Source organism: Nymphalis io, chromosome 6, assembly GCF_905147045.1.
Source record: "Nymphalis io chromosome 6, ilAglIoxx1.1, whole genome shotgun sequence".
Classification (NCBI taxonomy): domain Eukaryota; kingdom Metazoa; phylum Arthropoda; class Insecta; order Lepidoptera; family Nymphalidae; genus Nymphalis; species Nymphalis io.
This window is the reverse complement of record NC_065893.1, coordinates 111,113-172,060: the sequence shown is the minus strand read 5'-3', so window position 1 is coordinate 172,060 and position 60,948 is coordinate 111,113. Positions and strand designations below refer to the sequence as shown.

At 33.9% G+C, this 60,948-nt stretch overlaps 2 protein-coding genes and 1 pseudogene across 2 annotated transcripts; 2 read left to right on the top strand and 1 right to left on the bottom strand.

Moving 5' to 3' along the window:
- Positions 1-15,003: 15,003 nt before the first annotated feature.
- On the bottom strand, positions 15,004-16,257 carry LOC126769195 (40S ribosomal protein S12-like; annotated as a pseudogene).
- Positions 16,258-23,868: 7,611 nt separating this feature from the next.
- Positions 23,869-29,309, top strand: LOC126769193 (cuticle protein 1-like). Its single transcript, XM_050487834.1, has 2 exons — positions 23,869-23,997; positions 28,606-29,309. The coding sequence occupies exons 1-2, from the start codon at positions 23,869-23,871 to the stop codon at positions 29,269-29,271; spliced, it is 795 nt and encodes a 264-aa protein (XP_050343791.1). The 3' UTR covers positions 29,272-29,309.
- A 23,743-nt stretch (positions 29,310-53,052) lies between these two features.
- LOC126769192 (probable cytochrome P450 313a1) lies at positions 53,053-57,876 on the top strand. The gene is made up of 8 exons (XM_050487833.1): positions 53,053-53,095; positions 53,758-53,850; positions 54,307-54,417; positions 55,157-55,288; positions 56,289-56,481; positions 57,138-57,289; positions 57,379-57,558; positions 57,701-57,876. The coding sequence occupies exons 1-8, from the start codon at positions 53,053-53,055 to the stop codon at positions 57,874-57,876; spliced, it is 1,080 nt and encodes a 359-aa protein (XP_050343790.1).
- The last annotated feature ends 3,072 nt before the right edge of the window (positions 57,877-60,948 follow it).

The following is a 60,948-nucleotide window of genomic DNA, read 5'->3' as shown; positions in this document are numbered from 1 at the left end:
TTCTCTCATTGCGGCGGCGAGCCAAGTAATCGTTCTTTGTTGTTTTATCTTTTCTTTTTATTTCTGTTTACAGGAGAAATTCTTTGTTAACTGGCGGTTAAGTGAAAATTCAATAAAAAATCGTTTACTATGTTTGTATGGCCACTTTATTTTTTGATGCGAATTTTGATTTTGTGTTTGTGTCGCGAGTTATCCGTGTTCTGGAATTTTATAATGATCGGTTATACAGCATACGTAAAAAATATAAATCTGGAATTAACATTCGTTAATTAAAACAAGGATAAATAAAAATTATTTTGATTATATTACCTAATTTCTAAAGAACGTAGTCGTTAATTGATAGAAATGGTAAATAAATGTTAATAATAAAGCTAAACTGTTTGGATGAACCTATGAAACATATAAGCGTGTTCATCACATGTAACTTTACAATACAATGGAAATAGTAATGTACCAAGTTATTCCGTTCACATGTCAAATTATCTTTTATTAAGTTCTTACACAAACGTTAAAATATACGCAATTCTTCTCATTGTATTGTCCATTTGGAGGACGTGTGCTGGGCGGGCGTTTAATGGTCTTTTATGTTTCTAGTAGCAGTGCTCAATATTGTGGACATGGGAAGCAAATTTTTATTTATAATAAACCAAATTAATGTAGTTTTAAGAGATATAAAATATTTTCGACCGCACGCGGCGAAAATATAAAACGATATGAACTGTAAAAGTGTTATTGACTACGCCACCTAGCTGGTGCGACGCTAGCGACATCTAGTATTCTTAGATTGAGTTATACCGACCGTAGTATAGATCACACATCCACTGGGTCATTGAGACCTTGGCCCTTTGGGCCAAAATAAAAAGACGCGACAGTTAAAACTGTCGAGGAGGAATAGCCCGAGTAAAGGGGGCACCCCGAGTCCCGTACCAAGACTGGCCTAGGCCAGCCAGGATGTACTAACTCTCTGATCACACATCAAGGCTTCATAAACACACTTCACACTGCTTCATAAACAATGCTACATGTTTTCCGAAGTCCATCAATACAATTTTATAGCAGTTCCACCTATTGATTAAGCTTAATTTTTGCACAAACTTGAAGTGCAGATGACAATGAATCTAATATGCTCAATTACATTGATTTTACTAAAGAAAATAAATATATTTTTTTGTTAAGAAGGTTTTTTTATATCAACTTACTAAGCATTTTTTGTATGCAAATGATATGTAATTTTGACTAACGGCATAAATCAAAGTAAAGTACTAAAAATGGCTTAACCTGATTTTTAACGACCGTTATAAAAAGTCGTTTCTTGGTACTTAAAAATAAATTGGAACAGAGACTGTAAAGAACAATTACTTGGCGACCCACGGCGACGGCAGAGCAAAAATAAACAAGTCAAATAACTTATGCGCTCAAAATTGTGAGGTACTGTTTTATTTTTATTAAAATTATTTCAACCACGAATACAAACATTCATATCGTTTAAGCTTCTACTTCTTACGAGGTCGTCTCAGAACCGAGAAGTCGTCTTAGCATTTTGGTAAAGAATACAATACAATATTTTGTTTTAGTAATATTAATTATTACTAAAACAAATATAATAAATAATTCGTTTAATTTTGTGATTCCAAATTATAGATGTCAAGTATATAGGCGGTGTTTTGTAGTTATTTACTAGCTAAACGACCCGCTTCCGCACGGGTAGAATAAGGTTCTTCATAATACTTTTATATCGTAATACATATAAATATGAGATTGCGCGGCACACGCCTGTCAAGTTACCAGTCGACATTATTTGTTTCGTTATCTTCAACGATCATCATGTATGAAACATAACGATGATTGTTGAAGGGTTCGGTAGTTTTTGATTTTATCGCGACAGCGAACCTACGTGGCGGGGGGACTGTTTTTATTATATTTATATAATATGTATTTCTTGTTACGTGTCGCAATAATATAACTATGGCAACTGTTCCAATGTACTGGTGATTTTTATCACCATTAACAATGTATTTCTTTTCATTCTTTGTTCAGAATAATAAATAAAAACACTTTGAAATTTAATATGATTGGATTTCTTATCGAATTATTTATTTTGTCAAATTCTTGCTTTTACTATGCGACGTTGTTTTCTCGAGAGTATATATAATACGACGTGGTCATTCGTAGCTCTTAGAATACTTAAGATCCTCGCTGAAAGTTGTAAGATAATCTATTCAAAAAATGAAACGAAAACAAACATTGCGAATCATTCTACTATTTTACTTAGTTCTACTCGTCATTCGTAAATATTTCTGATATAAATATGTTAAAGTTTTTGCTTATTTTTCATATAAAAATATTTGGGTCGAACGAACCGTACAATAAGGTTATTAAAACGCAATTGATTCAAAGAAGGCATAACATAAATCGATTAAAGTGGTAAAAAAATTCTTCTAGTTTAAAGGAAAAAAAATCAATACGATCGACCTACATCAAAAACAATTACAAGTTTTTTTAAATTTATTACCAGGTGACATGTTTCAAGGGTCACAATATCATAAATCCACTTTTTAAAATAGTATGAAGCGCTACATAGTGTGACGACACGATGGCACGTCAAAGTTAACAAATGGCTACGCGGCGGTTTTGTTGGCAACTTTTCTTTTCCATTGTATATTTGTCGTCAAATAAATTTCTGTTGTGCACTCCCGCCGCGCCGTCATTAGTCGCTCAGTTGCGTTTGCTTCGGAAACTTTGCTCGAAACTAACCGAAATTATGCCGACAACTGCTAAATATTTTGAACGTTATCGCTGTTGAATGCTTTGAGATATCTTAATATAGTATATAACTAAAGCTATATATGAAATAAATTTAGTATTGTGGGTAATGAAAAAATCCAGTAACTAAAGATTAATGAATAGCCTTTATGTGTCGGTCTTCGGTCTTTGTATGCAAGATACATTTAGGTTTATTTATAAGAGAAGCTGTTGCTTAAGAAATAAATATATTTTAAATTTAGACATTTTATAGTACACAATTTAATATATCATCTCGTGTATAAAAATCAACCGTTTGAAGATAAATAAATAATGTTTATCAGTCCAAGGCACGCCACGCACGCAAGCACATTATCTACTAGTTGGAATTTATTTTTTAAACTTTTAGTACTACACATTTAAATCAGTAAAATACAAAAATTATACACCCTAGAATGGTAACACTTTAATTTTCCTTTTTTCAATTTACTTATAAATATTCCATATTTAGTCAACACTGAGAGTAATGAAATTGAAATGTATTTTTAAAAGCCGCTCTCGAAAAGGCTAACATTGACTGAGAGCCACTCGGCGCTCACCAGTCGTGAGTAGCGACGTTGCGAGCGCATTATATAAAACTGTCAACTAAATTGACTTTCGCTATTATTGCATTTAGTTTAGCTGAATTAGCCAATTGACTATTTATGTTGAAGTGCTGTCACGGCATATGTCAAGGTTATTGGAGTTTTTAAAGTGATGCAGCTCTTTTTACCGGTTCTGGGTACCACGAGTTATTCTATAATTAAAGTCTTACTGTGTTCCGATTTGAATGGTGAGTAGCAGTCCGCAAATGTTCTATCCTTGAGCATACAGTTTAAAGCATATTGCGCCAAGCTTATTCAATGCTAGTTAGTGGATTAAAATATTCCACATATTATGCATGTTTCTTCATAATGTTTTTTTTTCCACCGCCGAGCGTGAATTAAATTATAAGCCGAACTGAATTGTGTTCAACGTAATTTTAAATCTCTTTGTTTATTTTATTTTTAATGTCAAAAATACAAGTATATAATAACGCGTGTAGAGTTTTTTTTGCACGTATTTGACATTAATTTATATTTGATATTATGCCGTGAGGCATATATTTAATCAAGAAATATCTAAAAATAACGTAAATTTAGACAAAAACATTCGTACAAACCAAATACTCAAATTTGTGACTTAATAATGTAAGCAATATTTTGGTTATATTAAAAATTAAGATTTTACAATGTTGATAATGTAATCTAGTCTAAGATATCGTTGTAACTTTTATTGAATAATAGTAGAGTACTGAGAGCGCATGCGCAAAATCTAATATTGACACAACCATTATCTATGGAAGGTTCTAACCGAATATTTATATTGTTACAGGTAGCATAAATATTACTCTTGGATATTTCCTGATTTGATATCATCGATCATCGAGATATTGTTTTTTATTATATATAATATTGAAACGTCGGTAATGCAATGGTTTCCTAACGATGTAAAAGTCGCAGGTTCAAACCTGACCCCTTGGGCTATTGTCATCCCCACTCCTAACACGACCTTCAGGCTTGATTGGAGGGGTAAATAGGAATAACTAGTAATTCCCTAAGAAACGTTCCTAATATTCTCTAAATGATAAATGAGTGGTTCTTGATCAAAGCATATTTGTATTTTCATTGTACTTCGATATTGTCACACAATATTCACATTTCATTGAAAATATTACAGTCTGATATGATTTAATATTCAGCTTTGTTAATTATTTTAACTTGAATGGACGGTTTCATTTATGAAATATAAAATTTTACACAATATCCGATATGCCGATGAAAATAAATTAGCCCTCGGATAGAAGTAGCGGAGGAGGGTTGCGGACGGAGGGATGAATACTCATGAATAATAAACAATAATATTTTAGTATAGGCCTCGTAAACGATTTAAGATCAGTCTATCGAGTGATAAAACGAATTCTTTAATATCATGAATACATAAAATACTTATTAAATCAGACAAATTTCACAATAATTGTGGTGTGTAATTGTTGTAACGTGACTTTAAGCCGAAGTGTTGAAAAAATTAAGCTATTAAGAATTTATTAGAGCCGAGATGATACAGTGGTCGAACAGTGAACAAGTGACTTTGCGGGTTCGAGCTGGAGCCAATATATAATGCTAGTGTTTAATTTGTGTTTGTAATTCATCTCATGCGAACAGGACAGAATAAACTCCTAAGCTTTTCCTCAAGACTAAAGAAGGTCATTGGCTAGCATTGAAACATATACAAACTGATACCTTTTAATTAAGAATCAATTAACAGAAATGAAATTCGCATATGAAACATAATAAAAATCACTCGATATCACACATAAACGGAATCAAGAAAAATAGTCAGTTGTAAAATGATTGTCGGAATTGAAGTGAGATTTATAGACACGAGTCGTTACCGAGGTCCCTGAAACGCGCCATTGTTGTATTCGATATAACGAATGAGAGGAAGTGAATATAATCACAAAAAAGTAAAACGCAATCTACGTAAATATCGAATATTTGTCATTTTATTTTAAAGATCCTTTGTTTGTAAGAAAAATCTCTTTGAATCCATTACGGATATTCAACAAGAAAAATGTTTCAACGAGAATAAATATTCAATACAAGCTTTTGTACGCAGTTTTGTTCGTGTAGATATCGCAATTTCCAACCTTGCTATACCCTCTTAAGATGTCGAACATTCCGATAAGCTGGATTTGAATATTCGAGGAGACTGTTCGCCGCTGTACGATATTTTAAGAATATACAGGTAGCATTGTTTTTAGTAATGTAAAACTTTCATGTTTCTTGGCAATTATAATGCAGCGGTTTTTTGTTATTGCCAGTAGGGGATGGGCAAATATCACATGAAAGAAACCCTTGGTCCTAGATATTGGAATGGTATTAAAATATCAATAATAAAGACTTTAAAATAACAATTTAAAAATACTAAATATTAAAACCCCAAATTGGATTACTTTCGAGAATGTCTACGAGAGTATATTTTCAGGAAGTTTATAAGTCACTAGTTTTTGCATCTTATGAGCTATGCTTTATTATATTATTTATAAGTTAATATTATAAAAAAATATTATTAAAAAAGCCGAGATGGCCTAGTGGTTAGAACGCGTGAATCTTAACCGATGATCGTGGGTTCAAACCCGGGCAAGCACCACTGAATTTTCATTTGCTTAATTTGTGATTATAATTAATCTCGTGCTTGACGGTGAAGGAAAACATCGCAAGAAAATCTGCATGTGTCTAATTTCATTGAAATTATGTCACATGTGTATTCTACAAACTCGCATTGGAGCAGCGTGGTGGGCTATAAACTTTTTCCTTTAAAAGGAAAGGAGGCCTTGGCCCAGCAGCGGGACATTAACAAGCTGTTACTGTACTGTACTGTTATATTATACTATAAATAGTATTAGGTCCTTACATATGAAATCGGGGTTTTGCACGGGAGGAATATATAGTAAATTTTTTTCGTAAAATATATTTAATTAATCAAAGTAAAGTAAGTAAAGTATCCCTTTACTAAAAAAACCATGGGGGCGAGAATCAATAAACTCTTTGAAGGCGGTTTGGACTGCCGCATCGGAGTTGAATTTTTTTCCTTGTAAGAATTTGTCCAAATTCCGGAAAAAATGGTAATCTGTTGGAGCAAGGTTCGGGGAGTACGGTGGATGTCGCAGACATTCCTATTGCAGCTCATCTAACTTAGTGGTTGTTTGGTTTGCAGTGTGTGGTCTTGCGTTGTCGTGAAGTAGCAGTAGCCTAGAACGATTGACCGATCTCGGTTGTATAGCAACTAGTTCTTCCTTCATGGTTTGGCCAGATTTTAGAAAGCTGTAGTGAACGACACCAGCGCTAGTCCACCAAACACTCACAAGTAATTTTTTCTGAGCCAATTTTCGTTTAGGGCAGGATTTGGTTGATTGGTGGTCTCCAGGGTCGCGCGCTCGTTGCAATGGCTGACCATTGCGACGAGCGCTTCCGATTATCGTACTATATATATAATTTATCTTTAATAGTAATAGTATATATATAATAGTATCCACTTTTCATCACAAGTAATGATTCGATTTAAAATCCCTTAATTATTGTGTCGGTTGAGCAAAGTAACACAGCAGTCGACGTGTGTTTGCAAGTTCGATTCACTCAATTCATGAGGTACCCATCGTTCAAGTTTTTTTTACTTTCCCGATTTGCTTCAAGTGGATTAATACAATTTTATTACTTACCCCGAAGCCTGCAGCTATCTCTTAAGTGCTTTGTGATGGATCCGCTTCCACAATAGCCTTTAATTCTTCATTTTCCACTTTGGTCTCCGGCCGTCCGCGAGGTTGGTTCTGAAGGTCGAAATTTCCAGAACGAAAATATGGAAACCAATAACGTACTGTGCTTTCTTTTGCTACACCAGCGCCGTAGACATCATTAATCCTTCGAGCTGATTCTGCACTGGTGCCACGGTAGAACTCGTACTCGTAAATATACCGATATTTCATGTTTTCCATTATGCATATGGTAATAAGCGACGCCAAAGAAAAAATAATGAGGGAAAAATAAATAAATGAATATTTTCAAAACTCAAATGTACCAGGCAAATGAATTTATAAATTTGAATTTGGAATTCTTAACCAAAGAGGAGATATTTCAGATCAAAGTGGTCAGTACGACAAAACGCTAATTTCATATGTAAGGACCTAATATTATTTTGTAGATATAATGTAGTATATTATTTGTATATGTATGTATAGTGATGTGTACACATATTTGCTTAGTTGGTACAATTTATCAATTACCACCTTCGCGGATTTCTGTTTCTTTCTAAAGGTTGACTGGCAGAGAATGAATTCAGGTATTAAGTCCGCCTCTTGTTCTAACTCCATATGATGGTCAATATTAAGATATAAATAAATAAACAAAATAAAAAATAAAAACTAAACAAATTAATATCATAACAAATTATTTTTTTTACTTGTAGAAAATCTACAAGTAAAGAAAAGAGTTCAGTGTCGTCCACTATCAGCTAGCCCAAATATACCATTCAGCTTTTACGAGATGAAAGAATAGAAATGGCCCAGTGGCTAATAACAAGAGATAAACAGCTTTAAATTTCTTGTGCTTTAATTTGTGTTTATAATTCATCTTGTATTCTGTGATGAAAAAAACATCACGACGAGACCTGCACGTTTTGAAAGAAAAATTTTCACAGGTGTATTTACTCCGCAGCAGCGTGGTGGAGTTAAAATTCTCCTAAATAAGGACAGGAGGTCTTAGCCCAGCTGTGGGAAATTCACAGGCTGTTACTTTACTTTTCAGTTAAGGTATGAAAGAAACTTAGATGTTTTTATTTTATCTTATTAATGATAGTAGACTGAAACTCAACTATCTAACAAATTTCACTGTGAGATTCTAGAGCAGTTTCCAAGCGACGGGGATTGATAATAATAATAATTTACACCCAGAAGATTTTATAGGAGCGACAGCATGCGAAGTAATTTGTAAAGTTAGAGTAACACGTGTACAACCAAGCGAGAAAACTATAACAAAGAGACCCGGTCGTCCCGCAGGTGTTGCCGTTACTTTATAGATGATTCCACTTCGCTATATTTCGAGTTCGTTCGTTCGATTTGTAAACAAATTGTTACGAAACCAATCGCCGGGGCTTGTTTTTATCGAGTAAAAATAATTTGTGTAATTCTGTATTTTCTTACGTAATTAAGTAAATCAAAGTTAAGGGTCATGTATATACTCGTTACCACAGCTTAGTACATTCCTCGGAACAGAATAGAGCCACACCTTTCAATCCTAAGAGTCGACCACGGAGAAAATATTTGCTTAGTGAAACGGAAAGGTAATAATGATAACAATATATCAATAATCGAATGTATATTTCTATCTTAATGCTTTTCCAATTTACAACTGTTATTTTCCGTTGCCATGGCCACATCATCTCATCCGTTATTTTGGTTGCCAAATGAGCCGATCGGGTATTAAGTTCTGTTATCACTCGAATGTGATGCCAGTAATGGTTACAGGCGGGTTTGGTGGATAGTACCGGCTTTAAGTGTCGTGGCATGGCATGCCATGGCTTGGCTTGGCTCGGTTTGGCTTGGTTTGGCTTGGTTTGGCTTGGCTTGGCTTGTCTTGTCTTGTCTCGTCTCGGCATGTGGCGTAGCGATATGTAGCGTGGCATTATATAGCGTGGCGTTATGTGGCATGACGTTACATTAATCTAATAATTATTACTACCAGCCTTTAGTGCCTCAACTAATCCAGAACAGAAAAACAGAAGCATATAAAAACATTACATATATAAAAACACATGAAATAATTAAACAAGTGAATTGCAGAAATACAATTCACTTGTTTAATTCAATTATAGGACATTACGAATATAGAATAAATAAAAAGAAGTTGTTGCTTGTCGGTTATTGTTGGTAGGTTAAACAAAGGTGCAAACCCATTTGGGCATGTATCACTAACTCATCAGCTGATATTCTACTGCCAAATAGCAATACTTGATACTTACTTACTTTTAACTACAGACACGAGCGACATAACTTATTACTTCTCGCGGTTATTAGCGCAATAGCTATGTAAGGAATAGTTAATATTTCCGACAGTACCAATGTGTTTGGGCTGAGGTGACCTTATTTTATATAAAAAAATGGAATAGCCCATCATTGGAAGGCGTTAAGGTTCCTTATTGTAACACAAAGCCATATAAACGAATTAAGAAAACGTAATACATTATTATTCTGGACTTGTAATTGAGCAAAGAAAAATGTAGTCTGATTCGATTTGTTGAACGCCGACATGGATTACGAGAAAACGTTTGATCTGCGTCCGCCTGTTCCCATATTAATGTTAATAAATCAATGAGATAACTTTATTTATTAGTAAAAGTATCTAAAATTAACTCAATTTTATATAATTTGAATGTCATACAAATATTTACTATATAAAGTTATACTAACATGACATAAAAAATCGTGCGCATTTTATTTCATCTCGTAGTGAAGGGATATATATTCTCGTGGTGATGAATTAAAGCATTTCATGTATCTGAAGAAATTATTCTACATTAAGTATAGTCCTCAAACCAAATTGGTCGAGTGTTGTGTTTGTGGCCAGAGCTGGGAATTGAACCCAGGATCTGCGGTCAGCGCCCTAATATCTAGCCACTAGACCATCAAGGTAGTCCGAGTCAGTCAGAGAATGAAAATGAAATCGGTTTTAATTTTCTTTGTTTAAATTTATTTAATATTGTGGTAATTAAGTATAAAAGCATTAATAGACCATTCTAAACATCGTAATAGAATCCTTAAAATCGGTTGGAAATGAGTAATATGTCAATGAACTCCCATACAAAAAAGTCTCTTTTAAAATCGACGCAGGTTAAATATAAAATAAAACGATAAGCTCATATAAGTTACGTACGTAACAACATTCAGTCTCAAACTCTATGCGTTAAAAGAAATTTCACATAAATAAACATAATTCTATAACATTTTCAATCAACGAACACACAAAGAAACAATGAGCTGACGACTCGCACAGACCGAAATGAAAAAGAAGACCATTTCTTTAAGTTTTGATTTAATAAATGTTCTTTAGCCCGCAACTTTTGCCCGTCCACGTTCGCGTTGCCAAGATCTCATTTCGTTTCGTTATCATCTGCTACTCGGAGCACAAAATTGTTGTGTTAATAAATTACCCGACAACAAACTGGATTGTTTACTCGTTTATTTTACCTTTTCTTTCGTTGCCAATTTTCACGAGGAGATAGCTTTTTCATTACATCCGTCCCTGTCAAGACCGATGTATTTATATTATTTAAAGCTTAATGAATATTGAGACATAGTTAATTGTACTTATCTTTATACGTTTTAATTTGATAATTTTTGATGATATAATTTATAATGTCTTGGCCTGTCAACCCGCACTGGAGCAGCGTGGTGGAATAAGCTCCAAACCTTCTCCTCAAAAAGGGAGAGGAGGCCTTAGCCCAGCAGTGGGACATTTACAGGCTGTTACTGTCTTGGCCTCTTCTCATTTTGAAGAAGCAGGCTTAGAGATAACTCTACCACGCTACTCCAATGCAGGTTGGTCACTTGTATGCTTACTACTCAAGTTTTTTTTACAGCCGAGGACGAGATTCGCAAAATGAAACACTTGAAACGTCGGTAAAGATTCCAGTGTTCTAACCGCTGAGACATTTTTATATTTTGAAATTCTGTAACGTGCTTATAATTTATGTCGTGCTCGGTGAGCAAGGAAATCTGCATGAGTCGGATGGAATTGCAGTATAGGGGTTTTATTTATAGTCACACATCTTACAATATTTCTTTAAACCATTAATCGTAGTTTTGACTTTGTTACTATAATTATTTTGTAATGGAAACAATGAGAGTCGCACGGCTTTCCTCGAGTTATAAACACTATATTTGACGTTTAAAAATCTGGTACCTAGCTTAAAAAGCTGTAATAAAGAAATCCTGAATTCAAATCCCGGGTCGGGCCAGTAAAATATTATTTAGATTTTTGCGTGTTATCTGGAAAGAAATTTTCAGTAGGAACCCTAAGTTTAAAAGTTTTCCCTTGAGAATGGTCACCGTGGCTGAAATTGTTCTGGGGGACATTATAATAAATAATTTTGTTAAATGATGCCGTCTTGTTCTTTTTTTATGTGCCCAGTAGAATATAAAAATACTTTAAACGAACTGCAATATTTTTTTGTCTTAGTGGAATTTAGTATGAACATGTCCAATTTATCATTTACTTTTATATAATATTAAATTTCCAAATTGCTCTTATGAGAAGTTTATTAGCGAGGACGATTGATGAGCTTACCCCAAAGATAAACCACGGCTAAATGTCTTTAAATCAATATAAACCTTGCGTTCAAAACTTTTAGAGTTAAATTCCAATAAATTTGATAAAGGAATACAATTCATCATCAATTTTATAGCAATATGAACTTTATCAGAATATTAATAAGGACTTTAATGAATTGTTAATAAGACGGTTATATTCCCAATACTCATACGTCAGAGAGTGACGTGTACTTTATTCATCCAATTAGCTACTCCAATTAATTCTTTGTAAAATGTTACAATTATATATTTATACATTCTTTTGAAACATAAACTAGAGTAAAAAGAGACAAATATATATATTTTAATGTACATATGTGCTTAGACATTAATGTAAATATATACTATTATGTATATAATTACTCCCATAACATCAAAGAAGGTAATGATTTAATTCTATTAATCTTGAGTGCCAGGTACTGTATTAAAGAAACAATTCGATTTGCTTGCATCTACGAGGCGTAATTCAAAATATTCCCAATAAAGAACGCTTGATGAGTTAAGATTCGGTACTTGTAAAATATTTTTATTCATATATAATATTATATTCATACATCGCAGGGTACATATTAAAGCATTTACCAGTAACAGTAATAGCCTGTGAATGTCCCACTGCTGGGCTAAGGACTCCTTACTCTTTTTGAGGAGAAGGATTGCTTATTTCACCAGGCTGCTCCAATGCGGGTTGGTGGAATACACATGTGGTAGAAGTTCAGTGAAATTAGACACATGCAGGTTTCCTCACGACGTTTTCTTTCACCGTGACGCATGAGATGAATTATAATCACCAATTAAGCACATGATTCACGCGTTCTTACAACTTAATTACACTTAACGATTCAAAACTATTTGTATAAATGCATATCAATGATGTCCTCAGATTCTTAAACAAACAAAAATAATTATATGAATTTTTAAACGCATTTAATACACAATTCAAGACGACGTAAAACAGATTGCTTTACGAATATTTAATTCTCCTGCTGCTATTCGACCTTCTTCTTAAAAGTTACCAACCGACTCGCATAAAAACCTTTCTATCTATCGATAGCATCTAAGAGCTCCTTAATTAAATCCTTCTATTCCAGACCACTTCGCCCTCGAAACTAACTTAGTCTTGAAAACAGTACGTGTTGCCAAAGTTACGAGTAATTGTTACTGGCAGAAAAAGTTATCCCGCAAAAGAGAGATCTGATAGTAACTCTATTATCAAGAACTTTAAGTATTTGGGTTTTTACTAAATGTAAAGTGATTTTGCACAGTAATGCAATATTTGGATGAGGTTATGTCGTGTTAAATATTACATAATATTTAATTGTGTTATTATATGTTATAATAATTATTTTTTTTGCTATGAATATTTAAAATATCATTATAATATATTAATATATTGAATCAAATTGTGCACTTTTAAATATTTTTCAAAGTTAAATTTTATGTACAGTTACACTTGTTCTGAATGTAGATTCTAACGGCAGAAACCGACGAGAAACTCTGTTGTTACTCTTTTTCTGTAATAATTTATATATTAGTTACTAACTTTAGGTATTAAAATATATCATATTACCAATTTATATATTATAGGTTACCTCAAGCCGAGATGGCCCAGTGGTAAGAACGCGTGAATCTTAACCGACGATCGTAGGTTCAAACCCGGGTAAAGCACCGCTGAATTTTCATGTGCTTAATTTGTGATTTGTGATTATAACTCACCTCGTGCTTTACGGTGAAGAAAAACATCGTGAGGAAACCTGCATGTGTCTAATTTCAATGAAATTCTGCAACATGTGTATTCTACCAACCCGCATTGGAGCAGCGTGTTAGAATAAGCTCCAAACTTTCTCCTCAAAAAGAGGAGAGGAGGCCTTAAGCCCAGCAGTGGGACATTCACAGGCTGTTACGGAGGTTACGTACTTTATTTGGTAAAACTAAAAAAGTAATTTCTGCCGGACCCTTTGGTATTTTTTTTTATTTTTATAGAATAGGAAGGCGGACGAGCATATGGACCACCTGATGGTAAGTGGTCACCAAACGCCCTTAGACATTGGCATTGTAAGAAATGTCAACCATCGCTTACATAGCCAATGCGCCACCAACCTTGGGAACTAATATTTTATATCCCTTGTACCTGTAATTACACTGGCTCACTCATCCTTCAAACCGGAACACAACAATAACAAGTACTGCTGTTTTGCGGTAGAATATCTGATGAGTGGGTGGTACCTACCCAGACGAGGTATCTCTAAGCAAGAACTATTTTTCATGAAATTACTCTTAATTTTCCCCTCCAATTAGGTGTATGTTGTATGTCGTATACAAAATAGTATATTTCTAAAAATTAAACTTTTGGGTGTCATATGTCATGTGTAAAATATACAAAATTAAAGAAAACCAAGTAATTTTGGGGTTTTAATTATGTGGCCAATTTTTTTTATTATTATAATATATACTTGTTAATAGCTTATGGGATACGCACCACGCACACATAAGAGGATAGAGAACGGCGACTAAGAGGGGCATGTTGGCATAAAAGAAGTCATGTTGTTTTCGTCACGGCATACGGCACCAATAGACATTTCATATAAAAAAGAAATAGTAAAAGTTTGTAGTTAGCGGTATTTGCAGTTATAATATTCATGAAGACGTAATTTACGACCCGCGAAGCGGACGTCAGCTTGTTTAATGTATAAGTATTATTTACGTAAGTTAATAAAAAACTACACTCGTATAATGTGCGAATTAAAATCATTGTTTGTAAATGAAAACAATGATTTTAATTCGCAATACTCTATTTATTAGTCATTATTTTTAGTTTTTTTTTTTTTGCGTTGCAATTTAATTAGACGTCACACAGCCTAGAACAGGACACAGCCTAGAATATGTTGATAAGTGGTTTAGAAGTTACACGGGAACAAATGAACATTTCAACAGCTTATATTGTTATACTCTTTTTTTATTTGCCGTATTCGGTTAAGAATATAATAGACTGTATAGAATTACAATAACAACTTACTTATTGAGTCGCAGAAAATAATATGTAGAGTCGGCGTAGTCTCTCGATATAATTTGCTGATAAAAATATCTTCCTAGTATTGATTTAATGTTGTTTTTGTTTTCGCATGATATTTCACGGCTTCTACGTGAAATATCAAAAAAGTTATATAAATATTCAGAGGTGAGAACTTGTTATTAGCTTGGATGCCGCGAAAATAATATATGAATTTATATTTATTTACCTAAACATATACAATGTAAATAAATTGTGATCGTTTATTGTTGTGTTTTAAGAAACATATTTTTTTTGTTTTTTGATTTTTTATTTATAGACGACAATAAGACCTAAGGATTAGCTTGAAGAATTCAAGTAGTCTTTGAGCACATCCAAAGCTGGTATCTCCTCACCGAAGTCTTTGATAACTACGCACGAGCATCCAACAATTTTCCTGGCCCTTGGGTCTTTGTTGATTTTGCATAAACCAGCCCATTCACCAAGTTTTTTGTTGTTGTCCACCTTCATGGAGGGATTTGATGTTCATTGCAAAGTGTTTGCACTAATTTTTTATGCCACGTCGTTTTTTTGCCACAGTTTTCAGCCAATACACAGAGTACAGCTTGTCTATTGTCAAGAGCTTTAGTGGCTTCATGGAGGCCGTGCACAAGTCTGACATGGATGAGGGCAGTCTTAAGAACTTCCTGTAACGCCGTGTTCACAACCATAGCCCTTCCGCTCAGGACGGGGTTGTTGGAGACCCCGACATTGACATCGGCCAATAATGTGTAGTAAAGCTTGCGCACCGGACTAGGGTCGCTATGGGCTTGGAAAGCCGAGATGGCCCAGTGGTAAGAACGCGTGAATCTTAACCGATGATCGTAGGTTCACATCCAGGCAAGAACCACTGAATTTTCATATGCTTAATTTGTGATTATAATTCATCTCGTGCTTGACGGTGAAGGAAAATGTCGTGAGGAAACCTGCATGTAGATAATTTCACTGAAACTTTGCCACATGTGTAACCAACCCGCATTGAAGAAGCGTGGTAGAATAAGCTCCAAAACCTTCTCCTCAAAATGGGAGAGGAGGCCTCAGCTCAGCAGTGGGACATTCACGAGCTGTTACTGTTACTGTAAGAAACATATAAACGAAATAAAATAAATCTTTAAAAAATGTTAGTATGGAGAAATAAGCCCTACCACGACTCATTCATTCATAAGTGGTCGATATAATTATATAAGGTATCAAAATCAAAACGTACCATAGTCATGTAAGCAATTGTTTCGGATTGTAGATTCGACCAAGAACAACCATACTCTTTTCCACTAAATAATAACATATTTTTATTATTTATAATCAAATTGTCGAAAGAAGAAAAATCCCGTTGAGTTTCTTTCGCCGGTTCTCCTCAGGTCTGAGGCTTTTTATTGAACCGATGGTAGATTTTTTATAAATCAACAAGCGTATGAATACTAAATATTTAGACTTGTACTTTGAATAAAATTAATATATTGAGGTGAATGAAACGGGTGCCAAATAGGCAGGTGGCTAACATGATTGTAGTTGGGTACAGCCAGCTCATTGCAACCGTCTGTGAAAGCCGACTAAGGGAATTACTATTAAACGCATCCATCAATTATCAAGCTCGTGAGTGCCATAATGGTTACGTAAAAACGATCCATCCGCAACAGCATCCCCGAGGGGGGTTAAAATCATGTAACTATTGAATATGAAAATATCTCAAAATGTACAAACATATTAGTAACTGAACATTCGCTAACACGTTTAAGGTAAGTAACAAAAGTTCATATTTTAGATTAGGTGAGTTTGCTCCGTGATTAAGAGTCCGAGATAGAAGCCATGAGGAATACTTATACAGACGTGGGGTCGAGGCCGGGACGGTATGGCGGCTTGTAAACACAACTAAAATAAATAAAACAGCTTCATCACTCTATCGTAGACTAACATCCGACAATATCCATCTACCGACGGTTGGCGGTGTATAAATCGAGAAAGAAAAATATATCTTTCTTACATATCATTTCACTATGTGAATAAATAGTCGCAGATCTAGTGAGGGATGGTAAAAAGGCTGCATTAAAGCTGTGTTTTGGAGACATGCTGCAAGTATTCGTTTTGCACGACTCTCTAAGTGGGTCACGGGCGGGATGCCAAATCACACACGTTCAGTATTGTGTGAAGGTCGTTTTTGTACCACCCGAGCATATTGCTGAAGCACCTAAATTAAATATAAGTGATCAGTTTTATGTAAATTAATTTTACGAGTCTAAATAAGCTAACTAATAAAATACTTCTTATTTTAGACCGTAAATTTGACATAAATAAATTAAAATTAGAATAAATTACTAAGAGACTACCATAGACATTCTGGATTAGAAACTTAAAATAGCGATACAGAAATGACCCAATTATGGTAAGACTGGCCGAATACCGAATACGAAGACAACTAAACAGCCCTTCAAAAAAGTCAACTGGTACTCATTCCGAGTAACTGAAATAGTTATCATCATCATTTTTTAATCCGTAGTTTTAAATAAGTTGAAACGTAATTGTGATGTTGTCTGGTAATAAACAGGTAGGTACGTAAAAAAAACATTAATTTAAATAAATAAAAGATACACAAACTAACACGTCTTTGAAGATACAAATAGGAAAAAAATAAGTTTAGAATAAAATTAAAATATTCCAAATTGAAATTATGAAATGTTGAAATTATTCAGTGTAAACAATATAGCTCAGTAATCTTTTTATACGTAGACAATCATTGAGTAATAAAAACAAATGTGTGAATTTAGACGTAATTGTCAAGTACTGATTTGGCAAATATAACATGCGTAGATATTAAGATTAAATTCAAAGTCAAAATCTTAATTCAATATAGATGCGTTACACTTTGATTGTCAAAAATATATGTAAGATAAAGTATTTAACAGGTCCTCAAAATGTGCCAATCTTTATCGATAAATCTCCTAAAGCCCTCCCACGCGGGAGTCGTGGGGAATTGGCTGGGGGCTGACGTCTCCCCGGAACAGTAATTACGCGATCGGCTCGTCCGAATGGCAATAAAAGGTATTTATTTGCCCGTCATCATCGAGCTTGAAGATGGGAACGACATATGTATTATCAAATTCATTAAATGTTTTTACGGTTCAGAAATTTAATTAAGTATATTACTTTATAGTTCAAACATACGTTATTAGCAGGTTATTTTGTACAAAAAATAAACGAATACGTATTTCGCCACGGTAATTAATCTCAAACATTAATAAAGTAAATAGGAGATATTACAGTGCACACAAATACAGGTGTCTTCTATATAATCCTCGTACTCTCATAACTTGATCAGCAATGCGAGGAACATCAGGCGCAGGATATGCAACTTTACGTGCTCTCTGAGGTACGGGAGTGAACAGTAGCATATACAATCTCCGGGCTGCTACTGTAAATTTGGAGAGTACAACCTTGTATTGTACTAACTTGTATTGTCGTAGGATTCAAAACTGCGGCGGCCTATTCGTTTCGTCTCTCTTTTACATATTATCACTCAAAATTTAATTTACCCAAGTAGATAAGGACGTTTTTTACACGTTTATTAACATTTTATGATGTCTTTAATTTTATTGTATTATAATGTTGATTAAATAGAAATTGTTCCAGCTTGTTTTGAGGTTTTCATTGAAATGCTACCTTTAACTGTCACTACAATGGAAAGTAGCGTCATCATAATAAGAGAGTGACTGATAGGGCCGCTGGGAAATTCGCTAATGAGACATCGTGGTCGCTATCCTTGATTGCGACTCAAAGCTTGGTATATAACGCCTTTATGTCGCTGAGACTGGAACAAAAGAATGCACTTAAGCTAAGCTTAAGTTTAGCTTTGTACAAAGATAGTAATCATTCTTGAAGGACGTTTAAATTCCGGATAGCTGCTTATTTAGAATTGCTTTAGATTGAAAATGTATTTGAACGTATGTGATAAACAATAAAATGAACGTTAATACTTAATATTACTTATTTTAATTAAAGAAAATGTTTAAATAAAGCTAATAGTATAACAAGTTTCTTTGTAAGTTTTTCTAAAGTTAGGTCTTGATTAGGGTTCCAATTATCTAAAGTATTAAGTACTACTTGTGGGTCCCAAGTATGTCTTAGGTACACTAGGCCTTAGTCTATAAGTACCTTTCAATACTCTCGAAATACACTCATCTTTACCTATATTATAACCCAGAAGTAACGACAATGCTGAGCGGTGACAGTTAAGAGATCCATAAGAATCGCTTTTGTGATACCGATTCGCTATAAATGACATCACAACATGAACCAATGGATCTGTTGGGTTAAACTTATTTATAGTACAAAACTTCCACCATAATTTGTAAGTTACGTTATACTGACGAATAGTGTTGCCTGATAATGATGCATAAGCAAGATCTAGCGCTTGGTCGGGAATACCACGCTTGGAGAATGTGAGCCGCAAAGTATGGCTTCTCCCATGGTAGGCTGTAGGTTCTGTTCTTGCTTCTGCGATGTGTAATATAAAATACCATTATTAATAAATACAATTTCAGATTTCAGTCATTTTTTAATAATGAGAACTAAGGCTGGGAGGGCCAGTAAGGAGATACAAAGATTCCGGTGAATTTTAAAATTAATGGAAATGGTGGAAATGCATAAAAGTATAAAGTTCTCCAATTGACTGTAAATGCGTCAAGACTGACTGCTTCAGGGTCAGGTTTCCAGGATATTTAATTTTTACATTTAGTATTGGTGCGTGAAGCAAACAGGTCTATGAGGTTGTCCAAAGTTATTAACTATTTCAGTAAAGGGAACATGTGATAGTTCAAACTCAATATCTAGTTTTTTTTTAATTCTTGATACGAAAGTATTCGTATAAGACACAAATAACCACAGTTTGCGTTTTTCGCACCATTGCCAAATTATTTTTGTCGTTCAAAAGTTTTTTTGTATATAACCACTCGTATCTAACAGCTGGATGCTGTTAGATACGAGTCTGACATGCTGTCAAAACTCCAATGAACTGTGCAAAATCACGTATAGCACATGTGGGTAAATGTATATATTTGTTAACTAATCGAATTATGTTGATTCATTTTTCTATTGGTAAAGTAATTGACATTTTTAATGTATTAAAAATGAACCCTAAAAATTACAACTTCGTTGAGGCTTGATGCAACTTCTTTGATAATTAATATCAAAACCTAAGCATTCAAGAACCTTCATAGAATTTTTTACATTTTTCGAGCAATTTTCGCAATCTATTCCAATACACAATATGTCATATAAATATATTCTGGAAGTATATCCTGCCTTTTTAAATAGTTCATTACCTCCTTCATGTCACTGATAAACTATAAGGCATGCCTTTAAATTCATACATTAATATTTCTGAATTTTCATATTTAAAATTGAATCTGAGATATTTTCGATAATTTTGTGCTACGGGAACTAACAGATAAGATTCTTTTAAATCAATTGTTGCTAAAAATCCATCTTTTGTTATTAAATGTATTTGTCACGAGTCGGTGAACATAAAAATATAGCTCCTAGCGTTAATAATTTATTAATTGTTGTTTTTATGTTTTGTTGGTCGGTATAGTTAAAACTACAATAAGGAGGCGAAACTTGAGTTACGCGTCTAAGAAGAGGTATAGGGATACTCTCATAAATCCATTTTAAATTTACGTAATTTGTTGTAACTTTTAACCAACAATTATAAAATAATTGTAAATGACCCGCATGTACCTCTAATGATACCGGTGCGACGGGTGACCCCGTTGCTTACTCGAGAAGTCGGGTCGTGGAGGCTGCACTGAGGTCGTGGGAAGCATTCGACGTGTTATTGCCGTCGTCGCTCCTATCCGTAATGCCGTGCCCCCCCCCCTTTTGATGTGAACCGGGGAAGGCCTGACCAGTTTCCCTGTCGGTATTGGTAAGGTATTGTTTTCAAGGAAGCAGTATTCTTCTTTATGGACTAACCCTGTTTTTCTATGGTCTTGGCTGCTTTTTTCTTTTCAGAAAGATTATTATGAAAAAGCGTTTCATCTCTGTCGCCACTATCAATTCTTTCTTTCTTTGCTTTCAATAATTTAAGATTACTAGGTATCAAATACGATTTCACATGTTTTTCACGAGATTCCTTAGGTAAACCTTTACGTAATATAGGAAGCCATCTTTGGGCTAAGTGATGGTGAATATCTTCAGCGTATTGCGGTATCTTGTCAATAGCATATCTCCTAGCGCTTGTAAGTATTCAAGCGTCAGGTTTGATGCAGCTCCAGGTGTTTCAATTTCTGAGGTAGGTATTTCGAGAAATGTATGTCTGCCAACTGCAACTTCTGCTTCCACCTCTGGAGATTCAGAACGTGATGGAATGTTCTCAGTTTCTACTGGCACATCAACGTCTGCAACACAATAAGTTCGATATTGAACATATTTATTACGTCTTGATTTTGACTCTCGGCCAACATTCAAGAACGCATCATAACTACTCTGGCCGTATGGCCATACTATTGCATATACTATTGCTGATAAAATGTAATGCTTACCTGAATTATCTTCAGATGAATCTATAATACAAATTTCAAAACTTGTTTTAGATTTAGAAGTTGATTTGATAGGGAGATCTTTTGAGATTATTTGATCTATGTGTTAATACACATATTATTATGTATAATGCATATATGTAATCATAAAGAGTATGTATATAATTTCTCTACAATCTGGTAAAAAATAAATTTCACAAAGACCGTTTGATGCACACATGACGCAGTATTGTATTCACCACAAGTTTCTTCCAATCGAGAACAAGATAAGTAATAAACACACAAATTAAACATGTGAGAATTCAGTGGGCCGAGCCGATTCCTGGGTCTGAACTGTTTGGTTAACATTCATATTGTATTGTTGCCATGGAGCTAACTTGACTTGACCTAGCCTAACTTGATATTCTTAAACAGAATAGTACAAGAATTAAAAGGAAAGATAAAGAAAGAATAAGAGCGATGTCGTTATTATTATTTTCTTAACTTATTTTACTTTTTGGTCAATTCACGATTTTATCATTATTCATTATCATGTTAATTATATCTTTAATATTATGTTATGTATAGCTTTTTTGCATGGTGTAACTAATAAATAAATAAGTGTTTTTGGTAAAATCTTTATAGATGTAATTAATTTTTTTGGCAGTTATATTAAATAAATATCGTAAACGAGTATTATTTTATTTAAAATAATACATAACCTCATATCCGCTTGTCTCGACTTTATATCTTATAAGCAATGTTCCGAACGTAAATCCTGACGTTGGCGAAAATAAATACGCCATTTTATCCAGTAAATATAAAATGGCTGCCGATTTGGGGATTTTAGCTTTTGTTGCGCGTTTTTTGAATGTAGGATAAAATTACTAGATGGGATCGTTGGTTATAAGACATTATTTATTCATCAAAATAAATTCCTCACAGATAGCTATGTTTACCCCCCTTCCTTTTGATTGTCATACCTATTCGTGAGTTATCTTTAATGTGATATTATCAGTCCCATCAGTTTACGTATCGTATTGTTGTCGTAAATTTCAATATTTTAAGCTTTAAATGTGTTCGTATCATTCGATTGCGGTCATTTCGACGGTACATCGTGAAATCGCGTCAGTACCGCATATGTGATTTGCATTTTTGATTTCAAAACTTGTACTGCTGTTTTCGACAGTTGAGGCTTACTCAACTGTGGAATTTCTACTTCAGGTCATACGTCATGGTTGGCGGTGGCTCGACAGTGCAAGGAATATGGGAAAGTAAATAGCCACTCTATTAATAAGAGCTTATAAGAGTAGAGTTTCCACTTATCTTGAGATGGCTTATTGGCATGTCCTTTTCAAATAAAAACAGACTATTCTACCCAAACAAAATTCAAAACTGGAATTTTTAGACTAACAGCTTCACAATAAATACAATGTGATAGTGACAATCACCAAATTTAGTTTATCAATATCATGTAATCATTAAGCGCTTTTTGAACCAAGCTATTCTCAAACTTTATACCCAAAATATTAAAGTTTTTCTTATAACATTTAGAGATTCAAATCATGCAACATCTTTTAAATTCAATAAGCCAATCAGGCGGCTTACAAACTTACAAATTCTCTTAGAATCATTTCAGTTGTTAAGAATTCCTTTAAACTTTTGCAGTCGTATTTGTAAGACTTTCATGTTCAGGAAGAGGAAAATAAATTTAAAATTGTACCAAAGATTATCCGTAGAGAAACTTTAACTTAATACGTACACCGTGAAGGTTGTCTTCAAGAAATTTTATTTTGGTCTACATTTTACGGTAAACTTTCGTTATGCGTTCAACGATCTACATTGCTGCATTAGTGATTTGAATGCATGTATTCCTTAGCACCTAGAGCGTGGATGCTGAGTCGCATTCCGTTAGCTCAATATGAGATATAATTAAATGGTCACTCACTAATATATAAACATTGGATAATATAAGACAACGACAATTTAAAAGTGGTCGTAGGAGCCTCCATGTATTTTGATTATTATTATGAAGAAGTAAACAAGTCTCTTCTGACATTTAAAATGCGGTGATAATCAACTTTGTGCCTGTAATAATAATAATAATACGCTTTATCACAAATTTAGCTTGTAAAGGTCCCACTGCTGGGCTAAGGCCTCCTCACCCTTTTTTTGAGGAGAAGGTAGGGAGTTAATTCACCACGCTGATCCAATGCCGATGGTGGAATACACTTGTGGTGAAATTAGACACATGCAGGTTCCCTCGCGATGTTTTCCTTCAATGTCAAACACGAGATGAATTATTAATCACACATGAAAATTCAGTAGTGCTTTCTCGGGCTTGAACTCACGATCATCGGTTAAGATTCACGCGTTCAAATCACTGGGCTATTTCTACAAGTAATATAAAATATTTATGACTATGATCATTATTTTGCTTACATTATAAGTTATTGGCTATTATCGATTGACATCGATCGTTATTTGACGGTTGAATAATTGATGAGCGGGTGATATCCATCCAGGCGAGTATGTACAATTCCATTTGACTAGTGTAGGATTGCGTCATACGAGTAAGCATTCATATTTTTAGAATAATAGAATACTATTGTCTTTGTTGATAAAACAATATGACAATAGGTATTCTGTCAGCATTATCTGAGACGAAACAAGCAAAGCAAATTGCCAGCAATTATGATGGAACTTTCCTGATTCTACTGAATAATAAATGTGAGCCATTACAACCGAGGCAACAATGGGTACCGTAAGTGCTAGAACTCGTGAAAGTGTTTGTGCGATTTGGTTTTGTTTTTGAAATAAAGATAAACAGATTTAAAATAAATAATATGTATATATATAAATATTGTGACCGATTTAAGATTTATATAATATAGTTTTATTACTCTATTGCCAAAAAGATTTATGTTTTCTTAATATGTTTGTATATTTGTATTTTTTTTAATTAAGGTAGTTTCCGAGGCACGGCTGATACTCCTTTTTTATGTCATAAGCAGGCGGACGAGCAAATGGGCTACCTGATGAATATAAGAAAGGCCATGGGTTACTTAAGACTTATCTCTCTCTCACACGCGGGTAAAACCGCAGACAGAAACTAGTTATTTGATGAACACTAAAAATGTATATTTAATGGAAGTTTTATAAAGTTTTATAATAATCACATCTAATAAATTAAATTTAAATTTAGATGTGATTATTATAAAAATTATTTCCGTCATATATCGTAAAAAACGTAGTGTTTATGTATGAACAAACGAAAAAACTACATAAAAACCTAATATATTATTATAACAATAATACTCACTGGGGCGTTACTCTGTTAGAACAAAATTAAACTCGCTGACGATCGAGAACACGATAACGAATTGACAGAAAGTGATAAGCCACAATAACTGTTATATTAAATAGTCGTTTTAATTTATAGAAAATATGGCATAAAATATTACTTTAATATGAGCGATACTGTGTAAAAATAAAATGAACTATAATGTCGATTACTTTTTACCATTTTAAAAACTATTTAAAAAAAAAAGGCAAACATGCAAAACATACATAACAGGGTTATGTATGTTTTACATGTATTTGTATTGTATTAGGGTTCGGAAAAAAGCAATTGTCATTCTAATATGACAGCAGATATTAAAATAGTGTGTGTTACATTACCGTATATGATTAAGCAAACGCACCTTGAAGACTTATGCACAAGTTTTTTTTTTAATAAATTTAATATTTGATTTACATTGATGTGTGAAAGAGACGGCACGATGCCTTCTCTGTCGTGTTTCAATTACAGCAATTATCTGTGTATTATCGCTAATTACGCGAACTGGCGGATCACTATTGGATTATGTTATAATTGTATGTTCCGTGTTATTACCGCACTAATTAAATGTCTGTTATTAATGTAAAGTGTATATAGGAAAGGTCATCAGATCAGATGCCATCAGAGCTAATATGTCCCAGTGAACAAGACACGCGGCTCCTAACCATAGGTGGCGGATTCGAATCCGAGTAAGTCACTGAGACCACTGAGTTTCTTGAGCCTAATTTATATTTTACTACTAATCTGTACTTGTTGGGATTTTTTATCGGCGGGACAATTATAAGTTGTTAAGTCCTTTCCTTTATATTATGCTTAAGTGTAAGTTAATATAGTAATTATGACGTCACACTGCTTCTCTATAATGATATGTAAGTGCTGTTCACGTGTACGCCATGTTCCGATCATTTCCTGCAAATATAATAATTTTAAAAATACAAAGCGGTTCGAGTATATATTATTAAAGTTTTGTGTGTCGCAAACAATATTAAATATTACATTATTGACCCGTTGCAGTCAAAACAGTTAAAAATAACACGTTTATAACAAACGTGTTTTATTTAATGTTAGTTAGAGCAAACGTCTTGAGTTTTTAAGCCGATTTAAGTACGAACAAGTTATGATAAAATTATTTACTAAATGATTAGGCTATTTATTATCTTTGAGCTGGAAAGCTCTTTTCGGGATGTTTTTATTAAAGAATGCATAGGTTTTTTTTTTTTTTTTATATCGCCGGGAGGGCAAATGACTCCACTCCACCTGATGGTAAGCGGTAGTAGAGTCCAAACGCGACGACGGCCAGTACAGACGGGAAAAACGTTCTGCACTAGCCGCCTTCGCCTTGCCGGCCCGCAAGATGCCTCTTCACGCCTCGTTTGAAGGAACCCGGGTTGTAAGAGGAGGGGAATACGTGAGCTGGTAAGGAATTCCATTTTTTGGAAGTGCGACAAAGAAAGGAGTTGCCAAATTTCTTTGTTCGCGATGGAATTGATGTCACAGTTAGGCGGTGACATCGAGAACCAGCTCGCGTGGACTTAAGAAGGAAGGGGGAAGCAGGAATTAGAGAGAATAATTCCTCAGAGCACTCGCCGTGATACAGTCGATAGAAAGCGCTCAGTGCTGCTATCTCACGACGCAATTGTAAAGGTTCAAGGGTGTTTGTGACCTTTACGTCGCCAATAATGCGTACGGCACGTCGCTGCAACCGGTCCAAGGCCTCAAGTAGGTACTTAGCGGAGCCATCCCAAAGGTGCGAGCAATATTCCACGCAAGACCGTACCTGTGTTTTGTACAGCAGGCACAGTTGTTGTGGCGTGAAAAAGCGCCGCACCTTGTTCAGAACTCCGAGTTTCCGTGAAGCTGTTTTTATAACAGCCTCGATGTAATCCCTTGGACTAAGGTCGCAGCGAACGTCAATCCCCAGCATGGCGATTTTGCTTTGCATCACCAGCGGAGTACCACAGAGGGAGGGAAGAGGGGAAAATGTTGACTTTTTCGCCGTGAGAGCGCATACCTGTGTTTTCTTGGCATTAAACTCAACAAGATTATCAGAGCCCCATTTGGCGATGAGATCTAACGTCCTATCGAGTTCAATGACAAGATTCTCCCGCCTCTCCTCAGTTTCCGCCCGCCCAGCCACTGCGCGTCCGTGGTATCCACCATGCACTGTACTATCATCTGCATAGCAATGTATGTTCCCAAGGGAGAGCATATTATTGATATGCAAAAGAAAGAGTGTGGGAGATAGCACAGATCCCTGGGGGACCCCAGCATTCACTACATAGAATTGTGAAGCGCAACCATCTACTAAAACACGAAGGCTACGCTTGTGTAGGAAGCTGGCAATCCAGGTGCATAGCTGAGCAGGCAGACCATATGCCGGTAGCTTGGAGAGAAGACTTCTGTGCCAGACCCTGTCGAAAGCCTTGGAGATATCGAGGCTGACAGCCAACGATTCTCCATGCTTGTCGATAGCTTCACCCCAGAGGTGTGTTACGTACGCTAGAAGATCACCTGTGGACCGTTTTGGTCGAAACCCATACTGACGATCATTAATTAGACAGTGATCCTCTAGGTAATGGATCAGTTGGTTGTTTAAAATCCGTTCCATCACCTTACAAAGTACTGAGGTGATAGCTATTGGCCGATAATTTGCCGGGTCAGACCGATCCCCTTTTTTGGGAACCGCTTGCACATTAGCTCTTCTCCAAGCCTCCGGCACACTTCCCGAAGAGAGAGAAAGTTGGAACAGGCGCGTTAACACAGGAGACAGCTCCGCTGCGCACTTCTTCAGCACTATGGCTGGTATTCCATCGGGACCGCTAGCTTTCCGTACATCAAGTGATTGCAGCTCCGCACGCACATCACGTTGCCTGATTTTAATGTCAGGCATCGTGTGGCCACATGAAGGTATTGTTGGTGGCTGCGCACTACAATCATCGATAACAGAGTTGTCGGCAAAGAGTTTAGCCAGGAGGTCGGCTTTCTCCTGCGGACTGTGAGCTAGCGATCCGTCCGGATTTCTGAGCGGTGGCAGCGTATATACCATTTCGTCATTTGCTTATAACATTATATGATATTAAAAGATATATTGATTATTTTAGTCCTTACATCCTTTTTGAAGACAAATTGCTTTGATTTATATAATAAAATATCTCAAATTTCTTTAACTTTGTCAGTTAAAAATATTAAAAAATAAACTTTACTACTCAATACAAGATTGTACAGGTAATAATAAACTGTAGCTAGTATTTGTTGTTTTTATAAAGGCTATATAATTTTATTTGTATTAAAAATACAATATAGACCTATATTAATAGAAACCACTGAGTTGCTTGCCGGTTCTTCTTTGTAAAATCGACATCCTAAACAGGTGGTAAATTTAAATTTTATATAATCTCTTAAAATAACAGTTCGACAGTGCCTTAATAAACTATGTAATTAATCAATGCTAACAACAATCTAAAATAAATAAATTAAATTATTAGATGATAAGAAAGTTAAAACTTCCACGTCTAGTACAAAAATATCAGAAACGAAAAACTAATTGACATTGGCCGCATTCTTTGGAACACAACCGGTTCGCGGCGCTGTGAATTTTCAAAATAGCTTCCTGACTCCCTTAATGCCCCTGGTATTGCTTGTGACTCGTACGAGTTCCGTTCAGCTTCAAAACCGAGCAAGTATAAAAGCTGTCTGGAAGCTAGCAAAATCAATCAGTAGCTTTCGAGCAGTCTAAAAGAAGTGCACGATGTGATTTCTGGTGGGTTTATATTTTTATTCTATTAATAGACATAAAATATCTGTTTTAACGATAATATCGACAGAACATACATAATAATTATGTCCACGCTATAATGAGAGAAATGTAAAAAAAACATCCTCTAACTAATGTTTGTTTTGGCATATCAAACCCGTGTATTTGTAGATTAAGGAACTTCTTTTTTGTTGTTAAGACCAAACGAATCTTTTGTTTTTACAATCCTTATTATTTAATAGTTGAAGATTATATTTTGATATTTTTTAATAGATTGTTACGGTCGCTGTCTTCGCTTGCGCCGCAGCTGTGCCATCTGGTGCACTGCTGGCCACATTCTATTCCAGTAGCATTATTGGCCACGACGCACCATGGGCTACGGCCCATGGTACGGTTCACGCTGCACCCTTGACCGTCGCTGCTGCCCCAGTGGCGGTAGCTCACGCTGCTGCTGTGGCCGTTCCTACCATCTCTTCTGGTGACATTCAGGCTGCTGCAATCGACGCTCACGTCGAAACTGCCGACCACGCCCGCGCAACTGTCGACACCATCCGTCAGATAAACGACCAGGCCGCTGAAATCCAAGGCAGAGCTATCAACGCCGCTGAGGACCACGCCTGGAAAGCGGTGAACGCTGCTCAGACTGCTGCTGCTCAAATTGACGGTGCCGCTGCGAACGCATCTCCTACTATCGCTCGGCAGATCGCTGGTCAGGTGGCTCCCGTCGTAGCCGCACCTATTGCTGCATACACCGCTCCCATCTTCGCTGCACCAGCTTTCGCCGCTCGCTCTATTACTGCTCCTCTGTTTGCAGCGCACGGTGTCGCTCCTGTCATCGCAGGCAGCCAATCCGTCTCCACTCAGTCCTTTTCCCAGACTTACCCAATTCCATTTGTCCAAGTGCCTGTCGCATACGCACGGTTGGTAAGCAGTTCATAGCAAAATTTTACATTAGATTATAGATTTATAAAAATTGTACAGACAAGACGAAGATGAACGAATAAAATATTACTTTTTATTGATTAGTTTTATTTTAACATATTTTGCAGTAAGTAGTCCCATTTTCATTACATTATAGTGTGTGCGCAAGCATATAGACAGACCCTCGGGTTCTACATCCTTATACGATAGCCACCAAACCCACGAGACAGACAAATAATTAAATAATAACATATTTAATATCGCGAATGCATTATTTCATTCACGACACAACGTTAGCTTTAACTCATTAGTTAGTGACAAAATTTCATAAATGTAATTTCGAGTCATTGGGGTAGGGAGTTTATAGTTATGATGTGTTTGCAATATGCGAGTAAGATTGGTTTCGCTACGCGTCAGCGTCTATGAGTATTATGAGTAATCTCGTCTTCAACTGATGCAGACTTATTACACGCGACACGTCAAGTGACGCTTACCGCGACATTAATTTCGTAAGCGTCACCCTCCACGATAAATGTTTACCAGACTTGATATGAGTTAGGTAATAAAGGTCGTATATGATTTAATTTGTTTTATTGAGGTAGTTTGTCTGGTTTTGCAGAACAATGTGTATTTACAGAAGAAGAGTTAATTGTTCGTGGAGCTAATACGTTTTGTTCTTTACGAACTCGACCTCTCAAAAGCAATGAACGAGTTCTTTATTTCACATTAAACTTTCCTTTCACCTCTCGCTTCTAAGTAAAGTTTGTAATTGAATACTTTTACCTCAAATTGAAACGAGCGCTTCAACTTCTAGGTAATGTTTCCAACATTAGATTTATACGCAGATGCATTAACAAATATTACATTGCTTGGTGTTGTGGTTTTGATCTTAATTTATTGTAGTTGTTTTTAAAGCATTGTTTGACATTATTTCACTTTTATGAAAACGTTTATGTTCGTAAATAAAGATTTATATGTAAATAATAATAAATTAAAGTATAAAATATATTATCAATCTGCACTGCATCGTCCGTATAGTTTCTAGTATACGAGGCTGCAGCTCTTGATGTTCTATCTTCGCGATGATATATAAGCCACAGGTCAGGTTTTATTGGGTTTTCTGTCGAAAAATACTCGGCAGCTACCCTGAGTTTGGAAGTATCCGAAAAGCACCTAAAGCCGTTAATCCACTTTAGTTACCACATACCTCAATAATCCTCATTTACTTACCGATTTATTTTTCTTGTTAACTGAAGCAACTTGCTTCACAGTAAGTCGCGCTTTTAAATAGAGATTGTTAATTTATTTCCAGTGAATACAAATTCACAATCGCAGATCTGTTTGAGCAGTTCCCTCAGCGGTCTCGGCCTCGGTGTGCTGAAGGGTGATGCGGGCGCTGGCACTCTCACAAAGCTCGTTATCATGCCCATTTTTTCTTGTCACTGTCAGGCGGACGTCGGAACGTAGCTATTTTATGAAACAATGGCCTGTTCTCATTGCGTTTTAATAAAAATTCGTGTAAAATGTTTCACAAAAGTAGATGATTAAAGAAATACTGCAAGGTCGTTAGCTTGTTATATCATTTCGATATTTAGATATTGTCTTGTAAACAAATGTTACTTTAATGTTGTGTATTTTTAAATAAATCCTTTATAGTCTTGTCGAAAGAAAGATCTTAATTAAAGATAGCAAATTCATTTGCAAGCCAGCGGTTGTTTTGCGACTTCTATTCAAGCATTAAGTAAAGAAAATGTGAACACTTTGTACTATTATTATAGAGGCGAACGTTGATGAAGATGGATGGACGGGCACTTGTCACTCCTTCACGCATAAACTACTCAACGGATTTGGATGATATTTGGAATAGAGCTATATACTCTAAACATTTGGTTTATCTTACACCAGAGTAATGAGAGCTTTACACGGCGTAGCCACGGGTGGAATCTAGTTATTTAAAAATATAACACACACATTTCATATATTATACAAAATAATCAAAAGAAAAGTTCCAGCCTGTTATTGCTCCACAGTTATACGAATTGTTTGTTTGCTTAAAACGTATTTATGCAAAACTATTAACCTGATTGAAATGAAGTTTTCACATTGTTATTTTTATTCGTATAACTTTGATTACGCTTTACATTATGTTTAAATCTCGCATATTACGTTTTGAGCTGTAGTTTATTATGCTAAGGAACTTGTCACGTCAGCGATTGTGTCATACAAGTTTGTATGTCATTATCATTTTTTATTTGATTCGCATAACAAAATAGCAACTTGACACACAACGCTTCTCATTCGCTGTGTCGACCTTTGTAACAAACTACCAGAGACAGTCTATAAGTAAAGATTTACGTGACGCCTTTATAAGAAATAATTAAGAAATTATTTTCTGCTATTTCATACCACATATATAACTTACTTTTAGGAGTTGTATGTTTGTATTATTGTATATATGAGCATGAGAAAACTTTTTTCTCTAAATAATATAAAATTGTTCTTTTAAGCAATAATCCTGCCTTTTCATTAATAATATATGCTTAATGCTATAATAATATATGGCATTTTATTCCGTAAGCACTATATATATATTATATTGTGAATGAATATATAAGTATAGTTGCTATCGCTTAATAAATGACAAGGGCTTTCTCGTGCTTGCGAGGGGAGTGTCGTCTTGTGATGAATGATCCATTCAAACTAAGCGTCTCAAACAAGCGCAAGAAGTAAAAACTTAATACAAACTAATTTATGAATATTATTAAGTTGCTATTTTTTCATTTACTTATTAAGTTTATTAATTTTGTATTAATTATCATTATTATTTTTAATATTTTATTCCATAAATTTAAACTAAACTAGACTAAGTTTTTAATATATATATTATTGAGTATGTGAATAATATATAATATTATTGATAATTATTTGAGGATAATTACTGAGCACAATAAAAGACGTCCGTTCGGTTAAGCGTTTAATTGCGAGAGACCACCATACATAGGTTTACAATTACCCACAGTTAAAAGTCATATTATAAAACTACCCCATACATTACATATATATATATTATATATTTACCCATATATATATATATATATTTATATATATATATGGGTAAATATTCTATATATATATATATATATATATATATATATATATATATATATATATATATATATAGAATTTAAAATAATATTAGAACAAAAAAATATGATTTTAGTGTACAGTCGGATTTAATTTGGGAATAAAATGAGTTTAATCTATAAAAAGTGTTTGTAAAATTATTATAATGTTTGAGTTCATTATCTCCAGGAATTTAAAAGGATTCTAATTCCACCGGATGTTTGTATGTTTGGTTGTTTACGATCAACTACTTGCAATAACTTTTGAGTCGGTGCTTATTTATCCCCCCTTCTACTTTATGTTATAAAAATATCACTTTTGTTAACTGAATGATGGCGTCGACTATTTTTATAAAAACTGGTTTTGCATAATACCATCGCCGTGACCTAAACGCCGTCAATCGGCTTTCAAATCCACTTTGAATAAGTTTATTGAAGCATATCGATTGGAGACTGTTATTGTGGTCAATTTCGCAGTCGTAATAGTTCAATAAAATACAAGTAGATGGTTGAAAAAACATTTAAAAATGTTAAAAGTGAGCATGAAACTCAATTAAGTTTGTTACTAGTGTTAAGACCAAATACTCAACGACTATGTTTTGTCACGTATGAATAGTGTGATTATTATAATATACAATTAAAATTTACTTAAAAATTGTAACATTGAATACCTTGATTAACAATACCTTGGGTGTGGCGTGGTGTGGCGTGGTGTGGCTGACCAGCGGGCCCATTTTACTAATTTATAATGGTTACGATACCTCGACAAAACCGCAACTGGATCGTTGTGTTAACAGAATAGGGAAACGGTTAAACGGCAACAATTACATTTCGATTCGATTGTTTAATCTATTTCGAAACACCGTTGTAAAATGACCGAGAAAAACGGTAAAAAATAACGGTAATTTTGATTCACAGAAAATGCTTAAAATGAATATTGTATATATATATATTTTGATAAGCATTATATTATATATGCATATAAAAAGTTCAATTTATTTTTTTGTTTCTTAAATAAGTTTTTTATAAGATACTGTTTTATTTTAATTATTTTTTAGATTTTTTAGTTTTTTATTTTTAAATTTGTCCGAATAAAAGCTTATTCATTGTTCATTAATTAATTCCTGCAAGATAAAAATGAATCGGTTTTAAATGACGTGCAATATGCATGTCATTTAAACAACGGACAACTGAGAATTTATTTACCACCAAAAATATTTTCAGTTTACAGTTAACCTTATACTGAATAGTTTATAAGATCATCATTTTACATATTTAAATATTATATAATTTTCACAATTTTAATTATGTCAAGCGCACTTTCAATGATTTATTTAGCATTACCTAAATATACCTAAATATTATAAATATTGTTTTGTCACTTTGACTTATCAAATATAGGTATGTGACATACGCATGTGAGCATTCGTAATATCCAGTGCTTCTAGCGCTCGTCTCAATCCTACTTAAATATCGAATATCGTCAGTTTTACAATCTATAATTACAAGCGATCATAAACTAATTTTTTTATTGTATTAGGTAGGCAGACGGGCAAGTGGGTCACTAGACGCTAAGGCCACCACCACCCCTAGTCATTGGCACTGTAAGAAATATTAAGCATCCCTTATATTCCCTTATTCCGCCGTTGCGCCTTGGGACTAAGATTCTTATGTCACTTGTGCCTATAGTCACACTAGCTCACTCACCCTTCTTACAGACAACACTACTAAGCATTGCTGCTTGGCGGTAGAATATATGATTAGTGGGTGGAGAAATAATACGAGGTTTTTAGACAAAGATATATAAGCGTAAAGTGTTTTTCCTTATAAACACTGAGTAATATTTGTAAAAGGTATTTTTTAAAGAATAAAAAGTATATTACAAAACAAACTCGTGGAATCCGTATTTAAATAGAATTTTAAGTATTGTAATAATCTTATTGTCGGCAGATAACAATTGCGAGTCTGCGCTCTACCTTGGTTTTTATTCTAATAATTTTAATGTACTGAATAAAGGGGAAGTAGAGCGTATTGTTTATTGTTAGGTGACTTATGCTCAAATGAATGAACAAAGTCGAAGAAACCAATGAATAACAGCATTTATTATTTAATTAGTAATGATGTCCTCATGATCGAAGCTTGGTCTCTGTTATAGTGCGCAAGTATGTGTGTAAACAAAGATGCGCTCACTATTACCTCAATTTCAACCTGAAGCGGGAAAACGGCCAACGTGATTTCCGCGGCAACGGAATGTCGCTCTGGCGACATGCACTGCAGGCTGTTATTGCAGACTTCGAATATATTATATTGTTAGTGATTATGCGTGGACAAATGGTAATGCCCACGTCATTTTATTTTAAAAACCTTGTTTTTGTTATTGTTGATATATCGCCATATTTTGATTACTTTCTCAATTATCTCTATATACGTACACATATATTTGATTTTACAAAGCTCGAATGTGAAAATGAAGAGTATATAAATGGAGTCACGGGACACGACTCGTATATTGATCGCAAAATAGCATGACTCGGCAATGAGTTACATACAAAATATATTAAGCCAGTCAATTTCGCACCGCGCGACGACCGGTTCCGAATTCAATTTACATAATAATTATGTATTGGCTATCAAGTCCTACTGACAGCGAAAGTTTCGGCAATGACAAATAATCAGTTGTATCAGTAAAAATTGTATCAGTTGTAAATTATTGTGGAATATATAATGTAGTAATATATAATGTACAAGCTATTTTGTATAAATGAGTGATCGATGATTGATTTTAATGAATATTTTGAATAAGTAATATTTTATCTTCCTTTTATTTTCCCCTCTAATCAAGCGCTCTAGCTTATAGTATGTAGTTAATAATAGAGTATTGTATATTAGTAATATATTTTATTGTTTGTGTTATTTATTGTTTTTTTTTTATAGAATAGGAAGGCGGACGAGCATATGGGCCACCTGATGATAAGTGGTCACCAAACGCCCTTAGACATTGGCATTGTAGGAAATGTTAACCATCGCTTACATCACCAATGCGCCACCAACCTTAGGAACTAAGATGTTATGTCCCTTGTGCCTGTAATTACACTGGCTCACTCACCCTTTAAACCGGAACACAACAATACCAAGTACTGCTGTTTTGCGGTAGAATATCTGATGAGTAGGTGGTACCTACCCAGACGAGCTTGCACAAAGCTCTACCACCAGCAAATAGTAAATTCTGTTATTTTTGAATATAAATCGGATACACAATACCTTGTTTGTCTCTCACTTAGACTGTACTAACTCGTTAGCTCACTAAAACTTGTTTCACCGAAGTGTAAGAGGATCATTGTAAGCGATAAGTTTGAAGCTTTCATCGTTACTCTGACATCATTTGTTCTTTAAATAATGTGTTATCTAAAATAAATAAATAAAAAAGTGCAATATTGTTTTGGTCCTAAGACTCGATCGATACGGTTTTGATTAGCTTGTATACCGTTGTGATTTAACGATTGAAATGAAGCGAAGACTTAATAAAAATAATTTGCGAGACCCCTTTACAGTGTATAACATATTCATTATATATACAGTGTATACACATTTGGCTGAAATTCAGCCAAATGTGTATTTGGCTGAAATTCAGCCAAATGTGTATTTGGCTGAAATTCAGACAAATGTGTATTCCACCAATCCGCATTGGAGCAGTGTGGTGAAATAAGCTCCAAAAACTTCTCCTCAAAAAGGAAGGAGAGGCCTTAGCCCAGCAGTGGGACATTCACAAAATGTTACTGGTTACCGGTACGTTATAAACGTTACCACACTAAGCATAATCTCCGATACAATTATTATTATAAAACTAAGGGGGTTTTTATTTATTTAAATGCAGTCTCAGTATTTTTGTGTTAGATAGCCCATTCATTGAACAAAGTTATTAACTATAAAACATGCTACGGACAAAACTGCTTGAAGAAACTAATATAGAATACTAAATATTTCAAGCAAACACAACAGTTTCGTGTGCGTGCTTCTAAGAAGTTATGATATTTTAGTAATTTCAAGCTAACAGCGCTAAGAACTACATAAACTTACGGTAATGAAGTACTTAATTGGCCAAGTGCCATTGTGGATCAAGCCCCGGGACAGCTTCTCAATGTTGCACCCTAAGGCGTTTAATGGAGCATGCCATCAGCAGTTGTTTTTATTCGTTAATACTTATAATTAGAAGCTTTAAACTAGTAATACAATGTCCATAGATATTGGGTCTTTAAGAAATACTAACCAGCCCTTACATTGCCGATGCGCGACCAACTTTAGCTTCTGAGATGTTACGTCCCTTGGTAATAATAATAGGTTTACACGGACTCATTCACCCTTCAACCCGGAACACAATAATTTACTATTATGTATGTTTGGCGGTAGAATATCTGATAAGTGGGTGATCCCAACCAGACGGACTTTCAAAAAGCACTGTCACCACTATCACTATATAATACATTTTTTAATATTTATTCAAGAAAAAACATATTTAGATCTACATACGTAAGGTAAGGACTTGTTTTAGAGATAAGTTTGGATAAGTCATGGTCAATACAAAATACAACATATGTATAAAGCGAAGGCACGAAATAGTATTTTATTAAGTTCACACGTTCTTGTAGTGAATGTTACCTTTGTATATCAATCATCGCGTGCCATCAAAAAATTTTGCTTATAAAATAACCGACGTTTTGTTCGGTTTTCTTTGTAACTACTTCGTTACATTATTTGTACAATCTTCAGAAGATAGTACGGCTAGAAATATTATCTTTTTATTTTTATTATTATTTTTTATTGACAATTGGTAGAAAAACAGCAGATGCCACCAGATGATAAGTGGTCACCACTGCCCATAGAAAAAAGAATGGCTAATTAACTTCTACAAAAAAGGTCTCTTCTGTTTTTAAGGTAAAACTCACCGTTTCTTAGAGATTTGACGGCTAACTAGCCTAATGAAGCTAAATGTCTGGAATAACAAAAACTCAGTTATATCACTTAGGGGACATCCTCTAATACAATCCAATCGAAACATCGAGTAACGTGATTTTATTCAGAGCGAATGTCTAAAAATCTTGGACTATCATGACAGCGAGGGAATAGAGAGTGCAGTTGTGCTTGTACACAGATTTGTATTATAATTTGCCCCCCTGGAGAATAGCCGAAAGCATTTGCAATGTTTCAAATCGATAGGACAGTTATAAGTAGGTCAATAGTAAAACCGACTTCCTAGGTTTGTTTACATCCCGAATTAGCTACATAAATCAATACATATTATAAAATATGACGATGGTTGTTGAAGATAACGAAACAATGTCGACTGGTAATTTGTCTGGCGTGTGTTGCGCAATTTTATATTTATATGTATTACGATATAAAAGTTTCATAATGAACCTTATTCTACCCGTGCCAAGTCGGGTCGGGTTGCTATTGGGTAATATAAAGCGCGTGAATGACATTGGTGAAACTCATACTAAAGGATTTCACATTTATTACCTTAGAAGTTTAAACTAGTATCTGCTTATACAGAGCTAAGTAAACTTCATAAGACAAAGTTTGTTGTGAATTTTGATAGTCTGAGTTTAATCTTCGAGTTTATTACAAACCGCATGGTAAAGTTCAAGGTAAGTCACATTATACATTAATTTTCATTTTGTTATCTCTTTTATATTATAAAACAGAGCATTAATGGCCATATTTAACATTTTAGGAAAGTGTGTAAAGATGGACTTTTTGAATGTATGCGGCTTCGCCATAGACACTACTGCTAGAATAAGTAATGAATGATAACAATTAATATATAAATAATAACAACAAAAAAATCTAAATCAAAAATACTTGATTTATTTACAAGAACTTTTAAACCGTCATTAGTTAAGGTTAATTTTAATATTTAAAACCTATCGTCGAGCATTGAAATGTTGTCTTTAACGAAAAGAATAGAAAGACCAAGAAGAAGGTATTTATTGATTTGTTGATCTTTCGTCATTAACACATACTGCGATGTGAGATTTTGTACTATAATTGCTTTTTAAATTTTGAGTATTATAGTTTACATTAAAAGCGGACCAATCAGCGACCGTTTCACAATCAAATTACAATGTAAAAAATTATATATAAAAACTAGCCAAGTCAGACCTTAGGCTTTAAAAATGTTATCCTAAGTTATAAAAAGAAATAATATTTTAGGTTTTTCTAAAATATTTTATATTATTAAATAAATTTCAGAACTGACCATTGAACTTGGTACATATTTAGATCTCACTTCTTTTGTCGTTGAAGTATATTTACTATCATATCATATATATATATACAGGCTTTTTTAATATTGAACTTGGCTCTCATTTCACATTTATGTTTTTGATGGGATACCATTACTTTTTGTACAGAAATTATCTAGTAAATATTTATCATTTTATTGTAATATTTCAATTAATTGATTCTATTAGGAATGTCATCAATTTTGATTGCTGATTCTTACATTACAGGCACTATAAGTAAGTGTTCTTATAGAATCAATTAATTGAAATATTATAATAAAATGATAAAAATTTACTAGTTTCTGATTTATTCCTTTGTATTCATCAGGATGCCAAATTTGAACTTACTAGGTCTGGAACTGGGTTAGAGTTTTGATCTATAGGTCAGTCAGTGATAAAAATGTCGATTTTTGGACGTTAATATCTAAATAAACGTTTGAGGTGTGTTTATGAAATTTGGAGCACATATGTATCTAAGTAAGTAAGTAAGTAACAGCCTGTTAATGTCCCACTGCTGGGCTGAGGCCTCCTCTCCCTTTTGAGGAGAAGGTTTGGAGCTTATTCCACCACGCTGCTCCAATGCGGGTTGGTTGAATAGACATGTGGCATAATTTCAATGAAATTAGACACATGCAGGTTTCCTCACGATGTTTTCCTTCACCGTCAAGCACGAGATGAATTATAATCACAAATTAAGCACATGAAAATTCAGTGGTGCTTGCCCGGGTTTGAACCCACGATCGTCAGTTAAGATTCACGCGTTCTAACCACTAGGCCATCTCGGCTTTTTTTTAATTTGACAAATCAGTCAGATGAGACTCAAATAGAGTTTACCTTAACCTGGGTCAGATATGTATCTACAAGTTTCAATATATGGGCCAAATTTGGCATGTTTATGTGAAATGGTTTTTAAGTATGAGGGGATCAAAAGTGGCTCCAAATGGTTCGTGTAATATTCCACACGGTGCTGAGCAGCACCGCCAGTTCTGATAGCTTGAACTTGGCTTGACACGCTACCGCCTGTCTAGATCAGCCAGTGAAATTGTTTGAAATTAGGATAGTTGACAAAATGATGTGCAATTGTGACGTCATTAGTAAACAAACGAGACTTACTAACAATAACTGACAAGAAAATCAATCGTTCTTATTGTTATTGTTCATCAGTAGTAGTCGGGGTGTTTATTTCTTTTTTAACGTATATTTATTAAATAAATTAAAAAACATAAAATTTTAAAACATTTTGGCCAATATTATATATTTTTATCTAATATATAATCTTTATTGTATTCATGTAAAGCCGAGTCTACATGTTAGTGAGTAATAAAACCGGTGGAGCACGAAGTCACACGAGCAACACGGCCAGATGAATCGTTCAACCGCTCGTAAAGAGCTCGCGTAGAGCGCCGCAACGCGTGCCCTCGATTGTGTCGTTATACACGACTATTACATTCAGATTACTTTATGACTACATCGTTAATTCATTTAGCCTATATTGGACTTGGCAAGCTCGTCTGCGGTGGCATTACCTTTTCATAATATATTCTAGCGTTAAACAACACTACCTAACATTGTTGTATTCTGGTTTGAAAGTTGACTTAGCCAGTATAACTACAGGTTGGGAACATCTAAGTTCCCAAGGTTGGTGGTGCATTGACGATGTAAGGAATATTTCTTACAACGCAATTCCTATAGGCGATGGATATGGCGGTGGCCATCATGTGGTCCATTTGCCAGTCCGCCTTTTATAGTTACAAAATTACAAAAAAGTTATTATCAAGCGTTTCGAAGCCGGTAAGTAACAGCCCTAGAAGTTGCCGTACCACCAACTACTGTACTTTGGTATAATGAAACAAAAATCATAATATACAAACCTTAGCTTTGCTGTATTATTATGGACTACAAACAGTTCTTGATTATTATATTTTTACGTATATACTACATTTTTCTATTTAACTATTTTTTTCAACAATAAATTACGAGGAAATGATTATTTTGTGTACATATTCGGCACGGCACGAGCCTAATACAAGAGTATTAGATCGATTCTTTTTTAAATGTAGTGATGTACACAAAAAATAACCGAATTTTGTTTTAAAAATGTGCAAATTTAAAAAAAAAACTAATTATATTATTTTTAACAATTACCATGTACTTGGCTACGAATAATTGTTTAAAATAAAATATTACGGGAATTGCCTAAAATATATATTTTAACATAAAAAAAAATTATATAATTTTGTTACAATAAAGTTTTCCTTAAAGCCAAATATTGCAAAGTTTTAAGTGAAGAGATGTTTGGAAAATAACTCATTAAAATTGATGTCAGCCTCCGGTATAAGGACCCAACTTTTGTCACCCCAGTAACAAGGCCATTCTTCACTGCGGATTTTTCAATTATTTATAATAATGAGAAGTGCTTAAGTTACTAAGTAACACAAGGGAGTAATCATTAAATTTTATAATAAATTTGGAGACTGAGCATTGGCTAAAGCTTTTAGAAGTATTGAAGTGAAAGTAGGAGACTGAACCGATAAATATTTCCAGGTGAAAGGTTTTCGTTTTCAATTATGTTTATCGTACTGAGACTGAAACTTCGCATTAAAATACAAATGAAAAAAAATACTCCGTCTAACAATTATGAAAACTGCCTTTGACAAAAATATATATTTATTTGTAAATTATCATCGATGCATAGAATATTATGGTCACTATATATTATGGTCACTATATATTTTTGATATTCTCAACAACACTTTGAATTTTTAGTTTAAAACTAATGATATATAATAATTATATGTGTAACAATTATTTTAGAACCGAGATGGTCCAGTGACCATCTTAGCCACTGGGCTAGAACGAGGGAATATTATCCGATGTTTGCGGGTTCAAATTGAAGCAAGCATTGTCCGCTCTTGAGCCTACAATTTTTGGTTGAAATAAACCATCACTGTGAGTTATTTTTTCAGAAGGTTTCATATTTTATTTGATGATTAATTAGTATAAATTTTATTTATTATATATATTAAATATTATATTATTAGTTTAATAAAAAATGGTTAAAATATTTGGAAAAAATGTAACGTCATATGTAAGCAAAGAATGAAATGTGAGTTCATTTTTCCAATCTCAGTAGATGTGTGGACATGTTTTACAGAGAATGTCAATACATGTCGTATATAAAACGCGCCGTTACAAGGGAGAATAAAATGTCAATCGGAACAAATGAAAGCATGTTTCAGTGTTTCAAAAAGCGAGGATTTAACGTGGCGGCGAAACAATCGTCTCTCCGGAGGCTCCGCTACTAAAGCCGTCTCTACGCGAACGACGATTTATCCCACCAGGCTGACCGTCCATGCAGTCAGCGCATCGCAGCACTAATGTATCTAACTGACTTAAAGACTGATATCTCGATTTAATTATTCATTAAGCACTTACTTCATTTATGTAAAGAATAATTAAAGAAACAATTTGCTTATTTAATTATTTACTTTTGTGTATAAACTTCACTTAATACACGTCTTAACTACTAATGAAACTAAACTAGAAAGAAAAACAAATCAAATATATTAGATATCAAAGTTATTGATAAAATCTTCATTCAATCTAGAAGTTGCGCTTGCTTATTGATTGTGAAAAATCTAAACTGGTCCGGAAAGATATAGCTCAGACTTAAAAAGAACTGTCGAAAGAAATTCATCGTTATTGATGTCTCAAAGATAATAATAAAATAATAATAATAATGTTTCAAATGAATAGTGAAGAATTGTTAGATTTATTTCAGAAATTTCTTATTTATAATGGAACTTTAATATTATAATAATACTTTAACATTAATTATCATCATTTACTAACTACCACAAAACGGACCAAAGGCAGACGTCATTCCATTATTTTGATTTTCATTAGTTTATACTTATGCTTATGCTACACAATCATACTAGAACTTACTACACTTAGAAGGGAAGGGCCATTAAATATTAATAATTATTATTGTTGTGTTCTAGTAAAAAGGAATGACTAATATTTATTACAGTGCCAATGTTTATGGGCGGTGGTGACCGCTTACCATCAGGTGGCTCATTGTTCCGTCCGCCTTCCCCTGTCCTTGTGCATTTAAAAAGTGGGGAATATATATTGGGGGTATACCTTCTGTAGAACTATTTTTTATATATATTATAATTACTTGTGTACCAAAGATTTCCGTCCGTGTCCGTACTTTATTTAAGTTTTTATTTTGTACTATTGTTTCGCATCGTTACTAGCCATATCCGACTTATTTATTCTACATCAAAATTATACTTACATATATAAATAACATATATATATATTTCTCTTTTACGTTGCCTGCTTTTCATAGAGTCATGGGTCCCACGCCATCGAGGCATAGCACATGCATAGTAAGATTCAAAGTAAATATTGCATACCTTGGCTTTGGTCAGTTCTTCATCACGTTTCTAAAGATAATTTCGGCCTAAAACTTATATAGTTCCCCATGTATCTTCCATCATATGAAATATATTATCTAATATTAATGACTTCAATAAAGACGGTCTCGTGAACGGCCAGCCTTAGAGGCTATGAAAAATGGTATTGGATTCCTTTATGCCGTTTGATTTGTTTTGTTACGAGCTGGTTCGTTGTCGCATTTGAAATACTACGAGTTTCATTTCTGATAAATAACTATTGTCAAGAAATGACGTTAGTATTGATCTAAAAAAATATATAAACTTTAAGCTTATTCGTTTTTTTCTTTATGTTTTATTGTATAAAGGATCTTGAACATAATTGACAAAATAATCGGTTATTATAATAAAACTATAAAAAATGAAATTGTGTTTAATCCGTTAATGTCACCAGCATCAAAAGCGAGAAGACAACTTCATAATCATTTCAGAAAGCCCTTAAACTACGAGGGCATAAGAGTCTGTAGTAAAATATATACTCAATTGAACCGATCAATTTTATTTTAGCTATTGAATATATTGTGAAATCTCCAAGGCGTTAACGGAAAAACTTATAAGCGACACATCAGCAATCGATACTACTGCGACAATCGCCACTACGTAGAGTTGTGTAACGGCTAAAGTGTCATCTACTGAGCGACGCCACTGCTGAACTTTGTCTTGGGTCTACACAAGATGACTTCAAAGGTTTGGATAGTTAAATTACTTTTTGAAAGGTCAGCGTTGGACACAAGCAGAGCGTATAAATAGAAATTTTGTATTTAGAACTTTTTATTTTATTTTAGAAAGAAAGACGAAAATATGGGCATCCGATAGTTCGCTCATAGTTACTGAGCTGCATGAAGTTCTCCAGCTAATCCGTCAATAATTATATCATTTAAGATATACAAATCTCACTCTAAATATCTCTGAATGTTTCGTGAAAACTTGCATTTAAATTCTGATTTTATTTCACAGCGTTTTTTCTCAAGCCTATGTGTATATAGGCTCGGCATCCTCGCTGAGCGCTATAAACCTTATCCGCATATTGTATAGTTTTACAAATTTAGTTAAAATGTCAAAGTTGTAAAATTAGTGAAATATAAAATTAACTTAGGGTATTCTTTGTATTTGTTTATATTTTTATTTTATAATATTATAAAACATCGAGATAGATCACGAATAATAGTTTCATAAATACCTAATATTTAATTTATAGATATAATGTAAACTACAATAGCAACTTTAGAAACGAAAATAAATTAATTATAATAATAAAACATTAAATCGTTTAAATTTATAAAAGCAAATATTTTTAAATTTAATTGTATATTTAATTAAATTTAAATCAAATATATTTTAAATGTTGTAATAATTCAATAAACCATTGTTTAATTACTTTTAAAACTACTGAGACATTTACTAAGTGCATTGTATATTGTTCTTTGGCTGACGATAGATCATGGTAAGTTCTAAGTCAACACAAATAAACATCAGTACAAAAAATATCCGCAAAATTTCAACCAATTGGCTTAGTAAGACAGTCTTAAAATTGAGTTATAACATTTGACCCACACGTTCTAACAGATGAAGTTAATTACAGGCTTGTAAAATCGAGCCTATTAAAAGTCCCCAGCGTGCGCGCACTCTAACGGCTCCATTTTTCTCACGCCTGGCGCGGTAATCGCTGTCATCTCTCACAAAGAATTATTTGCCTACAGTTCACTACATTAAGCGCAGAACTTATAATGCGTGAACACGCTTATACTAGTATGTTTATAAATAAAATTTCTAGGGCGATACCGAGTCCACTTCGTATGCCTGACTGCTTGCAAATACTTGAACATAGAACTTTTAAAACAAAAAACGTGTTTTTTAAGAATTGAGGAATATGAATGAATAAAAAAATTATAATTACCATAATATACAACATTAATTAAAACACCCAGGCAGGATTTTTTTTACCTTACAGTTTTTTTACGAAACTTATTCTTTTTTTTTTTAAATAAGTTTAATGGTTTTAATTAATATGAATATAGTAAGAGGTAATAATTATATTACAAAAAAAATGTAATTGACGTATGATTAATGAATCTATCCTGAACGATTACAACGAGGGCGGCCTTTCAACAAAGATAAGCCGATGCGCAAGTGATACATATATTTTATAATATTTACAACTGTTATTGGTCCGACCCAGATTCTGAACCATAGGACCTAGCGATACCGTATTTAAAATGTAACTGGTGCATAAAATGTAATAATGTATAATGAAAAAAAAACTGCAACCGGGCGGAGCCGCGCTCGTATCTAGTAGCTACTAAATTTATTTCAAAACGAATGCTATTTTTTATTTGTATTTCTGTTACCATCATTTAGATTAGACTAAGAAGAGCAATAAAATATAGTATAAAGTAAAATATAATATAAAGTAATAAAATATATACGTATCTATTACGTAAAACGAAAAAAAAAACATATTAAACATGTTATTTCTTAGTTGTTTTTATATTTTTTTGGTTTATGACGTCTTTCGTATTTATTTGTCTATTGACCTTCGTGACGCAAACTCACACTTCGTTACGCAGCACCGCCGCGACTTTGTCCGTTTTATCATGATCACTGCCTCTACGTAAGCAGCGATCTACTTCAATGTACACAACATTGAGATCTTCTTTTGGTCTAGCTAGCCAGCTTATAAGGCTGCTGAAACTGTGGTCCTGGGCTCAAGTCCCGGGTTGGGCCAATAACAAGTTGGATTTTTCTGTAAATAATTCCCAGTAGCAGAACAGAGTCTGATCGTGGACGAAATTGGCAGTAGTTAAACTCCAGTGCCTCGGAAAGCATGTACAGCCGTTGGTCCTGCGCCTGAAACCTTAGCGGTCATGTTGGATTTGCCGTCTCATCGGATTATGATGTCGCCATCATTATCGCGAGGGCCTGTCATGTTGGTAAATCTTATTTTTTTTGTTTGGTACACAATATAAAGTCTTAATCTCGCGTGGTATTAAATCAAAAAGATAGTCACAATATTTTATATAAACCGTACTTTATATACCCATTGTATGTATGCTCTATCTTTATAATGCTCAGTCCAGCTCTTGACTAGGACACGTACAAATAAACGATTGACCATATAATGAAATGGTATGATCGTAAACCGAGTTGCCCAGAAGCTAGAACTCTTGACTGTTAACCGAGGATTGAGGATCCGATCCGGGCAAGCACCCGCGAGCTTTCTCGTGCTTCAGAAATTTTCACCGCTGATGATACAAAGCAAAATCGCCATGCTGGGGATGGACGTTCGCTGCGATCTTAGTCCAAGGGATTACATCGAGGCTATTATAAAAACAGCTTCACGGAAACTCGGAGTTCTGAACAAGGTGCGGCGTTTTTTCACGCCACAACAACTGTGCCTGTTATACAAAACACAGGTACGGTCTTGCGTTGAATATTGCTCGCACCTTTGGGATGGCTCCGCTAAGTACCTACTGGAGGCCTTGGACCGGTTGCAGCGACGTGCAGTTCGCATTATTGGCGACGTAAAGGTCACAAACACCCTTGAACCTTTACAATTGCGTCGCGAGATAGCAGCACTGAGCGCTTTCTATCGACTGTATCACGGCGAGTGCTCTGAGGAATTATTCTCTCTAATTCCTTCTTCCCCCTTCCTTCTTAAGTCCACGCGAGCTGGTTATCGATGTCACCGCAACTCTTTTCTTTGTCGCACTACCAAAAAATGGAATTCCTTACCAGCTCACGTGTTCCCCTCCTCTTACAACCCGGGTTCCTTCAAACGAGGCGTGAAGAGGTATCTTGCGGGCCGGCAAGGCGGGGACGGCTAGTACAGAACATTCTTCCCGACTGTACTAGCCGTCGTCGCGTTTGGACTCTACTACCACTTACCATCAGGTGGAGTAGAGTCATTTGCCATCCCGGCGCACATAAAAAAAAAATTATGTAGTGCTTGGCAGAAGGAAATCATTCTGAGGAAACTTGGATGTGTTGGATCTCGGCCACATATTGTTTATTCACCAATCCATATTTGACCAGGATAGCGGAATAAGTTCCAAACATTCTCACGGGAGGAGAAGATGCCTTTGTACAGCAGTGGCACATTTACTGCTTGTTACTTTAGTATGGTTATAAATTATATGTGTTACATACAGAATTTCGACATGTTTTATGAATATAAAAAAGAAATCAAGGTTATAAATGTTGTAATATTTCAGAATTATACATAAATTTTTATATAATCATAAAAATTTACTTTGTTTGTTTTTTTATTTACTTAATTTTAACATAAGCATGTAATACATGAAATTTACGTTTATCGCGTCAATAGTCTAAGTTTAAAGTTATTTGTTTTCCTTATAATTTTGGTAAATGGTCACCCCCACCCATATATCCTTGGGAACTAAATTGTCCATTGTGCCTATAGTTACACTGACTCCATCGCCCTTTAAGTCGGAACACAACAATATTAAATATTGCTGTTTGACGGTAGAATATCGTATTAGAAATCAAGATAGAAATAAGTTTCTAAAAAGAGGTAAATCAATATATACGACAATAAAGTAAACGGAGAGGACAATTTACACACACAAATAGAACAAAGGAATCAAGACTGAGCAACTGAATATTATTTATGAGATATCCGCCACTACCGAAAGTTCAAACAGAAGTGTCTAAAGCCAGCCTCGCCGGCTGATGAGCTCGGCCGGGCCAGTCTCCACCACGATGATCATCACGTGATCAAGCAGAGCCACCAGGCCAAGCCCCGTCGGAAGACATTCCTAACAATGGGATAAACATACGAATGGAACATAATCTTTGCACTTGGCTATTTCGCTGTCGCATCGGTGGCCATCATCATAATTTTTCTTCTTGCGCGAGAACGTCTTGCTGGCATTTTTCACTGTAACAAACATACACACAAATAGACCAAGTAGTTGTATTTACTGAAAAAAAGCGGTATACCGATAATTTATTTGATCTTTTGTATTTTACCAACCTAAAATTAAAACCTTAAAAAGTCTACACAAATGGGTTAGTTTTTAGTTCTATTTTTATATTATTTAGTTTTGTTTTGCTTTTTAGTTATTTATTTTTATTTTATAGGTTATAATTTTTATAAGTTTTCTTATGTTTGTTCTAATGTTACGCTGTAATTACTAGCTAATGTATTTTTTTTTTGCTTTTAAGCCCTCATATAAGCATGTAATGTCCACATCGAGAAGACTCATTTGTAAATATTCAAAATTCAAAAATTCAAAAGTCAAAATGACGCGACGCTTCTCGTGAATGACGTGGATGAAAATTCGATGAGGAGATGAGGTTCACTATAAGTAATTATTTTGATATTGTTCATACAAATAATAAAATCGTGATTACAAAATGGGACGATGGGTGAGGAGAGTGAAAATTTGGGGTTATATGTAATTTCTGACGCTAAATCTAAATAAAATACAAAATAAAAAAAATCTGGATAGGAACACACCTAGAGGTATGAAATATACTTTTTGACCGATTCTCATGCCTCCCAAATATACATAACAAATTTCATAAAAATCGGTGTAGCCTTTTCAGAGGAGTTCGACCACAAGCACCGTGACACGAGATTTTTATATACTAGAAGATTATATACTAAAACCTTTTCCGAAACGCGCTGCATCTTCTAGTATTATGTATATTGGTTTAGTATTCTTTTTGTAGTTAGACATCACAAAAAGACGTCTCCTTTTATATACGTTTATTAAAGGTTATATTTTTGTCTGGTTTTTTAGTTGAAATTAAATTTAGAAATTTAACCGAAGTTATTATTTTTAGGAATACATGAAAATGCCTGTATGTGTGTGTAAAGCGCAGCTAATCAACTAAGACCCTGCTCCGTAATCTGATTATTAAATGGAATCTTTGTTTGATCCAGTGATAACATCACCGTGGTCCCTTGAGGGCGTGTGTCCTAATAGCTCAAAGAGCTTGCTTGGGATGTTTCTAACAAAGAAGAGATTAGATTCTGATAATATAACTTTTTTTTCTAAGAACGATGATTCTTATCTTTTAAAATGCTTACGAAGAAATATAAAAAAAATAGAAATTGTCTGCGTTAGTTTGATTAGTGTAGTATAGCGTCTAACAATTATAAAGAAATATTTTTTATTTCGTTTACCTTATAACTGTTTGTTCAAGTTCAAATTTATATTTCGAGAGTAATTTTATGAACACTGCTTTAAATATTAGTGTATTATTATTAAAAAAATTAGTGTTTAGTGTTTCGGGGAAGTTGATCAAAAAAGTGAAGTTATATTAATGTTAATTAACAGTGTTAGAAGCACGAGGACTCGCTACTCCATAACTAGAATAAGTTTGTAGCCTAGCCTATAAATATAAAAAATCGACAATGCAGCCCAAGAGAAAACAAAAATAAAATAAAAGCTAAATTATTAATATTCCTTTCCATTACAAACATAGAGATCTTATAGAGTACTAAGAAAACCTTTATGCTGTCGTCTTCTTTTCTTTAGCCTTTTCTTATTTTAGTAACAAACTTTATTTTTATATAAAAATTTATTTTACGATTATGTACTTTATTGATTGATTATAATTTAATAATCTCTTTGACCTTGGTAATGTATATATCTTTTTATATAGACCGCATTCACTAGGACATTTTGTTGTTGAATGTGTACCAAGGCTTAAAAACTCAGGTGTACAAAACATACTATAATGGGTCTGACACAAAAAGAAATTCATATGTAGTACAACAAAACATTTTTTATTTTAAGTATGAGTGAGCGAGCCCATTGTTGGAACACGCTGTATTCACAACGGAATACAATGCTACGAGCGCTATAATTGTTAAGTAACAAGTGATTCCGCGGCGCAGCAGGGGTCCGAGTGACTGAACGTCGCGTCGAGCCGGTTTTGCAATTTTTTTTATATATTACAGTACATGAGACTCAAGGTGACAAAAAAAATTAACCAGATAATTGCCCTTAAATCAAAACTCAAACAGCGTTTGAAAACTTAAGTATGTATTAGTATTTTTCAGTTTCTTTAATCTTGAAACTATTTTTGGAAGAAACACATACGATATCCATTATTGAAAATTTGAGGAAAACTTATGAATTTGCATTTTCCGATCACTTTCTATTTCCAAATTTCTATATTATAATAAAATGATAGGTTTTCTCTTCAATAAATTCAATAATATAAATCATCAGCCAATCACAATCCTTTGACATCGGTCTCTCCCAAAGTGCGCTAATGCCAGGAGCATTATTTTCGCATCCAGTCGAGTCCCGCCACCTTCTTCTAGTTTTCTCTTATAAGAATGTTAATATTAACAAGTTGAATAAAAATTTACAGGTTCGATTTGAGCGCTTACATTATTGATGATGTTCGCTCAGGAGAATTTTGGCAACGCACAAGTGTGACTAATAGTGCAACGGAGAAAATTAACACATCGGGAAAGTGTTTCGATGCAAGAGCAACGGCTTTAGGATTTTGTTTACCTTGCGAGACATAGGAGTTTACACTCCAACCTACCTCCCTCCGTGCTTACGCAATGCAAATTTCAAACTGCGGGTTGATAAGAATTTTTCGACAGGAAAACCGAAAACCTATTGAAATGCTTAACCTTTTTTTTTACTTGCAGTATATTATTAGTCGACACCATGCTGTGAAATGGTTGCACATTTGACATACAAAGCTTACAAAACGATCAGAACTCTGGCAACCACGGACGCTCTGGTAAGCATATTTCTTTGTTAAATCGGAACAACATTTTAAACGCGATACTGGGAGCACATTGACCTATAAAGAGCAGGTAAAAGTACATACATGTGTATTATACTAAGTAACAATACTAAGCCGGTAGGACCATTCATGATTATTTTCCATGACGTTACCTAACCTCCTTGATTTTAATGTCGTCGATCTACTTACGAGGCTAACATATTTATCGCAACTACAAAGGGATAAAAGTGCTGCATACAGGGTGTAATTCAGAAGACATGCAGCAAACATTCGTCTTGCACGACTCGCTAACTGGGTCACGGGCGGGTTGCCAAATCAGACGCGTTCAGAATTGTATAAAGGTCTTTCTTATTCGGTTCAGTTGTATGGGAGTCATTTATCCTAGTTATATTAAAGGTAAAAGCTTCAGCTCATGCTGTCGAAAGCCGTACACTTGTTGTAATATTTGTCTTAGTTTTTTCATTAATTAAACATCTTAAACATGCGTTTTTTTATTCTAAGTTATGGCCAACATTGTAGCTCTATTTGGAACTGATATGATACAATGTATACTCTTCGAATTATGGTACAAAAGGTAACTAATGAAAAAAGTAATAAGACATTAAACTTATAATTTTAGTAAATCGATCATTGGTCCAAAATTGACATAGTAATCGCATTAAGAGACGATATACAACTAGACACACAAACGAAATACGAGGTTGTTTAGCAGTGTAATTAAATACAATGAAATTAAAATATTCTGCATGAAATCAACAAATACTAACTTCACGCTATTTGCCTTTTTAGTATTCTTATTTAATAATATAAATTAAAATATTTGAATATCATTAGTATAGGAACAAATAGCATGACTTAGAAAGGATTTACTGGTGGTAGGGCTTTGTGCAAGCTCGTCTGGGTAGGTACCACCCACTCATCAGATATTCTACCGCAAAACAGCAATACTTGATATCACAACAATATCTTTTTACTAATTACTTAACCCTTATTATTATATATATATATATATATATATATATATATATATTTTTGTCATTTTTAAATTGAGTTCATTTAAAAAAAGATGTTATTAGCAAAATACCGTTATACGACCAATCATATTAAAAAATAGTTTTTCGTATGAAAATTCCAGTTGAGAGGATTTTTTAATGCGTGTCAATAACTGACAGGTCTAATTTGACGTGGATAAAAAAAAATCGTGCAGTTTAGTTTCTAAATTGTAAATAACACTTATAATGTGTACATATAAATTAATGTAGTAAATAGTATTACTTTCATAATATAAATACTTTTTATACAAAAACAAAAAATATGTTCAAATATTTTTTTATATTTCTAAAACCAATGGTATCTATTGCAAAATGTATGTGAAAATTTTCATTTGAATAAAACGCTGAAAATTAATATGTTACATATTTTGTTTTTAAAATATTCGTTATTTACCTTTAAAAGTAAAAAATAAGCGGTCTAAGTATTATTATATACACGCTGAGTCTTTGTTTACCAATTTCGTAATTTTGAGTTGCTTAGAAAATGACTATTCATGACATTAATTTTTCTGTACTACTTTTGATATTTAAAGCTGTAGTCAAAAATATGTGACTTATAAATTTATATATTTAACCAAGTTTCCGAAAGTATCTTCGCCTGGGGATGGTAGGTGCTAGGTATCCTATGGTCTTATCTGTAACCCCCAACAACATCTACTCAAAATTCAATAATCAACCTTTTAAATTGTTATAAATTTAAGAATTAAGGTGTAAAAGTGAAACAACAAACATACTCATTTTCGAATTTATAAAATTAGTTATAATTTATATCATTCATTTAACACTTGTCTGTCTCGAAACTATAAAATAAACAAACCTACAACCTAGCTGTTTAATGATAATTATTGTAATTGTGACTTGTGACAGAGGAAAACAAAAAAAAAACAGTCCCCACTATGAATGATACGAGTATACCGGTCTTACTGTAGCGAGACCATTTCTCATTTTAAAATTATAACAATGTAATGAAAAACTCATTAACACAAAAAACGTTGGAAGGTCGTGGATTATATATATATATAGTATAAAACTGTCAAAATTATATGTTTACGTGCATTTCGTAGCTTGAAGTGATTCTGAAAACAATGATATTTCCGTTTTTAGTGCTGTTACTTATTATTATATTACTATTTCTGGACCAATGGAAGCCGACCAAGTTCATACAATTACACAAAGAAATAGGTGTAAGTTCGAAAGCGTTCCCGTTTATCGGACACGGCTTAATGTTCATAGGAAACGGCGAAGGTAAAAATCTGTTTCATATACAAAAAATATTTTCAAAAGTAATTTCTAATTCGAAGCACTGATCAAACTCAGATGAAATCAATACCAATGCATGTTCAGATTGAAGTCGAATAATAATAAGATAATCCGACATTGACTAGTGTTTTGAAAACTGGTGGTTACAGTCTTATATGACAGGCCGAGTGTCTGATATACAAAAGAAAGAAGTGTATTTACTTAATTTTAAAATAAATTTTGTAAGTATATATTTATTAATCAATTTGTAATACAGTAACAGCTTTGCAGTAACAGTACAGTTTTGCGTAGAGATTTACCATTGAGGCTTAGTTTTAAATTAGACTAATTAGAAACAAATTAAAATCTGTGCATTAAATAGCTAATAATATAGCTAATTAAATAACTTTTTTTAAAACGTGTTTTGAATATTGTTAATAGCTCCGATAGGAGGACACTTTTACGGCTTACAGTTTTTTAGCTAGCTATCTTTATTTTCGGTAAAGGGCGCGGTGCGTTTCAATTCATAAATATTTCGGCAGTCGGCTTTACGTAGTTGATGTTTGTTACAATATATATATTACAATAACGTGGCGAATATTTTCAGATCGTATCTCAACTATACAAAATTTATCCGAGCAAGCGTACAAAAATAAATATGGCATGGTCAGTTTTTTGATCGGCAATTTCTCATGTGTCGGTAAGTTTATTTCATGTTGTAAAGCTATATCCTTAGATTTTATGGCAGTCGTTACGACTAATAGATAATAATAATATCCCGGGACATTTTTCACACACGGCCATCTGATCCCAAATTAAGCTTGTGCAGAACTTGTGCAATGGAAACCAGACAACTGATATACTAATTTTCTTTTATAAATACATACTTATATAGAAAATTACACTCAGACTCAGGACAAACAGACATGTTCATGCACACAAATTTCTGTCCTGGGTGGGAATCGAACCCACAACCTTCGGCGTGAAAAGGCAAGTATCTACCAACCACGCCAACCGGCTCGTCAAATCGATCTGGAGGGAATAAAAATTGTTATAAAAAATATGAACGACAGACACACAAAAGACAATTAAATTAAAAGATAAACGATACTAATGTATCGCTGTTATTTTATTGTAATTATTTTTTTTGTTTTAGCCATATCTGAACCCGTGTCTGCGCATTTTGTACTAAGATCATGCCTTGAAAAAGGACAGATGACGCTTGTTTTCCGTCATATGGTTGGGAACGGATCAATATTTGCTCCAGGTAAATAATCAGGACATTTCTTTTATTTTACAAATTGTAATTACTATAGTTTTAAAACTGCACTGTTATTGTGTAAAAACTCACTCCGTTTTTTTAAAAATATTGAAAATACTACTACTATAATAAATACTAATACGGCGATACGCTGTTTGTGTGTGTGAATCCTTTATAGTCAATGTTTCATCTTGGATAATTTACTAATAATGTTGTTATTATGGATAGTGATCTTAGTATATTTTATTAAATGTAAATTAAGTTTTTTATTTTCTCACTATGTTACTGGTACTACACTGATACATCAATTGATTCAGTCATCATTTATGACTTTTGCAACTTTAATCAGTTCAATTTGTCAGTCGATCGCCTATTATAAATTATGTTATAACAATTTAAATCATTAACTAAAATAATGTCAAACGTATATGTAACGCTTTAGCGGCCATTATTATACCCACATTGTATATTTGGAGTTGAAGTATATATTATACTTTATTAGTAGAGTACATATTATATTATAGATGCTTATTAATTTATGTTTATAATGTGCTCGGTGGTGAAGGAAATCCTTAAATCCCTTAAATTTTGCCACGTGTCTAAGTTACTAGCATGGAGTAGGTCAGTGTGGTTAAATAGTCCTTCTTTCTTATAAGTTTGGTCAGAGGATTATTTAAGGGCTGGTGGATTATTTTATTGTATTTCAATGTTGGTAACATGTATTAAATGTGATATATATTTTAAGAGAGGATATGGCGCGTTCGTCGCAAGATTAATGCATTGGCACTTGCTCCAAAACACATCAACAAGTTCGTCAGAGTATACGCGCGGAACAGTCAGGTGTTGGTGGACAAACTAGCAGTGTATGTGGGGCAGGGTGACATCTCGCTCTGGAATCATTACTGCTCTTATATCTTACTATCTGCTTGTGGTAATTTTTTATATTTTAATATTGCCTTTTTGTTATTTTGTGTCGATGAAGTATTATTTAAAATATCAAATATATAGTCTGTAAACATACATATAATTAAAAGTATACACTTATCGTTTCTAGAAACAATACTCGGCAATAGCGTGAATCTTTGTCCACGAGAATTTCAACCGTTCTGCGAAGCATTTGTATCTTACTTCGACAACGTGATAACTCGCCTATGCCGGCCTTGGCTGTACAGTATTAAAGTGTACAAGCTGTTGCCTGAAGCCACTAAACAATCTCTCAATAAGAAAATAGTGTGGATCTTTATTAACAAAGTAATTTTCTTGGATAATTTAAATAAGATTGCGCTCAGCTAAGGTGTTTTTCAAAATATCAGTAACAATACTAAATTTTTTTCTAATACCGCTCCTAAGGTAAAAATAATTGAGGTCACTACCTCAGCTGAGCTATTTATTTTATCCTTAAGAACTAAGCGTTTCATAGTATAGTTTTAATCTTTATTATATAATTTCAGCTAATCTCCCAAAAAAGAAAACTAATGAAAAAAGAACAAAGCGATACTACTTCTGAAGATGACATTTGTAAGTTTTTAAATAATAATAATTTTTATAATTTTATAATAATAATAATAATAATATCATGTGGGACATTTTTTACACACGGCCATCTGATCCCAAATTAAGCCTTTACAAAGCTTGTGCTATGGAAACCAGACAACTGATATACTACTTTTCTTTTGTAAATACATACTTATATAGAAAATTACACCCAGACTCAGGACAAAGAGACATGTTCATGCACACAAATGTCTGTCCTGAGTGGGAATCGAACCCACAACCTTCGGCGTGAATAGGCAAGTATCTACCGACCACGCCAACCGGCTCAAAATAATTTTAGGAATGTTTCGATTAAATAAATAATTTATTATTTATGATTTTAGTGAGAACACAGGATGATTTGAAAAGTTTATTGGAACTATTGATTCGTTACTCTGGAGGATATTCTGAAACAGAATTACGCGAAGAGTCACTCGTGTTGCTTTTAGCGTCCATTGACACTACAGTTTCTGTCAGCGGCTTTGCCTCAGTCCTGTTGTCTCAACACCTCGATGTACAGGACAAAGTATACGAGGAGTAAGAATAATACCAATTACTTAAATTATTTTAAGAATAAATTTATAATTATTATATTATAATAAATTAGTATTGCGTTTTTTCCTTATAATGAACTGTTAAGCCCAAACAAGTTTTTAGTCGGTTATAAAACGTGAAGTCCTCAACTAGATTGTTTTTTTGTTTATATATTTTGTAATAACAAAAGCAACAACAAAAAGGGCGCAGATATCAAGTAATAAATATATTACATGATATCTGCGCCCTTTTGCGTTGAATTATATATCGATTTTATTGTTTCTCTGAATAAAAAGGATGAATGAATTTGATTCCTATTTTACTATAAAAATACCCATTATAAGTTTTGAGCTGGCACCGACTTCAGAAATAAGGGATTGGAATAAGAGCGTCAGAATAATGCGACATAAGAGCCTTTGAATTCGGCACTTAATAAGTTCAAGATTTTTTTATTAGGATAATATATAAAATTATTATTTAAGCATTTACAATATCTGATCAATTATTTTTGGAGTCCGTGCCAGTTAAGGCAATGTCTTTCCTTACTCGTAGCGATTGTCAATTTCTGCTGCATTATTTATTTGGCTTACTTTACATTTGGGTTCAAATTGTCAATAATAAACTGTAAAAAGTTTTATGATGATAAAAATTTATTTTAGGATTAAAGAAGTCTTTGATGATTTTGATCAGACAATAACTATTAATGATTTAAATAAACTTAAATATTTGGAAGCTGTTTTGAAGGAAACAATGCGACTCTATCCTACGACTCCATTGATTATGAGGAAGTGTCAAACTGATTTAAAACTTCGTAAGTATACACTTTCACTAAAACTAAATCGTTAGATAGTAGATTTTTTTAATTTAAATTGAATTCTTGTAACAATTATATTATTACAGCTTCAGGTTTAGTTTTAAATGAAGGTTGTCAAGCTATTATTAACATATGGGGATTGCACCGTAATCCTAAGTATTGGGGACCAGATGCTGATAAATTTAGGCCAGAAAGATTTTTAGATGCAACACCTGAGCAACAAACCGCTTATATACCTTTTAGCACAGGACCACGAAACTGCGCTGGTAAGATATGAGTATTTTCTACATCTATAACATATGAGAATAATTATTCTATATTAAACACATTCAAATCTAATTAATAATAAAGTATGTTATATTTTAAAAATGCTAACATAATATTTAATATATATAAAAATAATTTCAGGTAGTCGAATAGGCATCATCTCATTGAAAACGACCCTAGTCTCTATTTTACGGAAGTATCGACTAAAACCAGCTGCTTCTTTCATATACAATGAGCAGAACCCTCTAAGAGTGAAACATACATTGGTTACAAAACACTTGGATAACTTTCAAGTACAATTAGAACATAGAATTTGATGATTGAACAAATTTTTTGCCAATAAAATGAACCGAGGTAAGTCACATTTTTTCGAAGTTTTTTATTATGGACTGATTACGTCGTCATCATTAGTTTTTTTAACTTTAATGATTATTAAAATTACCCCGTGTCCAAATATTTACAAGAAATTTAAACATTCATTTATATATTCGGTGTGATATTATAAGGGTACAAAAAGTAAAGTAAATGTTCCTCGGCTAAGGCTTCCTCTCCGTTTGATGGGAACCTTAATAGCTAATTAATTCCATTACTCTGTTCCAATGCTGATTAGTGAAAGCACATGCGTTCGACAAAAAATTAATACAGCAAATTTTTTACTTCTAGGATTTTGTTGACATCGTTAATGCATGCATACAACATATGTGAACTGCGAACAGGAAATACGATGCGCTGTCGTATGGCGACCACTGCACTGCTTCTGCTTGCTGTTGCTTGGTGTCACGGACGCGACGCACTTTAGTTCTTATACATAGAGATAGATTCCAGATTTAAATTTAAAAATAAACACATTAAATTATTTTTTAAGCAACTGTGCTTATATTATAAGAGATAATATATTATTTATTATTACCATTGTTATTATTAGTCCACTTATAACTAATTATGATATAAATTATTTCTTAATTTTTAGAGTCAAGCGACTAAAGACTATGACTCGACATTTGCCATTCATACACTCTCTCTTGACAGATTTAGTTAAAGCTTATCTGTTAAGACAAAGTATTCCCAGTTGTTCATTTTCGAATTTTATCAGAATTACTTTTTCTACGACTCGATATTTTTTATCGAAATGTTTGCGTTGTTTATTTTTCGTATAAAAACATTTGTAATGTATACTTCATACTTTCGTATTTTTACTTTATTATACACTAGCTGTGCCGGCGGTTTCACCCGCGTATAACTTACAAAAATCACTAAGAGCAGACTTAATATTACAGTATATACAACATATTTAGTTTTATTTTCGTGGGATATTAGTATTTATTCGGTTTTTGCCGCACTCGGATTTAGATAGGGCAACATGCAATTGTAATACATGAGAAAACTCTAACAATCATTGTTTTGGGTTCTATTGCGTTGATAAAGGCCCCCGGTAATAGTTTTACTCATATATTTTCCATGTTCAGACAACGATCAGTTACAGATTTATTACATGTATACATTTTATAAACCGAAGTCCTCAAACACTGTTTGGGTCACTAAAATGTATTTAAGTTTTTATTTTAAGAATTCACAATGGCATCTCTAGAAAGCTACTAAGTTTATAGAGCTTACAGCCTTTGAAAACGCGTGAAGCTGTGGGTTGTGCACCTGTTCTCAATATTTTTTAATGAAATAAAAAAAACCTACAAAATAGCAGAAATCACAACGCAATTTTACTTAACAGTAAATATTTAAGCATTTTTTTAATATTTAGATTGTAGCCGCTTTACAGTAGTTGAAAATAATTGAGTTAATCAGAAGTTTTCTCTAACATTTACCACTTAAATTCAAATCAGCGGCACCACAACGTCAGATGGATACCATTCTAGCTATATATATATATATATATATATATATATATATATATATATATATATATATATAATATATAATGTTACTCGTAAGTACATAGGTTCCCTAGTTGTGGGGTTCAGTTGAATAATTAGATTTTGACAAACTAAATTATAAGATTAACTCTATGTTAGGTTGTATGTACTTCAAACAATAGTTAGACAAGGCTTTGAGGGGTGTTAGCAAGTTCCAGCTAGATTAATGCAGCTCTTGAATGAGGCCGAGTCGGAGTGTGGCAATGGAATACAGAAACAATTGATGTGAACTATTATTATCAAAAATATATTTGCTTTATTTATATTATTTAAATTTAAAAGCAATCAAAAATCATCTATTATTAAATATCAAAAAGGTGTAAATATTTTGTGTCCTAGAGCACAAAATTTAAAGTTATTAAAGCTTGTTATACAAATGAATATTTGTTTTTGATCAATAGACTTCGACACTTAATGACTGATCACTTTCCACGAAACTGCACACAGAAATTGCAATATATTTGTATAATTATTACAATATAGAAATAAATAAATAACAACTTTTGTATGCAGTTATAAAAACAGTTATAAACCCTCGCTGTTTGAGGTCGAGTTCTCTAACATCCGTGGACTCCATACTAATCTCAACGCTGTCCACCACCATCTCGAGACAGCACGGCCAGCAATGTTGTTTCTCACGGAGACATAAATACTCCGTCCTGCCGATACCAGCTACCTTAATTATCCCGGCTACACACTTGAAGAATCCTTCAAAGCGAAAGCCGGAGTATGCTTGTTCGTCGGGACGGATGTTTGCTATCACCGACTGCGCTGCTTGGAAGACCCCTCCTTCTCTATGTTGGTGGTACGTGTGGACCTGGTTCGTCAGAGTCGAGTCTACGTGTGCCTCTACAGATCCCACAATGGTGACTTGGAGACAAGCCGATTATTTGATCATCTTGGTCGGGTGGCAGATGCTGCGCAATAGCCGTTTCCTAACGCGGAATTGGTGTTTTTGGGGGATTTTAATGCTCACCACGAATCATGGTTGAAATCCCTCAAATCTGACCATGCTGGAAGGACTGCTCATGCTTTTGCTCTCACACATGACTTGACCCAACTGGTTGATCAGCCCACCAGGATCCCAGACATTGATGGGCAAGCACCTTCTCTACTGGACCTTCTGCTGACTTCTCACCCGGTGGAATATCAGTGGTTCAGGCTCCTCTTGGCTCTTCGGATCACAGCCTTATATCTACCAGAGTGCCACAGGCCAAGCTGCCGCCACTAGCGGTATGCAAACGTCGCGTTTGGCACTATAAGTCGGCAGATTGGGACGGTATGCGCGATTACTATGCGTCGGTCCCTTGGAAGGAACGTTGCTTCAGTGGGAATGACCCGACAGCTAGTGCCGCTGCTGTTGCTGCCGAGATCATGTTGGGAATGGAATACTACATTCCTAGCTCAGATCTCGTCAGTAGGAGTACGCGTAACCGTTGGTTCACTCGTGAATGTACCGAT

Excerpts from the sequence above, each read along its gene's own strand:
- LOC126769193 (XM_050487834.1), top strand. The coding sequence starts at position 23,869 with ATGACAATAGGTATTCTGTCAGCATTATCTGAGACGAAACAAGCAAAG. Across the intron at positions 23,998-28,605 it reads TACAACCGAGGCAACAATGG|ATTGTTACGGTCGCTGTCTT; the intron begins GTACCGTAAGTG and ends ATTTTTTAATAG.
- LOC126769192 (XM_050487833.1), top strand. The coding sequence starts at position 53,053 with ATGGAAGCCGACCAAGTTCATACAATTACACAAAGAAATAGGT. Across the intron at positions 53,096-53,757 it reads AATTACACAAAGAAATAGGT|ATCGTATCTCAACTATACAA; the intron begins GTAAGTTCGAAA and ends GAATATTTTCAG. Across the intron at positions 53,851-54,306 it reads CGGCAATTTCTCATGTGTCG|CCATATCTGAACCCGTGTCT; the intron begins GTAAGTTTATTT and ends TTTTTGTTTTAG.